The 72,089-nt window shown below is 42.9% G+C and overlaps 1 long non-coding RNA gene across 7 annotated transcripts; it reads left to right on the forward strand.

Moving 5' to 3' along the window:
- Window positions 1-24,362: 24,362 nt before the first annotated feature.
- LOC125548943 lies at window positions 24,363-30,053 on the forward strand. Of its 7 annotated transcripts, none has more exons than XR_007301205.1 (9): window positions 24,363-27,303; window positions 27,431-28,813; window positions 28,897-28,954; window positions 29,060-29,143; window positions 29,364-29,383; window positions 29,460-29,519; window positions 29,606-29,666; window positions 29,766-29,879; window positions 29,974-30,053. It is a non-coding gene; the product is annotated as an uncharacterized LOC125548943 (long non-coding RNA). The 7 variants fall into 7 exon arrangements; XR_007301207.1 differs by having other exon boundaries at window positions 29,766-29,846; window positions 29,974-30,035; XR_007301208.1 differs by lacking the exon at window positions 29,974-30,053 and having other exon boundaries at window positions 27,431-28,552; window positions 28,713-28,813; window positions 29,766-29,967.
- Window positions 30,054-72,089: the final 42,036 nt, after the last annotated feature.

Consider the following 72,089-nt stretch of genomic DNA (forward strand, 5'->3'; position numbering starts at 1 on the left):
ATCTACCAGGAAGCAATCTACTTCCGTTCTTCTTCCCAATTTTTTATGTAGGCGTTGCTCCTTGGTACAGATATGTCCTTGATACCATTACCAAAGGGAAATTCTTGGGTAGCCACACTTTTGATTCTTATAATGCTATGATAGATTTATTTGGCTCACCACCTCTTTTCGTTAATGGAACTATGTTAACTTTGGAGCATTTAATGCAAAAACTTGAAATTATTGAAAATAAAGTTGCTACCATTGAGTTGATTGAAAATTTCGATAAAAATATCCACAACCAAATTACCCAATATGGATCTAAAGTAGGAGTAACTTTGAAAAATATTAAAGAGAAGGAACCTATAGTTAATGAAAGAATAAATCATGATTCCACTAGAATTGATAAACTTGAGGGTATCATTACCAACTTGGGAACCACTTTTTCTTCCGTAAAGAATAACCCAAGTTGTCCAACTAAAATTGCCAAGCTCATGTATGTTCCTAAAAATAAAGGTGAATCCTCTAGCAAAGAAACTGCAGATCTCAAATCTATAAGTATTCATCCTAATCTTTTTGCTGTCATTATGGAACCATTTGTTACAAATGAATTTCTCGATCTTGTGCCTAAAAGTTTGATAATCAATAAAAAGAAAGAGATTCCTAAGGATGGTAGATGCGTCATTGAAGAATTACCAACCAAAGATGGCAATACCTAGATCTATCCTTGCTTTTATGCCTAGCTAGGGGCGTTAAACGATAGCGCTTGTTGGGAGGCAACCCAATTTTATTGTTATTCCTTGCTTTTTGCTCCTGTTTAGTAATAAATAATTTATCTAGCCTCTGTTTTGGTTGTGTTTTTTGTCTTTAATTAGTATTTGTGCCAAGTAGAACCGTTGGGAAGACTTGGGGAAAGTCTTGTTAATCTTGCTGCAAAAAACAGAAACTTTAGCGCTCACGAGAACTGCTGCCATTTTTATTTGGAAAGTGATATTTAGTTAATTCTTTTTGCATATGATTAATAGATAAATTCCTCACGTCCCGAAATTTATTTTATAATTTTTGGGGTTCCAGATCTTGCGCTAGATACAGATTAATACAGACTGTTCTGTTTTTGACAGATTCTGTTTTTCGTGTGTTGTTTGCTTATTTTGATGAATCTATGGCTAGTAAAATAGTTTATAAACCATAGAGAAGTTGGAATACAGTAGGTTTAACACCAATATAAATAAACAATGAGTTCATTACAGTACCTTGAAGTGGTCTTTTGTTTTCTTTCGCTAACGGAGCTCACGAGATTTTCTACTTTAAGTTTTGTGTTGTGAAGTTTTCAAGTTTTGGGTAAAGATTTGATGGATTATGGAACAAGGAGTGGAAAGAGCCTAAGATTGGAGATGCCCATGGCACCCCCAAGATAATCTAAGGACACCTAAAAGCCAAAGCTTGGGGATGCCCCGGAAGGCATCCCCTCTTTCGTCTACTTCTATCGGTAACTTTACTTGGAGCTATATTTTTATTCACCACATGATATGTGTTTTTCTTGGAGCATCTTGTATGATTTGAGTATTTGTTTTTTAGTTTACCACAATCATCCTTGCTGTACACACCTTTTGAGAGATACCCACATGAATCGGAATTTATTAGAATACTCTATGTGCTTCACTTATATCTTTTGAGCTATATAGTTTTTGCTCTAGTGCTTCACTTATATCTTTTAGAGCACGGTGGTGGATTTGTTTTATAGAAACTATTGATCTCTCATGCTTCACTTAGATTACTTTGAGAGTCTTAAATAGCATGGTAAATTGCTTAAATAATCCTAATATGCTAGGTATACAAGATTAATAATAAAATTCTCTTATGAGTGTGTCGAATACTATGAGAAGTTTGGTGCTTGATAATTGTTTTGAGATATGGAGATGGTGATATTAAAGATGTGCTAGTTGAGTAGTTGTGAATTTGAGAAATACTTGTGTTAAAGTTTGTGATTCCCGTAGCATGCACGTATGGTGAACCGTTATGTGATGAAGTCGGAGCATGATTTATTTATTGATTGTCTTCCTTATGAGTGGCGGTCGGGGACGAGCGATGGTCTTTTCCTACCAATCTATCCCCCTAGGAGCATGCGCGTAATACTTTGCTTTGATAACTTGTAGATTTTTGCAATAAGTATATGAGTTCTTTATGACTAATGTTGAGTCCATGGATCATACACACTCTCACCCTTCCACCATTGCTAGCCTCTCTAATACCACGCACCTTTCGCCGGTATCATACACCCACCATATACCTTCCTCAAAACAGCCACCATACTTACCTATTATGGCATTTCCATAGCCATTCCGAGATATATCGCCATGCAACTTTCCACCGTTCCGTTATTATGACACACTTCATCATTGTCATATTGCTTTGCATGATCATGTAGTTGACATCGTATTTGTGGCAAAGCCACCGTTCATAATTCTTTCATACATGTCACTCTTGATTCATTGCACATCCCGGTACACCACCGGAGGCATTCACATAGTCATATTTTGTTCTAAGTATCGAGTTGTAATTCTTGAGTTGTAAGAAAATAAAAGTGTGATGATCATCATTATTAGAGCATTGTCCCAGTGAGGAAAGGATGATGGAGACTATGATTCCCCCACAAGTCGGGATGAGACTCCGGACGAAAAATAAAAAAAAGGAGGCCATAAAAAAAGAGAAGAGAAGGCCCAAATAAAAAATGAGAGAAAAAGAGAGAAGGGACAATGCTACCATCCTTTTACCACACTTGTGCTTCAAAGTAGCACCATGATCTTCATGATAGAGAGTCTCCTATGTTGTCACTTTCATATACTAGTGGGAATTTTTCATTATAGAACTTGGCTTGTATATTCCAATGATGGGCTTCCTCAAATTGCCCTAGGTCTTCATGAGCAAGCGAGTTGGATGCACACCCACTTAGTTTCTTTTTGAGCTTTCATATACTTATAGCTCTAGTGCATCTGTGCATGCTAATCCCTACTCACTCACATCGATATCTATTGATGGGCATCTCCATAGCCTGTTGATACGCCTAGTTGATGTGAGACTATCTTCTCCTTTTTTGTTTTCTCCACAACCACCATTCTATTCCACATATAGTGCTATATCCATGGCTCACACTCATATATTGCGTGAAGATTGAAAAAGTTTGAGAACATCAAAAGTATGAAACAATTGCTTGGCTTGTCATCGGGGTTGTGCATGATTTAAATATTTTGTGTGGTGAAGATAGAGCATAGTCAGACTATATGATTTTGTAGGGATAACTTTCTTTGGCCATGTTATTTTGAGAAGACATAATTGCTTAATTAGTATGCTTGAAGTATTATTATTTCTATGTCAATATTAAACTTTTGTCTTGAATCTTTCGGATCTGAATATTCATACCACAATTAAGAAGAATTACATTGAAATTATGCCAAGTAGCATTCCACATCAAAAATTCTGTTTTTATCATTTACCTACTCGAGGACGAGCAGGAATTAAGCTTGGGGATGCTTGATATGTCTCCAACGTATCTATAATTTTTGATTCCTCCATGCTATATTATCTACTATTATGGACATTATTGGGCTTTATTATCCACTTTTATATTATTTTTGGGACTAACCTATTAGCCGGAGGCCCAGCCCAGAATTGCTGTTTTTTTGCCTATTTTAGGGTTTCAAAGAAAAGGAATATCAAACGGAGTCCAAACGGAATGAAACCTTCGGGAACGTGATTTTCTCACCGAACAAGACCCAGGAGACTTGGACCCTACGTCAAGCAACTAACAGGGAGGCCACGAGGTAGGGGGCACGCCTCCGCCCCCCCCCCCCCCCCCCCCCCCCCCCGCACGCCCTCCACCCTCGTGGGCCCCCTGTTGCTCCATCGACGTACTTCTTCCTCCTATATATACCTACGTACCCCCAAACAATCAAATACGTAGCCAAAACCCTAATTCCACCACCGTAAATTTCTGTATCCATGAGGTCCCGTCTTGGGGCCTGTTCCGGAGCTCCGCCGGAGGGGGCATCGATCACGGAGGGCTTCTACATCAACACCATAGCCTCTCCGATGAAGTGTGAGTAGTTTACCTCAGACCTACGGGTCAATAGTTATTAGCTTGATGGCTTCTTCTCTCTTTTTGGATCTCAATACAAAGTTCTCCCCCTCTCTTGTGGAGATCTATTCGATGTAATCTTCTTTTTGTGGTGTGTTTGTTGAGACCGATGAATTGTAGGTTTATGATCAAGTTTATCTATGAACAATATTTGAATCTCCTCTAAATTCTTTTATGTATGATTGGTTATCTTTGCAAGTCTCTTCGAATTATCAGTTTGGTTTGGCCTACTAGATTGATCTTTCTTGCAATGGGAGAAGTGCTTAGCTTTGGGTTCAATCTTGCGGTGTCCTTTCCCAGTGATAGTAGGGGCAGCAAGGCACGTATTATATTGTTGCCATCGAGGATAACAAGATGGGGTTTTCATCATATTGCATGAGTTTATCCCTCTACATCATGTCATCTTGCTTAAGGCGTTACTCTGTTCTTATGAACTTAATACTCTAGATGCATGCTGGATAGCGGTCGATGTGTGGAGTAATAGTAGAAGATGCAGTCAGGAGTCGGTCTACTTGTCTTGGAGGTGATGCCTATATACATGATCATACCTAGATATTCTCATAACTATGCTCAATTCTGTCAATTGCTCAACAGTAATTCGTTCACCCACCGTAAAATACTTATGCTCTCGAGAGAAGCCACTAGTGAAACCTATGGTCCCCGGGTCTATCTTCATCATATTAATCTTCCAATACTTTGTTATTTTCATTGCCTTTTATTTTACTTTGCATCTTTATCATAAAAATACCAAAAATAGTATCTTATCATATCTATTAGATCTCACTCTCGTAAGTGACCGTGTAGGCATTGACAACCCCTTATCGCGTTGGTTGCGAGGATTTATTTGTTTTGTGTAGGTGCGAGGGACTCGCACGTAGCATCCTACTGGATTGATACCTTGGTTCTCAAAAACTGAGGGAAATACTTACGCTACTCTGCTGCATCACCCTTTCCTCTTCAAGGGAAAACCAACGCAAGTGCTCAAGAGGTAGCATTGAGGGATAGTTATATGATCCAATTATGTTATTATTGTTGAGAGAACTTGCACTAGTGAAAGTATGAAACCTAGGCCTTGTTTGAACACATTGCAATACCGTTTGTGCTCACTTTTATCATTAGTTACCTTGTTGTTTTTATATTTTTAGATTACAAAAACCTATATCTACCATCCATATTGCACTTGTATCACCATCTCTTCGCCGAACTAGTGCACCTATACAATTTACCATTGTATTGGGTGTGTTGGGGACACAAGAGACTCTTTGTTATTTGGTTGCAGGGTTGCTTGAGAGAGACCATCTTCATCCTACGCCTCCCACGGATTGATAAACCTTAGGTCATCCACTTGAGGGAAATTTGCTACTGTCATACAAACCTCTGCACTTGGAGGCCCAACAACGTCTACAAGAAGAAGGTTGTGTAGTATACATCAAGCTCTTTTCTGGCGCCATTGCCGGGGAGGTTAGCGCTTGAAGGTATATCTTTAGATCTTGCAATCGAATCTTTTTTTTCTTGTTTTAGCACTAGTTTAGTTTATAAAAGAAAACTACAAAAAAATGGAATTGAGTTTGCCTCATACGCTTCATCTTTTTAATATCTTTCGTGAGAATGATGGAAAGGAAAATTGTGCTCAAATGCTAGAATAAGAAGTCTATAAAATGTTTGGCACTAAATCTTTGAATGATGAGCATGATTGCAATGTTGTTAGTATGAACTCCTTGAATATCCATAGTACTAATGATGATTGCACTAGTCATAATGAAAATGTCTCGTATAAGCATGTCAATTTTTGTGGAATGCATAGAGTTTGCAAGTACACACCAAATAGGGAAGATAGATTTTGCAAGAGGCATAAGTATTTGGAAACTAAATGGTTGCAAGAAAGGCTAGATGTTTGTGCTGAAAATTTAAAATTTCTTCATCATACTTGTGAACTTTGCAATGAACATGGCCATTTAAATCTAAAATGGAAATTTATTCATGAGTGTATCGTGTCCAAAAATTGTGATGATTTGATTTCCATTGCACATCATAAAGAACTTAGTTTGCTTTTGGGTTATGAAGAAATGAAACTTATAACTAAGCATATTCCAGAATATAACCTTGAGAAATTCCTCGATATTGATCTAGAAGAAATTTTTATGTATTGTGCGGTGAGTTGCATTGAAAATCCTTATATTGCCAATTACATAAAGAAAAGAAAACAAATAGAGGATGGAGATAATACTAATGAAAGGGAAGAGGCTTCCCAATATCCTCCTATTATTTCTTATGATGAATCAGGTAACGGCGAGGAGCCTTCTATTCAACCAATCTCATCAATAAGGAGCTCCCAAAAGAGGATTGAACCCGTGAAGGAAATATGCCCTAGAGGCAATAATAATGTTATTATTTTATTTCCTTATATCATGATAAATGTTTATTATTCATGCTAGAATTGTATTATCCGGAAACATAATACTTGTGTGAATACATAGACAAACCAAACGTCACTAGTATGCCTCTACTTGACTAGCTCATTAATCAAAGATGGTTATGTTTCCTAACCATAGACATGTGTTGTCATTTGATCAACGGGATCACATTATTAGGAGAATGATGTGATTGACATGACCCATTCCATTAGCTTAGCACCCGATCGTTTAGTATGTTGCTATTGCTTTCTTCATGACTTATACATGTTCCTATGACTATGAGATTATGCAACTCCCGTTTGCCGGAGGAACACTTTGTGTGCTGCCAAACGTCACAACGTAACTGGGTGATTATAAAGGAGCTCTACAGGTGTCTCCAAAGGTACATGTTGGGTTGGCGTATTTCGAGATTAGGATTTGTCACTCCAATTGTCGGAGAGGTATCTCTGGGCCCTCTCGGTAATGCACATCACATAAGCCTTGCAAGCATTGCAACTAATGAGTTAGTTGCGAGATGATGTATTACGAAACGAGTAAAGAGACTTGCCGGTAACGAGATTGAACTAGGTATTGAGATACCGACAATCGAATCTCGGGCAAGTAAAATACCGATGACAAAGGGAACAACGTATGTTGTTATGCGGTCTGACCGATAAAGATCTTCGTAGAATATGTAGGAGCCAATATGAGCATCCAGGTTCCGCTATTGGTTATTGACCGGAGACGTGTCTCGGTCATGTCTACATTGTTCTCGAACCCGTAGGGTCCGCACGCTTAAGGTTTCGATGACAGTTATATTATGAGTTTATGAGTTTTGATGTACCGAAGTTAGTTCGGAGTCCTGGATGTGATCACGGACATAACGAGGAGTCTCGAAATGGTCAAGACATAAAGATTGATATATTGGACGGCTATATTCGGACACCGGAAGTGTTCCGGGTGATTTCGGAGAAAACCGGAGAGCCGGAGGGTTACCGGAACCCTACCGAGAGAAGTAATGGGCCATATGGGCCTTATTGGAGAGAGAGAGGGGCAGCCAGGGTGGGCCGCGCGCCTCCTCCCCCCTGGTCCAAATTGAACTAGGAGAGGGGGGGCGGCGCCCCCCTTTCCTTCTCCCTCCCCACTTCCTTCCCCCTCCTAGTAGGAGTCCTACTCCTACTAGGAGGAGGACTCCTCATGGCGCGCCAATAGGGGCCGGCCGGCCTCCTCCCCTTGCTCCTTTATATACGGGGGCAGGGGGCACCCCTAGACACAAGTTGATCCACATGATCATATTCTTAGCCGTGTGCGGTGCCCCCTTCCACTATAATCCTCGGTAATATTGTAGCGGTGCTTAGGCGAAGCCCTGCGACGGTAGTACATCAAGATCGTCACCACGCCGTCATGCTAACGGAAATCTTCCCCGACACTTTGCTGGATCGGAGTCCGGGGATCGTCATCGAGCTGAACGTGTGCTAAAACTCGGAGGTGCCGTAGTTTCGGTGCTTGATCGGTCGGGCCGTGAAGACGTACGACTACATCAACCGCGTTGTGCTAACGCTTCCGCTGTCGGTCTACAAGGGTATGTAGATCACACTCTCCCCTCTCGTTGATATGCATCACCATGATCTTGCGTGTGCGTAGGAATTTTTTTGAAATTACTACGTTCCCCAACAGTGGCATCCGAGCCTAGGTTTTATGTGTTGATGTTATATGCACGAGTAGAACAGAAGTGAGTTGTGGGCGATATAAGTCATACTGCTTACCAGCATGTCATACTTTGGTTCGGCGGTATTGTTGGATGAAGCGGCCCGGACCGACATTACGCGTACGCTTACGCGAGACCGGTTCTCCCGACGTGCTTTGCACAAAGGTGGCTAGCGGGTGACAGTTTCTCCAACTTTAGTTGAACCGAGTGTGGCTACGCACGGTCCTTGCGAAGGTTAAAACAGCACCAACTTGACAAACTATCATTGTGGTTTTGATGCGTAGGTAAGATTGTTTCTTGCTTAAGCCCGTAGCAGCTACGTAAAACTTGCAACAACAAAGTAGAGGACGTCTAACTTGTTTTTGCAGGGAATGTTGTGATGTGATATGGTCAAGACATGATGCTAAATTTTATTGTATGAGATGATCATGTTTTGTAACCAAGTTATCGGCAACTGGCAGGAGCCATATGGTTGTCGCTTTATTGTATGCAATGCAATTGCATTGTAATGCTTTACTTTATCACTAAGCAGTAGCGATAGTCGTGGAAGCATAAGATTGGCGAGACGACAACGATGCTACGATGGTGATCAAGGTGTCGCGCCAGTGACAATGGTGATCACAACGGTGCTTCGAAGATGGAGATCACAAGCACAAGATGATGATGGCCATATCATATCACTTATATTGATTGCATGTGATGTTTATCTTTTATGCATCTTATCTTGCTTTGATTGACGGTGGCATTTTAAGATGATCTCTCACTAATTATCAAGAAGTGTTCTCCCTGAGTATGCACCGTTGCGAAAGTTCTTCGTGCTGAGACACCACGTGATGATCGGGTGTGATAGGCTCTACGTTCAAATACAACGGGTGCAAAACAGTCGCACACGCAGAATACTCAGGTTATACTTGACGAGCCAAGCATATACAGATATGGCCTCGGAACACAGAGACCGAAAGGTCGAGCGTGAATCATATAGTAGATATGATCAACTTAGCGATGTTCACCAATGAAACTACTCCATCTCACGTGATGATCGGACATGGTTTAGTTGATTTGGATCACATAATCACTTAGAGGATTAGAGGGATGTCTATCTAAGTGGGAGTTCTTTAGTAATATGATTAATTGAACCTAAATTTATCATGAACTTAGTACCTGATAGTATCTTGCTTGTTTATGTTTGATTGTAGATAGATGGCCCGTGCTGTTGTTCCATTGAATTTTTATGCGTTCCTTGAGAAAGCAAAGTTGAAAGATGATGGTAGCAATTACACGGACTGGGTCCGTAACTTGAGGATTATCCTCATTACTGCACAGAAGAATTAGATCCTGGAAGCACCGCTGGGTGCCAGGCCTGCTGCTGGAGCAACACTAGATGTTATGAACATGTGGCAGAGAAAAGCTGATGACTACTCGATAGTTCAGTGTGCCATGCTTTACGGCTTAGAATCGGGACTTCAACGACGTTTTGAACGTCATGGAGCATATGAGATGTTCCAGGAGTTGAAGTTAATATCTCAAGCAAATGCCCGGATTGAGAGATATGAAGTCTCCAATAAGTTCTATAGCTACAAGATGGAGGAGAACAGTTCTGTCAGTGAGCATATACTCAAAATGTTTGGGTATAATAATCACTTGATTCAATTGGGAGTTAATCTTCCAGATGATTGCGTCATTGACAGAATTCTCCAATCACTGCCATCAAGCTACAAGAGCTTCGTGATGAACTATAATATGCAAGGGATGAATAAGACTATTCCCGAGCTCTTCGCAATGCTGAAAGCTGCAGAGGTAGAAATCAAGAAGGAGCATCAAGTGTTGATGGTCAATAAGACCACTAGTTTCAAGAAAAAGGGCAAAGGGAAGAAGAAGGGGAACTTTAAAAAGAACAGCAAGCAAGTTGCTACTCAATAGAAGAAACCAAACCTGGACCTAAGCATGAAACTGAGTGCTTCTACTACAAGCAGACTGGTCACTGGAAGCGGAACTGCCCCAAGTATTTGGCGGATAAGAAGGATGGCAAGGTGGACAAAGGTATATGTGATATACATGTTATTGATGTGTACCTTACTAATGCTCGCAGTAGCACCTGGGTATTTGATACTGGTTCTGTTGCTAACATTTGCAACTCGAAACAGGGACTACGGATTAAGCGAAGATTGGCTAAGGACGAGGTAACGATGCACGTGGGAAATGGTTCCAAAGTCGATGTGATCGCGGTCGGCACGCTACCTCTACATCTACCTTCGGGATTAGTATTAGACCTAAATAATTGTTATTTGGTGCCAGTGTAATCATGAACATTATATCTGGATCTTGTTTGATGCGAGACGGTTATTCATTTAAATCAGAGAATAATGGTTGTTCTATTTATATGAGTAATATCTTTTATGGTCATGCACCCTTAAAGAGTGGTCTATTCTTATTAAATCTCGATAGTAGTGACACACATATTCATAATGTTGAAGCCAAAAGATGCAGAGTTGATAATGATAGTGCAACTTATTTGTGGCACTGCCGTTTGGGTCATATCGGTGTAAAGCGCATGAAGAAACTCCATACTGATGGGCTTTTGGAACCACTTGATTATGAATCACTTGGTACTTGCGAACCGTGCCTTATGGGTAAGATGACAAAAACACCGTTCTCCGGTACCATGGAGAGAGCAACAGATTTCTTGGAAATCATACATACAGATGTATGTGGTCCGATGAATGTTGAGGCTCGTGGCGGATATCGTTAATTTTCTCACCTTCACAGATGACTTAAGCAGATATGGGTATATCTACTTAATGAAACATAAGTCTGAAACATTTGAAAAGTCAAAGAATTTCAGAGTGAAGTTGAAAATCATCGTAACAAGAAAATAAATTCTATGATCTGATCGTGGAGGAGAATATTTGAGTTACGAGTTTGGTGTACATTTGAAACAATGCGGAATAGTTTCGCAACTCACGCCACCCGGAACACCACAGCGTAATGGTGTGTCGAACTGTCATAAATCGTACTTTACTAGATATGGTGCGATCTATGATGTCTCTTACTGATTTACCGCTATCGTTTTGGGGTTATTGCTTTAGAGACGGCCGCATTCACGTTAAATAGGGCACCATCAAAATCCGTTGAGACGACGCCTTATGAACTGTGGTTTGGCAAAGAAACCAAAGTTGTCATTTCTGAAAGTTTGGAGTTGCGATGCTTATGTGAAAAAGCTTCAACCTGATAAGCTCGAACCCAAATCGTAGAAATGTGTCTTCATAGGATATCCAAAGGAAACTATTGGATACACCTTCTATCATAGATCCGAAGGCAAAACTTTTGTTGCTAAATTCGGAAACTTTCTAGAGAAGGAGTTTCTCTCGAAAGAAGTGAGTGGGAGGAAAGTAGAACTTGATGAGGTAACTGTACCTGCTCCCTTATTGGAAAGTAGTACATCACAGAAACCAGTTTCTGTGACACGTACACCAATTAGTGAGGAAGCTAATGATGATGATCATGAAGCTTCAGAACAAGATACTACTGAACCTCGTAGATCAACCAGAGTAAGATCCGCACCAGAGTGGTACGGTAATCCTGTTCTGGAAGTCATGCTACTAGATCATGATGAAGCTACAAACTATGGAGAAGCGATGGTGAGCCCAGATTCCGCAAAATGGCTTGAAGCCATGAAATCTGAGATGGGATCCATGTATGAGAACAAAGTATGGACTTTGGTTGACTTGCCCAATGATCCGGCAAGGAATTGAGAATAAATGGATCTTTAAGAAGAAGACTGACGCTGACGGTAATGTTACTGTCTACAAAGCTTCGCAAAAGGTTTTCGACAAGTTCAAGGGATTGACTACGATGAGACCTTCTCACCCGTAGCGATGCTTAAGTCTGTCCGAATCATGTTAGCAATTGCCGCATTTTATGATTATGAAATTTGGCAGATGGATGTCAAAACTGCATTCCTGAATGGATTTCTGCAAGAAGAGTTGTATATGATGCAACCGGAAGGTTTTGTCGATCCAAAGGGAGCTAACAAAGTGTGCAAGCTCCAGCGATCCATTTATGGACTGGTGCAAGCCTCTCGGAGTTGGAATAAACACTTTGATAGTGTGATCAAAGCATTTGGTTTTGTACAGACTTTTGGAGAAGCCTGAATTTACAAGAAAGTGAGTGGGAGTTCTGTAGCATTTCTGATATTATATGTAGATGGCATATTACTAATCGGAAATGATATAGAATTTTTGGATAGCATAAAGGGATACTTGAATAAGAGTTTTTCAATGAAAGACCTCGGTGAAGCTGCTTACATATTGGGCATTAAGATCTATAGAGACAGATCAAGACGCTTAATTGGACTTTCACAAAGCACATACCTTGACAAAGTTTTGAAAAAATTCAAAATGGATCAAGCAAAGAAAGGATTCTTGCCTGTGTTACAAGGTGTGAAATTGAGTAAGACTCAATCCCCGACCAATGCAGAAGATAGAGAGAAAATGAAAGATGTTCCCTATGCTTCAGCCATAGGCTCTATCATGTATGCAATGCTGTGTACCAGACCTGATGTGTGTCTTGCTATAAGTCTAGCAGGGAGGTACCAAAGTAATCCAGGTGTGGATCACTGGACAGCGGTCAAGAACATCCTGAAATACCTGAAAAGGACTAAGGATATGTTTCTCATATATGGAGGTGACAAAGAGCTCATCGTAAATGGTTACGTTGATGCAAGCTTTGACACTGATCCGGACGATTCTAAATCGCAAACCGGATACGTGTTTACATTAAACGGTGGAGCTGTCAGTTGGTGCAGTTCTAAACAAAGCGTTGTGGCGGGATCTACATGTGAAGCGGAGTACATAGCTGCTTCGGAAGCAGCAAACGAAGGAGTTTGGATGAAGGAGTTCATATCCGATCTAGGTGTCATACCTAGTGCATCGGGTCCAATGAAAATCTTTTGTGACAATACTGGTGCAATTGCCTTGGCAAAGGAGTCCAGATTTCACAAGAGAACCAAGCACATCAAGAGACGCTTCAATTCCATCCGGGATCTAGTCCAGGTGGGAGACATAGAGATTTGCAAGATACATACGGATCTGAATATAGCAGACCCGTTGACTAAGCCTCTTCCACGAGCAAAACATGATCAGCACCAAAGCTCCATGGGTGTTAAAATCATTACTGTGTAATCTAGATTATTGACTCTAGTGCAAGTGGGAGACTGAAGGAAATATGCCCTAGAGGCAATAATAAAGTTATTATTTATTTCCTTATTTCATGATAAATGTTTATTATTCATGCTAGAATTGTATTATCCGGAAACATAATACTTGTATGAATACATAGACAAACCAAATGTCACTAGTATGCCTCTACTTGACTAGCTCATTAATCAAAGATGGTTATGTTTCCTAACCATAGACATGTGATGTCATTTGATTAACGAGATCACATTATTAGGAGAATGATGTGATTGACATGACCCATTCCATTAGCTTAGCACCCGATTGTTTAGTATGTTGCTATTGCTTTCTTCATGACTTATACATGTTCCTATGACTATGAGATTATGAAACTCCTGTTTGCCGGAGGAACACTTTGTGTGCTACCAAACGTCACAACGTAACTGGGTGATTATAAAGGAGCTCTACAGGTGTCTCCAAAGGTAAATGTTGGGTTGGCGTATTTCGAGATTAAGATTTGTCACTCCGGTTGTCGGAGAGGTATCTCTGGGCCCTCTCGGTAATGCACATCACATAAGCCTTGCAAGCATTGCAACTAATGAGTTAGTTGCGAGATGATGTATTACGAAACGAGTAAAGATACTTTCCGGTAACGAGATTGAACTAGGTATTGAGATACCGACGATCGAATCTCGGGCAAGTAACATACCGATGACAAAGGGAACAACGTATGTTGTTATGCGGTCTGACCGATAAAGATCTTCGTAGAATAAGTGGGAGCCAATATGAGCATCCAGGTTCCTCTATTGGTTATTGACCGGAGACATGTCTCGGTCATGTCTACATTGTTCTCGAACCCGTAGGGTCCGCACGCTTAAGGTTTCGATGACAGTTATATTATGAGTTTATGCATTTTGATGAACCGAAGTTTGTTCGGAGTCCTGGATGTGATCACGAACATGACGAGGAGTCTCAAAATGGTCGAGACATAAAGATTGATATATTGGAATCCTAAATTTGGATATCGGAAGTGTTCCGGGTGAAATCGGGATTTTACCGGGAGTACCGGGAGAAGTAATGGGCCATATGGGCCTTAGTGGAGAGAGAGAGGGGCAGCCAGGGTGGGCCGCGCGCCTCCTCCCCCCTGGTTCGAATTGGACTAGGAGAGGGGGGGCGGCGCCCCCCTTTCCTTCTCCCTCCCCACTTCCTTCCCCCTCCTAGTAGGAGTCCTACTCCTACTAGGAGGAGGACTCCTCCTGGCGCGCCAATAGGGGCCGGCCGGCCTCCTCCCCTTGCTCCTTTATATACGGGGGCAGGGGGCACCCCTAGACACAAGTTGATCCACATGATCATATTCTTAGCCGTGTGCGGTGCCCCCTTCCACTATAATCCTCGATAATATTGTAGCGGTGCTTAGGCGAAGCCCTGCGACGGTAGTACATCAAGATCGTCACCACGCCGTCGTGCTGACGGAACTCTTCCCTGACACTTTGTTGGATCGGAGTCCGGGGATCGTCATCGAGCTGAACGTGTGCTAAAACTCGGAGGTGCCATAGTTTCGGTGCTTGATCGGTCGGGCCGTGAAGACGTACGACTAAATCAACCGCGTTGTGCTAACGCTTCCGCTATTGGTCTACAAGGGTACGTAGATCACACTCTCCCCTCTCATTGATATGCATCACCATGATATTGCGTGTGCATAGGAATTTTTTTGAAATTACTACGTTCCCCAACAACCCGCACATAATTTGAAGAAGAAAAAGAAAAGACGGAGAAGTAAAGGTGAAAAGGTATCCCTCCCAAATGATGTTGCCCATGATATGAAAAGGCTCAAGCTTGGGGATGCTATGTTTAATGAGAATGACAAGTTTGAAAATATATTTGCTGCAATTAATGTTTGTCCCAAGCTTGGGGATGCTATTTTTAATGAAGATGATATTTGTAGTCCCCCAAGTTTTGATATGCAAATTTGTTATGATGATAGCATGCCCCCTACTTATGATGATTATATTGATGAAAGTGGGTTTGGAAGAGTGTCAACTTTAGGAACTAATGATCCCACTATTTTGGAGGGCGTCGAATCTTATTGTGATAATTATGAAAGTGGAATTGGAGAGTTCATGACTTTATTTAGTAATGATTCCACTATCTTGGAAGAGGTTTCAATCGATTATGATGAGAACAAAGTTGCTACTTATGATGATTATTGTGATGATACTTATGCTATAAAAAGTAGTGATGATTATATTTATAAAACTTGTCATGATTATGATTACCCTTTTTCTGAACATTACTCCTTTAATGTGGAAACAGTTTATAGTATTCGAGTTCCTTATGATACTCCCACTATTCCGAACGAGAAGAATTTTGCTTATGTGGAGAGTAATAAAATTTCTATGCATGTAGATCATGAAAAGAATGCTCTATGTGATGGGTATATTGTTGAATTCATTCATGATTCTACTGAAAATTATTATGAGGGAGGAACATATGCTTGTAGGAGTTGCAATAATATCAAGTTTCCTCTCTATGTGCTTAAAGTTTTGAAGTTATGCTTGTTTTGCCTTCCTATGCTAGTTGATTATTGTTCCCATAAGTTGTTTGCTCACAAAATCCCTATGCATAGGAAGTGGGTTAGACTTAAATGTGCTAGTAATATTCTTCATGATGCTCTCTTTATATTTCAATTTTTATCTTTTATGTGAGCATCATTGAAATCATCATGCCTAGCAAGGGGCGTTAAACGATAGTGCTTGTTGGGAGGCAACCCAATTTTATTTTTGTTCCTTGATTTTTGCTCCTGTTTAGTAATAAATAATTCATATAGCCTCTGTTTAGATGTGGTTTTATGCCTTTAATTAGTGTTTGTGCCTAGTAGAACCTTTGGGAAGACTTGGGGAAAGTCTTTGCGATCTTGCTGTAAAACAGAAACTTTAGCGCTCACGAGATTTGCTGCCATTTTTTTATGGAGAGTGCTATTTAGTTAATTCTTTTTCAGATGATTAATAGACAAATTACTCAGGTCCACCAATTTATTTGAGAATTTTATGAGTTCCAGAAGTATACGTTTGATACATATTACTACAGACTGTTCTGTTTTTGACAGATTCTGTTTTCCATGTGTTGTTTGCTTTTTTTGATGAATCTATGAGTAGTATCAGAGGGTCTGAACCATAGAGAAGTTGGAATACAGTAGATATTACACCAATATGAATTTAGAATGAGTTCACAACAGTACCTAAGTGGTGATTTATTTTCTTATACTAACGGAGCTTACGAGTTTTCTGTTAAGTTTTGTGTTGTGAAGTTTTCAAGTTTTGGGTGAAGATTCGATGGACTGTGGAATAAGGAGTGGCAAGGTCCTAAGCTTGGGGATGCCCAAGGCACCCCAAGGTAATATTCAAGGACAACCAAGAGCCTAAGCTTGGGGATGCCCCGGATGGCATCCCCTCTTTCGTCTTCGTTCATCGGTAAATTTACTTGGAGCTATATTTTTATTCGCCACATGATATGTGTTTTGCTTGGAGCGAAATTTTATTTTGTTTTTTTGATTTCTATTTGAATAAAATACCAAAATCTGAAATTATTAAATGTTAGAGAGTCTTCACATAGTTGCATAATTATTCCATTACTCATTGATCTTCGCTTATATCTTTCGGAGTAGTTTGTCATTTGCTCTAGTGCTTCACTTATATCGTTTTAGAGCACGGCGGTGGTTTTTTGAAGAAATTGTTGAACTCTCATGCTTCACTTACATTATTTTGAGAGTCTTTTAGAACAGCATGGTAGTTTGCTTTGGTTATGAATTTAGTCCTAATATGATAGGCATCCAAGAGGGATATAATAAAAACTTTCATATAAAGTGCATTGAATACTATGAGAAGTTTGATACTTGATGATTGTTTTCAGATATGAAGATTGGGAGTTCCGCCGCCAGAAGCCTCCGTAGCCACCGAAAACCAATCTATACCCGTTCCGGCACCCTGCCGGTGGGGGGAATCCCTCTCCGGTGGCCATCTTCATCATCCCGGCGCTCTCCATGACGAGGAGGGAGTAGTTCACCCTCGGGGCTAAGGGTATGTACCAGTAGCTATGTGTTTGATCTCTCTCTCTCTCTCGTGTTCTTGAGTTGGCACGATCTTGATGTATCGCAAGCTTTGCTATTATAGTTGGATCTTATGATGTTTCTCCCCCTCTATTCTCTTGTGATGAATTGAGTTTTCCCTTTGAAGTTATCTTATCGGATTGAGTCTTTAAGGATTTGAGAACACTTGATGTATGTCTTGCATGTGCTTATCTATGGTGACAATGGGATATCACGTGATCCACTTGATGTATGTTTTAGTGATCAACTTGCGAGTTCCGTGACCTCGTGAACTTATGCATAGGGGTTGGCACACGTTTCCGTCTTCACTCTCCGGTAGAAACTTTGGGGCACTCTTTGAATTTCTTTGTGTTGGTTGAATAGATAAATCTGAGATTGTGTGATGCATATCGTATAATCATACCCACGGATACTTGAGGTGACATTGGAGTATCTAGGTGACTTTAGGGTTTTGGTTGATTTGTGTCTTAAGGTGTTATTCTAGTACGAACTATATGATAGATTGAATGGAAAGAATAGCTTCGTGTTATTTTACTACAGACTCTTGAATAGATCAATCAGGAAGGATAACTTTGAGGTGGTTTCATACCCTACAATAATCTCTTCATTTGTTCTCCGCTATTAGTGACTTTGGAGTGACTCTTTGTTGCATGTTGAGGGATACTTATATGATCCAATTATGTTATTATTGTTGAGAGAATTTGCACTAGTGAAAGTATGAACCCTAGGCCTTGTTTCAACGCATTGCAATACCGTTTGTGCTCACTTTTATCATTATTTACCTTGCTGTTTTTATATTTTCAGATTACAAAAACCTATATCTACCATCCATATTGCACTTGTATCACCATCTCTTCGCCGAACTAGTGCACCTATACAATTTACCATTGTATTGGGTGTGTTGGGGACACAAGAGATTCTTTGTTATTTGGTTGCAGGGTTGCTTGAGAGAGACCATCTTCATCCTACTCCTCCCACAGATTGATAAACCTTAGGTCATCCACTTGAGGGAAATTTGCTACTGTCCTACAAACCTCTGCACTTGGAGGCCCAACAACGTCTACAAGAAGAAGGTTGTTTAGTATACATCAGATAACAACACCTACTTTTATATTTTAGCTCTCCGATACCATGCAAAGCTATCCTCTTCATACCCACAACGTAGTTTTATTTCTCGTTTCTAGTTGGAAGCAAACATTCAGTGTACGTAGAGTCGTATCAGTGGCAAATAGTACTTGAGAGAATATTGATATTACCTTTAGCTCCTTGTGGGTTCTACACTCCATACTTATCACGTCCACCTTTGGGAATTGCTATGATGATTCCCTGCACTTGGGGATTATCAAGCTCTTTTCTGGCGCCGTTGCCAGGGAGCAATAGCGTGGGGTTGATATTCTTGTGTATGCTTGTTTGCTTTCTTCACTAAGTAGATTTTGTTTTTCCTTTTTTGTTTATGTTTAGTTGTGGGTTAAACATACAATTTTTTTAAAAGAATGAAAATACAAAAAAAATATTTGCCTCTCATACCTAAAAAGTTTTCAATAAGAGAAGTGATTGGAAGGTTATGCATTGGAGAAGTGAGGGTCGACCTTGAACACTTGTTTTCATGCTCATGGAAACAATGTAAAAAAATTCATGGAAGATTCTCTGAAAATAATTATCCCCTTGTATATATCCATTGTATTATTAAAATAATGTGTCAAGCCTTGGTTTTAGGATGATTAGATTGCTTGTTTACTATGTTGAGTACAAAAACAGAAACTTTGGCTATAGCGCGTGATTTTAAATTTTTTACTGAAAAGTCAAATGGGTCTGAAACTTTTTGCACATTACTTATGTACAATTTTTAAAATTTTCATATATTTTTAGAATTTTTTGGAGTTACATAAGCATACTAAACTTCCAGATTACTACAGACTGTCTTGTTTTTGACAAATTTTGTTTTCTATGAGTTGTTCGTTTATTGTGATGAATCTATGGGTAGTATCGGGGGTATGAACCATGGTGAAGTTGGAATACAGTAGATATAGTTCTAATATGAAATTGGAATAAGTTTGCAACAGTACTTAAAGGTAGTGATTTGCTTTATTACACTAACGGATCTCACAAAGTTTTTGTTAAAGTTTTGTGTGGATGAAGTGTTCGAAGATCGAGGAGCTATCAATATGAGAAGAATAAAGAGAGGCAATAGCTCAAGCTTGGGGATGCCCAAGGCACCCCAAGTAAATATTTCAAGGATACTCAAGCATCTAATCTTGGGGATGCCCCGGTTGGCATCCCATCTTTCTTCTTTAACAATTATCGGTATACCTCGGTTTTTGTTTTGTTCACATGATTTATGTCCTTTGTGTTTTTTGCTTTTCCTTTAAGAACCATTCTACTATGAGATATCCCTTCATTGATTTATAGAATGCTTCATGTGCTTCACTTATATCTTTTAAGTATGATCTTATAGAATTGCTCTTTGTGCTTCACTTAAATCTTTTGAGAATGGTTTTATAGAATGCTTCGTGTGCTTCACTTATATATTTTGAGCTTGGATATTGGTTAGTATATATTAATTGTAGAATGATCCATGAACTTCACTTATATCTTTTGGAGTATGAATAATACTATCATCTAAAGTGGATTTAGAAGAAGTTTGCTCCACTATTTCGAAGGAGGAGAATTTTTCTTATGAGAGTAGTAAAATTTCTATGCTCGTAGATCATGAAAAGAATTCTTTATGTGATGGTTATATTGTTGAACTCATTCATGATGCTACTGAAAATTATTATGAAGGAGGAATACATGTTTGTAGGAGTTGCAATAATATTAAGTTTCCTCTCTATATGCTTAAAGTTTTGAAGTTATACTCGTTTTTCCTTCCTATGCTAGTTGATTCTTGTTCCCATAAATTGTGTGCTCACAAAATCCCTAGGCATAGGAAGTGGGTTAGATTTAAATGTGCTAGTCATATTCTTCATGATGCTCTCTTTATGTATCAATTCTTATCTTTTATGTGAGCATCATTGAAATCATCATGCCTAGCTAAAAGGTATTAAAGAAAAGCGCTTGTTGGGAGACAACCCAATATTTACCCTTACTGTTTTCGTGTGGTCTCACGAGTAAGATACTGTAGTAATCATGTATTATAGCTTTTGTTTCAATAAAGTGCCAAGTAAGACCTTTGGGAAGACTTGGGTGAAAGTTAATGTGATCTTGCTGTAAAAAAACATAAACTTTGCGCTCACGAGATTAGCTGTCATTTTTTACAGAAGAGTGCGATTAAGCTGATTCTTTTTTCAGAAGATTAATATGCAAATTCCTCACTTCCATCAATTTATTTCATAATTTTTGGAGTAGCAAAAGTATGGTTGCTGTTCAGATCATTACAGTCCGTTCTGTTTCTGACAGATTTTGTTTTCATTGCATAGTTTGCTTGTTTTCTAGTTTCTATGGCTTATATTTCTCTATATAAATTGTAGAAATGATATGGTACAGTAGGCATTGTGTGATAACAATTATGAACCTTGTCTTTGACAGTACAAAAGTGAATGGTTTACTCTTTATCATACTAACCTATCTCACGAAGTTCCGTTAAGTTTTGTGTGATTGAAGTTTTCAAGCTTTGGGTGAGATATCGATATGAGAAGAATAAGGAGTGGAAAGACCCTAAGCTTGGGGATGCCCAAGGCACCCCAAGGTAATATTCAAGGAAGACTCAAGCACCTAAGCTTGGGGATGCCCCGGAAGGCATTCCCTCTTTCGTCTTCAAAACTATCGGTATACCTTACTCGGAGCTATATTTTTATTCATCACATGATATGTGTTTTACTTGGAGCGTATTTTCAATTTTATTTGCTGTTTGAGTAAAATCATTGGATCTGAAATCTTGAATGAAAAAGAATCCTCCCATGGCTAGTTAATTATTTGACTACTCAGTGTTCTCCACTTATATCTTTTTAGAGTAGTTTGTCATTTACTCACGTGCTTCACGTATATCCTATGAGTAATGGTGGAATGAATTGAATGTAATAAATATGAATGTATATACATTTCATATGCTTATAACATGGGGAGTAATGACTTCACACATAATAAGTATTGGTAGTAAACTTATTGAAAATTAGCAAACGCAGAATTGGTCACTTGAACAATTGATGAAAGAATATTGAAGGAAGAGAGACTTCACATATAAATATACTATCTTGGACATCTTTTGTAATTGTGAGCACTCATTAAAATATGACATGCTAAAAGGTTGATGTTGGACAAGGAAAAAAACTTAATGGGTTATGTTTTCCTATATCCAAAACGTTATATTGTCTTGGATTATCCAACATGTTGAGCTTGCCTTTCCCTCTCATGCTAGCCAAAATCTTTGCACCAAGTAGAAATACTACTTGTGCTTCCAAACATCCCTTAAACCAGTTTCGCCATGAGAATTCACCATACCTACCTATGGGTTGAGTAAGATCCTTCAAGTAAGTTGTCATCGGTGCATGCAACAAAAATTGCTCTCTAAATATGTATGGTCTATTAGTGTGGAGAAAATAAGCTTTATACGATCTTGTGATGTGGAAGAAATAAAAGCGACAGACTGCATAATAAAGGTCCATATCACAAGTGGAAATATAAAGTGACGTTCTTTTGCATTAAGATTTTGTGCATTCAACCATAAAAGAGCATGATAACCTCTGCTTCCCTCTGCGAAGGGCCTATCTTTTACTTTTATCTTCTACCCTCATACAAGAGTCATGGTGATCATCACCTTTCCTTTTTACACTTTTTCCTTTGGCAAGCACTTTGTGTTGGAGCGATCCGGATATATATATCCACTTGGATGTAGGTTTTCATAAATTATTATTGTTGACATTACCCTTGAGGTAAAAGGTTGGGAGGCGAAACTATAAGCCCCTATCTTTCTCTGTGTCCGATTAAAACTTTGAACCCATAAATATCACGTGAGTGTTAGCAATTGTGAAAGATTAAATGATAGTTAAGTATGTGGAGTTTGCTAAACCAAAGCTCTTACATAGACCCTTCCCGAAAATAAGATGAATTGCAATTGTTTGATGACTAAGAGCATGGTTTGTTAGTTTTCAAGAAAGTTTATGATCTATACTTTAACATGTGAATAGCTTGTTACTTGATCATGAGAAGTTTTATGAGTTGAGCTACGTTTATGATATATAACTAGAGGCAAAACCAGGGGCTTTGCGGGATTGCTGCCACATACGCAAAGGAGACCCTGGACCGACCCGAAAATATCTTCCGCGTGAAGCGGTTGCCATTGCTCAAGCCGTTCCAGAGCACGAGCGCTGCATTCATGCCGGCCTAGAGCGAATGCGGCCTCTCATTTGTGCTGACACTGAAGCGAAGCGTTGGTTGAGAGCACCGCTTGCGCCGCATTCGATGTTCGTGCTTGTTTAATGTTGTAGAGACATTTACTGGACGAGACATGATGGATATCTACCACTTGAAGCAGGTTACCGTCTGTTTGTCTACCGTCATTATACGGGCACACCGGTCGCGAAACCAACTCCGGCGCCCACATTGACACACCCCACCGCTTGGCCTGGCCGGTGTCTGCCATTTACACCAGGTCACACTTGGCACAAACCACACCACACCATGTCTGCTTCACATCCTCCTCCGTGGACCACCTCCACCATGACCGCAAGCTCTAGTGCATTATTGGAGAGCCTCTCGATAGAGCATAAGCACGAGTTGGCCACCCTTGTGAATGGCTGGCAGGGTTGCCGTGTGAGGCAGATAGAGGTCAGCCTACCGGCCTACTCATCGAAGGTCTCTGACGATGGAGACAGCCGTCGGCGATGAGTCAGCGCCCCTGCCTGCCTTGTTCGATGCCGACTTGACCATGGAGCATGTGCAAGCGCACTTCAAGGATGCCATGGCGGAGCAGCAGCCGGCGCCACAGTCAATGTCAGGGTTCTGGCAAGCGCAGGAGGAATAGGGTACAACTTCTCCCTCCTCAAGTAGCATTGGCTGACAGAAGGCCAAATCTATGGCCAGCTCGTGAGTGATGAGGCCGATGCGGCCAAGACCGCGGAGAGCCCCAACTTCGTCACCGAACAAAAGGGTGTTGTACAAGGTCGCACACACTCATGCCGTCTGCAACGCGGTCGTGACACAGTCGGACGCGGAGGCGGCGCAAGCGATCACAGACGAGACCGTCGGCAGCTGCGCACCCTTCGCTCCGCCAATAAAGTTTCGAGGGTACCGATTCCATGCGGAGGCATGTTCGTCCATGTCCATCATCGATCTCACGTGAACCGGTGACGGACAGGCTGTAGACTCCGACGAGGAGCGGTAGGGCATGTGAGGCGGTGAGGCCTCGACTCCCGTGAGCCGATCCATGTCCCATGTTCTACTCTTGCTCATCGGTGGCCGCACTTTCACTTCGTGTGGCTCAGCTGGCCGCCCAACATGGGCACGGAAGGGAAGAATAAGGACTCACGAGGACGTGCGCCACCTTAGATGCACTAAGTTTAGGTCCGGTCGTTTCTATTTCATGAAATATGCCAGAAACGTAAAAAAATCGTCCGATTCAAATAAAAATTGTTTAATTTGCATGTATTTTGTCCAGCTTATTTAAATACGGTTGAAATGTACGCGGGCATGGTTGGACGACCGACTCCATGTCAATGTCAACGTCAGATACATATCCCTTTTCTCGCCAAAAAAAAGATACATATCCATTTCATGGTCAGCGTTTGAGATGGCCTAATATGGTATGGCATGCCATGACCTGTACTTAAGAAACATTTTCTTTTCGAGAATACCAAAAAAACATTTCCAAGACATGGCGTGAATGGGCATGGCAACGGTAAGAAATTCCCCAGTCCGCCCCCAATTCGAGACAGAAGCATCGCACAGCAGCCGACCCCTACCCGCTCCGAATCCTTCCATCCATCACCACCTCCACTTTCCTTTTATTTCCGCCACCATGCCACGCGCACCTCGGCCAAGGACGAGGCTCCGGCTCTGCCCCGGCTATAAAGCTACGCCCTTTGGCCGGCCCGCTCCTCCTCCTCCTCTCTTCCTCCGTGCCATGCCGTGCCTCTCGCCTCCTCGCCGCGCTCTGCCCGGTCCGCTCCTCCTCCTCCTCTTCGTCCGGGCGGTGCCTCTCTCCTCCGACCTCTCTGTTGTGCTCCGGCCGGTCTGCTGCTCCTCCACCCTTCGTCCGGGCCGCGCGTCTTCCCTCCTCAAGCCGGGTTTCATCTTGCTCGTCCTCCTCGGTCGATTTGCCCGTCTAGAATCACGTCCGGATTCGATTTTGCTCGTCCCGGGTCGATTTGCCCGTTCAGAGTCGCGCCCGGATTTGATTTTTCTCGCCGTCGCCGATTTAGATAGCTAGAGAACCCCGCCTTATTTGATCTTGCTCGTTCTTGCCGTCGTCCATTCGGACTGTGCCCGATTTGAGTTTGCTCCTTCTTAGTTCGCGTCAGTTTAGAACCGCTCCCGAGTTGATTTTGCGCGTCCCCGCCATCGTCAGTTTAGAGTCACTCGCTTCTGATTTGAATTCTTCTTGTCCTCGCCATCACCCGTTTTCGTTTTGCTCGTCCTCGCCGTCGCCCCGACACGCTCGTGTGTTCTTGGTCCGTCTCGTCGAGGGTCTCCCGTCTGGTTTGTGATTCAGAAATTTCTGCGTGCGCTCCTGTTGTCCAAGAGACGCTTTGGATCCTGCGTGTCTTTGTGTTCGTGTCAGCGCGAGCGTTATAGGAAAGGTCGGGTCTTGTTTTTAAGATTGGGTTATGGGCCGGAGATGGAGAGACAGAGAGCGATTGTCAGTTTGTCGTGGTAGTTCAGATCGGTTCCTAGGCTGTTGCGTTGTCGTTCGGTTGTTGTCTGATCTCAAATGGCTAGCTTGTTCGTGTTAGCCTAGATACTCTGGTTCCTATGTCGATTATGATTGTACCAGCTAGCTTGTTTCACTTTCGTCAGGATAGATGCAGGGGTGATTTTGTTCTGATGGGTGTTACTGCTTCTGTTCTTTTCAATTGGTTGTTTACTTCCTAGAGCATGCTTTGCTTATGTTCCCATATATGGTGATGTGTGTTCAGGGGTGCAAACCATTAACCATGTAGGCCGTGGGTGCCATTTCGAGCAGGAGGAGTAGAAATTTTTAAAAGAGTGCAAATCATGTGGCTTGCTGATTGACTAATTGAACACCTGCTGCTGCTACTGTTTGACAAGGTTTCCTACTTTTCTTCCTTGTGTTGCATATAGGAGTACTAGATGAGGTGCCTTAGACTTTGTTCTAGATTGCATAGCATAACTCTAGAATTTTGTCATTGCACACCTGGGCATATAATTCTGCTGTGAGCATAACTCCAGAGTTTATTTATCTGTGAAAGCACGTTTATCACACGTTTCTTATCAATGTTGCTCACTTTGTCATGTCCCTTCTATTTGTCCTGTTAAATTTTAATATATGGCATCAACTTGGAACAACTTTTGTACTCGCTGGTTGGAATGCCGACTTCTGTATTTGTTGCTATGTAAGCCATGCACTTGCGAAGCCTGGGCCTGATTAGGATTTGGATTGCATATAGATTTTATGCTATGTTTGTTTATAACCTGGTTGTTGCCTAATATAGTGTAAATCTGCTAGTTTTTAATTTCATTTATGTTCAACACAAGTAGTTTTTGTTCATAAGTGGTATTTCTTTTGTGTGTGTATGAACATTCACGCTATCAATTTTTCTTATCATAATCATTTACCGTGGTGTTTGACAATACATTTCTACTGTTCTTTGTTCCCTTTTGAGTTTCACTGACTCAATTATGCATGAGATATGATATCAATTACTGCTGTCCAGTCACTGAAATAATGCTTTTCTTGCTTTGCCTAGACTTTGTGACAAGAATAAGCATGTGTCTCTGTGCCTACAAACTTGTGGGTAATGATGATTATCTAACTAGCTTCCTGTTTTCAGGAATGAAGATCTGAATTACCCTCACCCCTCTACAGAAATCAGTTTACTCATTCAGTTTCTGGAACTTCTTTATAGCTTTCCGATTTTACTTCGGTCTTGCATGTATTAGCTTTCTGTTTGTACCCTTATTTATGTATGTCTCTTTGTGTGTTTCTTGTGTGCAAGCGATCCATTGTGTGTGTCTGACTGTGTGTCTGACTGTGTGTGTGATGTGCGCCTATCTATGTGTGTTTCTTTGTCTGTTTCATGTGTGCAAGTGCTCCATTATCTGCATGTGACTATGTTTGACTGCTTGGATGGGGTGATTCTGATTGTGTTACTTCTTATATGGTATGTCCAATATGTTTCTTATTCATGCTTTGCTTGTGTTCCAATGTCGTCTCCCCATATATGGGGATGTGTTCAGGGATGTAAACCATTTAGGTCGTTTCGAGCAGGCAGGGATCCAGAGATGTGCGCTGGTCAGGCTTCTCTCCTGCTGATAGATGATGATAGGCTAAGCAGAAAAGTTTGACTCTTGTAACACTCACTTGCTTGGCTTCCACTCCTTTGCGTGGCTGATTTGGCATCCAATGCATCTCATGCCTATCTTATATATCTCACTCACTCATCACAGTATCCTTTCCCTGTTTTTGTTCCCTTTTCTTCTTATCATAATAATCATGTATACCGTGGTGTTTGACAATACATTTTTTGTGATATCTGTGTTTAGTTATCTCTTATGTGGATATCATATTCTTTTTTTGTATTACTGCTGTCCATTCACTGGAATAATGCTTTTCTAAGTATTTCAGGTAGGATATAGACAAATGTCACATTTGCTCTTCCTTGTGTTGCTAAGGACACTGATGGGTTACAACGCAGGTATATTTATGTTTTCTACATTTTGTGATGCTAATGTCTATAGTCCCAAAACGCTTATTTAGCCATATTTCCCTTGCTCACTTCACAAGATTATGTATTCATGCTGATAGTATGTTGCTCTTTCTAGGACCGATAATTCTGATAGTATGCCGGTAGTATGCCAAGGACTACTCAGGGTTCCTATCGCTTTCTGTTTTGCCAACTAAGGTAATCGAATTTTGATCTTCAGCTTGCAAATTTATATCACCTTATGGGAGGGAAAGGTTTGCATGTACATGAGCTCCAATTACCTACATATATACTTGAATTGCTTTGGATTTGTTGGACTTCTATTCTATGATTCACTTGATCTGTTAATTTGAGTATTTTCCTAGTGAGTTCTTTAGGTTCATCTTGTGACACGAAATACAATTTTGGTACGTGCAGACTCTGAAATTTGGTGATAAAGAAAAGGTACCTCCTAATTTGTTCTTTGGCTCTCTTACACTTGTCTTTGTTTATATAACAGTAGTGGCCTCCTGGCTTGTAGTTGGGTAACGCAGAGAGAGGTTTGGAATTGAAGAACTAAAATAATGCAAAGTTGAAGGTTTTGAACAGGAAGCTTGAAAAAAGAGTTTACTTTTTCTCATGTCTTTGATTAGTTTCATCCTATCTATGTATGTTTCTTGTGTGCAAGCACTCCATTGTGTCTCTGTGACTGTGTGTGACTGACTGTTTGTGTGTGTGACTGATTGTGTGTGTTTCTTTGTCTGTTTCTTGTGTGCAAGCGCTCCATTGTGTGTGTGCGTGTGTGTTGACTGTGTCTGTGTGTCATTTTTTGACACTGACTGTGTATTGATTGTGACTGTGTGTATGTGTGTGTGTTGACTGTGACTATGTGTCATTTTATGACTGACTGTGTATTGATTGTGACTGTGTGTGTGTGTTAACTGTGACTGTGTGTCATTGTGCAAGCGCTCCATAACTACACATGCATGGAAATTTCTATAAGGTCATGGGCATGTAATTTTATGACCTACATACCTTTGTAGTTGGTAGTATCATTGCCCTTTGGACACTCTTCAATGCATTGTTGTATATTTTCCTGCCACAAGTATGATGTTTGTGCTCAGAATGATGTATATGTAGAATCCAGGGTGGATGGAGGTTTTCATGATGGCTAATTTGATTTGTTATGGTTCTGATGGTGTGCTTCTTGTGTTCGAACTGAACCCGTGGATCACTCATCAACCTGGTCTGTGTTTGTATGGTAATCCTTCTCGAATTTAACTCCTTCCAATTGTGCACACAATATTTATCTTACGTCTGGTAATACCTTATGAATGTTTTAGCTAGTAATATAGTAATGCCATACTTCTTTGGACGTTGTTCTGCATAAGCAAGTGTGATGAGCTCACATATTGTGTCAGTATCTACCTACACAGATGAATTATTTCCGGATAGGACAGAGGTGCAATGTTTATGAAGGTTCTTTAACACTGAACTCATCAAAGGTCCTTGGACTCAAGAGGTTTGTCATTGCACTCCTGACTTTGCTCGAGAAAAAAAAGATTTTGCACATTTTATAGTTATATTTATGATATTTTTCTATAGGAAGTTGACAAAATTATTGACCTTGTAAACAAGTGTGGACTAACAAAATGCTTGCAAGGTATTTGTTTTGATTGTTCTATTTTTATATGGTTTGCTGAAATGCATTTAACCCCTATGTGCAAGGTAAACACACTGGTAACAATTCTCTGTTGACGCATTGCAGGTCAGCTACCAGAACTTCCCCGCTGATCCTGGGATGTTTCCGAACATGCTCCCGAACATGTTCAATTTATCCGCCCTAGGACAGGTGACTACTGTGCTACTTTTATGATTCTGTGTAGCTAGTACTCAAATCATGGATAGTCCATTCTGTCATCATAACGTGACTAGATTCACTCTGATTTGCAGTTTATTTGGTGATGGCAGAATGAACCCACCTGTGATCTATTCTGCTTCTTTATTATTCAATGTTTTGTTATTACTTTCTAATTCTCTCTTCCCTTTGCATTGATCCACTTGCTATGCAGCCACTGCCATGACACAGCAGGTATGCTTGATTTTTTGTTTTGTGCTTGAGATTTTTCTTGTTCTGTGATGCATATGCCTGACCACTCTTTTCTTAGGTTACTTGGCATGCTCGGAGTGTTTACTTCGGTGGACTTCCTCTGACCGCTAATGAACAGGTAATTGCCTTGAGTAACTTGTTAGTTCTTGGCGCCTCTTTCTCTATTCGTAGTCCGTGCTAACTATTTTGTTCTTCTTTCTTCAGACGGTTGCTCTATTCTTCAATCAAGTTATGGCTGCTATCGGGGGAAACACATTTGGTCTAGGTGAAGCAGTTGTTAATATGAAGCTGGTTTTTGAATTCATTCAAAACATCTTAGTTGTTAATATGAAGCTGATTTTTGAATTCATTCAAAACATCTTAGGTGGCATAATCATCTAAATCCAAACATATGGAACGATGCTTGGACTACTGAGGAGGAACATGCAGTGATTAATTCCATCAGGTATATGGGAATAGCAAAAGTTATTCCTGGAAGGTACTTGAAAGTGCAACTATCCCTGGGTGGTTTTGGTAATTCCTAACAACATATAGCTCATTGAGCTAACATTATTCCAAGATTAATATTTCAGGAAAATCTCAATGAATGGCATGGCATGGATGAGGAAAGTGGATCCCTCAAACTTCTAAGGACGAAAAGTTTGGCTCAAGCTTCAAGATCAAGACTCTACATTTTATATTTTAGTGATCCAAGATCACATTGAGTCTATAGGAAAAGCCAATACTATCAAGGAGGGATGAGGTGTTACTTAATGGCTTGCTTGCTCAAAGTGCTTAGTGATATGCTCCAAAACCCTCAACTACCTTCCCACATCCACATATGACCTAAACCAAAAGTCAAACTCGTCCCCACCGATTCTTTCTATCCGGCGCCACCGAGTTTCAAATGTCATAGCCACTGCCACAAACTCTAGGCAAATCGGTCTCACCGATAGGGATCTCGGTCTCACCGAGATGGGATTGTAATCTCTCTGTTTCCCTTCGTAACGTTTCGGTCTTACTGAGATGAGCGATCGGTCCCATCGATATTGCAATGTAAACTCTATGTTTTCCTTTTGTAACATTTTGGTCTCACCGAGATGAGCGAATCGGTCCCACCGAGTTTACCTGACCAACTCTCTGGTTAGCTTATTAACAAAATCGGTCCCACCGAGTTTGTGTAATCGGTCACACCGAGATTATGTTATGCCCTAACCCTAACCATATCGGTCCTACCGAGTTGCATCTCGGTCCCACCGAAAATCCTAACGGTCACTAGGTTTGCTGAATCGGTCCGACCGAGTTTAACCATTTGGTCCCACCGGGTTTGGCAAATTGTGTGTAACGGTTAGATTCTGTAATACATTAGATCATCTATGCATATCATATTTTATTTTGCATTTTGGTTGATCCTAGAAATTCTACGCAACTCAATGAACCACGGAGAGAGTTGGGGATTTCGTTATTTTCATATTTGAGTTTTCTCAAATTTTGAGAATAGGATCATTTGATTTTATTTATTTTATCATCAATTATTTCTATTACAAAAATATGAGAGAGGGAATAAAATGACTTTCCCCAAATAAATAAATATTGAGGATCAAATAATAAAATCAAATAAGATTTTATTTCGGAGTTTTTCGGTGTTTTATTTGAATTTAGAAAAAATGTGCGTTTTTCAAAATTGCATTTATGTCCCAAATAAATGTTCACCTTGTGCGGCTTGATTTTAGAAGCCCGTGAAAATTTATTTCAGAATTTTTGGAGTCCGTTTAGTATTTCTTTTTATTTTTCTTCTACGCGTAATATAAAAAACCGCGCACCGACCTACGGGCCATGTCCGACCTGGACACCGGCCCGGGCAGGGTTTATAAGTCGGGGCAGCCCACCCGGGCCAAACCCTAGCCGCCCAAGCCCCAAGCCACCGCCGCCGCGCCACCTCGCCGCCCCGCCGCGCCGCCGGACGCCGCCACCGCCGTCGAGGTCCGCCGCCGCCACGAAATTCGCGCCGTTTTTTTTCGAAAAACCGTTTGGTTTTTCCATTGATTTTTTTAGATTCGGTTTTTTTTAATAGATTGGTTTTCCGGTTTATTTAAATAGTGAGCGTTCATCCGTTCGTTCGTTTTAGCGAACGTTCGTCGTTTTTCTTTTTCTCGGATTAAATCCGTGATTTTTCTGATCGCGATTCCTGATCCGATTTTTGTTTTAGTATAACTTTTCGCTCGTTTATCGGAATCAGGCGATTCAAGCGCCTAGAGTTTCGTCTCGAAACCCTCTATCCGTTTAACCAACTTAAACAAGATTTTGCTACTGTAAAATTTGCCCTAGATCCAGATTAGTAGAATGAAGTTGTTTTCTTTCGCCGTTTGACTTTCGTTGCTTCGTTCGATTTGATTCTTTTTGTCAACCAGAGTTCTTAAGTTGAACCTTCTGGTTAGATCTCTTATTTGAGTTTTACCCGTGCATTAGTTGAGTACTTATTGTATACTTGTTTGTTTGTCTGTGATAGAATACCCGGAGTGCGCCGCCTGTTACTTCGAATCTCTAGGTTTCGCGGATCATCAGCAAGGCAAGTAACACTTTGATCATACCTTTCCTACTACCCAGTTTTATTGCATTAGATCGATCCTCACACATTGCATGGCTAGGATCTAATTAAATTGTGAGATTGGAAGTAGATGAGGTAGTACCTATTACCTGTTTATTATCAAACCTTTGGGAGTTACTTCTACGTTTGCTTATTATGCCATGCTATGCTAGTAGACGTGGATTGGGTGAGTGATATCCATGACAGATGTGAGTTTTGATTAATTAATGGTTTATCTAAGGTGGAAACTTAAACACACATCTGGGTGGATTGAGGCACCTGGGTATTCCAGGACTTGCCTGTTTTCTTTTGGACCGCCACCCAGGCTCAAAGGGATCATGAGACTATTCATACTAGAAACTTCCGTGTGCAGACACAAGCTATTATGGGCTCTAGCATAGTTGACTAAGTTGTGCGAACTCTTACAGTGGTAGACTAGCAGATGTAGGGGATGTAGGTGGTACGGTCTACCCGATCGTAAGGTGCTAGCGCTTCTGAAAGACTATGTCTCGGTCATCCGTCTTCTCAAACAGCATGTAGTGCGAGAAACCAAACGGAGGCGATCGAGTCTTGTGGGGAAAAGTGCGCAAACCTCTGCAAAGTGTAATAAACTAATCATGGTTAGCCGTGTCCCCGGTTATGGACAATCTTGAGTATCTAGTACCTGGATTATCATGTGAATCTCAACATGTTACTCTAAATTAATTTTGTTGGGTTATGTTTAATGATGATGTTTAATTGGGATTGAGAATGCTGTCAACCATTCTCAATGTTTAACAACTACCATGATAGTTAAATAAATTTATTCCTTTTAAGTAGGGAAAAATTGGCTTTACGCAAAACTGTAACCATAGAGCTTTCCACCAGCCAAATATGCATATAGTATAGCTATTTCATTCCATTACTCTCTATGTGTTACCTTGCCAGCATATTCCATGTGCTGACCCGTTTCGGGCTGCAACGTTAATGTTGCAGACTTTTCAGACGACGATTAAGGAGTTTTTAGGTCGTGGTTCTATACTCAGTGATGCCGTTGGAGTTGATGGACTCACTTATCTTCCAAGCCTTCCGCTGTTATCGTTATTAGATGGCCTTAAGCCATATTTATTGTAATAAGTTCTCTTTTGAGACACTCGATGTAATAAGTGTGTGATTGCTACTCTGCTATAAATCCTCCGAGTACTGTGTGGTGTCAGCATTACTGATCCAGGGATGACACCGGAGCACAGAGATCAGACTGCTTGAGGTCTGGTCGCTACAGAGATGGTATCAGAGCACACGCTGACTGTAGGACACGACCACTAAGCTAAAAGACCTAGATCACTATTCACCCTCTTCTCTTCTGACTTCTCATCTTTTCTACTCTTTTAGGATGGCGGATGCAAGGAACAAGTTCACGCAACCGAATGAAGATACACCCTTTCGACGTCACTTGAAGGAAGTCACTAGATACCTGAACATAGGAGTACCAAGCTTCACCGGAACCTACAACGCCACTTTACCTGAAGAAGAGTGCTGGATGATTCAAGTTCAAGTTCCAGGAAGGACGTTCATGCCAGTCACTGAGCCCATAGAGTTTTCTATTGATGCACCAACTTGGAGTCTAGGAAAGAGCATGGCAGCCCACATCGCCATGGGACGCATTGGAGAAGTCTACCGCAATGATCTCAAGGATACTATCTACCAGACTTGTGGGCGCCAAGATGAACACTGGGAGATGATCAGCACCAGGAAGGATAGATCAATCGCAGCTTTTATCCAGGAGCTAAACCAGCACATTCGACGACAGGAGAATCAGATGTGCGCGGACATGATAGATCTGAAGAAGGCTAAAACTAGAATCAAGGAACTGGAGGAAGAACTCAAGGCTACATGTGAAGATTATGAAGAGGAAATTGAAGTATTGGTGGAGAAGAATGACGACCTGATCAAGAAGATTGGAATATTTATGGGAGGCCCTACGCCAGTAGAGGAAGACGAAGAACCCAATGAGATTAGCCCGGAAGACTACATCATCATGGACGGCACCGACTCGGATCCAGATAGTAGCGATGATGACTATGTTGATGAAGCTGGAGCAGATATTATGGAGTCTGCAACCGAAGAATATTTCTAGTAGATCACCTCATCAGTAGTAGTAGTAGTCCACCATGTAAATAAAGTAGTCCGAGCACTTTTGCGATAGATAGATTGATTGTATGCCCTTGTTTGATTGAATGAAGTGAATTGTTTGCTTTTGCCTCATGTGCATATGGGTAGTGTTTTCTCTTTAGACCCCCTCTATTCTTACATCTCATCTTTTCTAAACCCTCAGATGCCTCCGAGACGTGACCCCGGATTTGCCTTTCCACCGGAGCTCACCCAGTTGATCCAACAGCAGAACACATTGATGCAGTTGCTAGTCCAGAATCAGAATCAGGGGAACAACAACAACAACCCACCACCACCACCTGTTGACCACTTAGCCCGTTTTCTTAGGCTGAATCCGCCGGTGTTTTCTAGTAGCACCGAGCCGATAGTAGCAGATGATTGGCTCCGCAAGACAGCTAGGGAGTTGACCACAGCAGGATGCACAGATGCAGAGAAGGTGAAGTTTGCCGCACATCAGTTAGAAGGACCCGCAGCATCATGGTGGGAGAATTTCATAGCCACTTTCCCAGTCGACACTGTCACATGGGACCACTTTCAGCAGGCTTTTCGTACTGCACATGTTTTAGCAGGAGCTATGGCCATGAAGAAGCGTGAGTTTCGCAACTTGCGCCAAGGAGGACGGACAGTTGGCCAGTATGTGGAGGACTTTAGTAAGTTAGCACGTTATGCCCCAGATGATGTCGCTACGGATGCAGCTAAGCAGGAGAAGTTTCTGGAAGGACTGAATGATGAGTTGAGCATGGAGTTGATGGTAGCAACCTTCAACAACTACCCGGAGTTGGTAGATCGTGCTCTTATGATTGAAGGGAAGCAGCAGCAAATTGAGAATCGCAAGAGGAAGTATGGACAAGGGAAGTACAATTCAGGAGCTCAGCAGAAGCCACGTTTTACCCCTAGACCGGGAGGACATTTTCAGCATACCCATGGAGGAGGTAGCTCGCACAATCACAATGGCACCAAGAATGGTAATGGCAATGGAGGAAGCAACGGCCAGAATCGCACCAACCCCTCAACCCAGCCAAGAAGGACCTAAGCCAAGTCACTTGTTTTAAGTGTCAGAAGACCGGACACTATGCCAATGAATGTCCTGAAGGCCAAAATGGCAATGGAAGTTCTGGAAAGAAGTCGAACCCTTTCAACAGGGGATAGGTGAACCACGTTAGCGTGGAGGAGGTTGAAGCTCAGCCCGATGCAGTAATAGGTAAGTTTTTGGTTAAGTCATTTACTGCACTCATTCTTTTTGATACTGGTGCATCGCATTCATACATATCAAGGGGATTTGTGGATAAGTATAACCTATCAACCCAAGCCCTTAGGTCACCCATGTTAGTAACCTCGCCCGGAGCAGAGTATGTGGCTAGTCTATGGTGTGATTGGTTACCATTAAGGATTGGTAACTATGTTTTTCCCTCAGACCTAATAGTATTGGAATCCTAAGGATTGGATGTGATATTAGGCATGGATTGGTTATAAAGGTATGAAGGGAATATTGAATGTGCTAGTAAGTCAATTTTTCTTACCACCCCAGAAGGGAGAAGGATCAAGTATGTATCCCGGCATGTGCCAAAGAGGACTCAAGTAAATTGCCTAACAGGAGTTGTGCAGGAGGAAGTACCAGTGGTAAGGGATTTCCCTGAAGTATTTCCAAAGGAGTTGCCAGGCATGCCACCGGATAGAGATATTGAGTTTTTGATTGAGCTATTGCCAAGCACAGGGCCAATATCAAAGAGACCATATAGGATGCCAACAAAGGATTTGGTGGAAATTAAGGAGCAGATTAAGGAGTTACTGGATAAGGGATATATTCGCCCAAGTTCTTCACCTTGGGGATCGCTAGTACTTCTAGTGGAGAAGAAGGATGGATCGTTAAGGATGGTTGTTGATTATCGAGGATTGAATGAAGTAACGATCAAGAACAAGTACCCACTACCAATGATCAATGATCTGTTTGATCGATTGCAAGGAGCTAAGGTATTTTCCAAGATCGATCTGCGATCAAGATACCACCAGTTGAAGATTTGAGAACAGGATATACCTAAGACAGCTTTTACCACCAGGTATGGGCTGTACGAGTATACCGTTATGTCATTTGGTCTGACTAACACACCTGCCTATTTTATGAACATGATGAACAAAGTATTTATGGAGTTTTTGGATAAGTTCGTCGTGGTGTTCATTGATGATATCCTGGTTTACTCGAAGAATGAAGAGGAGCATAAGGAGCATTTGCGTTTGGTACTTGGAAAGCTCAGAGAACATCAATTATATGCCAAGTTCAGCAAATGTGAGTTTTGGTTGAAGGAAGTAGGATTCCTCGGACACGTTATATCTGGAGAAGGTATAGCAGTTGATCCCACTAAAGTTGATACCGTGACCAAGTGGGAAGCCCCAACAACAGTTGGAGAGATACGGAGTTTTCTTGGACTCGCAGGATACTACCGGAGATTTATTGAGAATTTCTCAAAGATTGCGAAGCCTATGACTGAGTTGTTGAAGAAAGATACCAAGTTCATATGGACGGAGGAATGTGAGGCTAGTTGCTAGGAGTTGAAGAAACGCTTGGTTACCTCACTAGTGTTGATTTTGCCAGACCAGACCAAAGATTATGAGGTGTATTGCGATGCTTCACGTCGAGGACTTGGAGCAGTGCTTATGCAGGAAGGGAGAGTTGTTTCATATGCCTCAAGACAACTGAAGCCTCATGAGTTGAATTATGCAACGCATGATTTGGAGTTAGCAGCCGTAGTGCATACTTTGAAAACATGGAGACATTTTCTAATTGGAAATCATTGTGAGGAGTACACTGATCATAAGAGTTTGAAATACATCTTCACACAGAAGGAGTTAAACCTCAGACAAAGGAGATGGTTGGAGCTCATCAAGGATTATGATATGAGATTGCATTACCATCCTGGGAAGGCTAATGTAGTAGCTGACGCATTAAGCCGTAAGAGCCACATCAATACATTAATGATGGGAGAAATACCAAGGGAGTTAGCAGAAAATCTTCGTGAACTATGTTTGGAAATAGTTCCGAGAGGCTATGTAGCAGCATTGGAGATTCAGTCAACTTTGATGGATAGAATCAGAGAAGCTCAGAAGACCGATAAAGAAATTGCCGCTATTAAGGAGAAACTGAGCAAAGGAAAAGCTAAGGGATTTCGTGAGGATGAGCACGATACCCTATGGTTTGAATACCGCGTTTACGTGCCCAATGACTCGGAGATCAGGAAGTTGATACTGCAAGAGGCACACGACTCACCGTATTCAATTCACCCAGGAAATACCAAGATGTACTTGGATCTGAAGGATATTTTCTGGTGGACCGGAATGAAGAAGGATATTGCGGAGTATGTAGCAGTTTGTGATGTATGTCAGAGAGTAAAGGCAGAGCATCAGAAGCCAGCAGGATTGTTACAACCATTGCCGATACCCGAATGGAAGTGGGATAAGCTAGGCATGGATTTTATCACGGGATTACCCAGGACTCGTTCAAGCTATGACTCGATTTGGGTTGTAGTCGATCGATTGACGAAAGTAGCTCATTTCATCCCAGTAAAGACCACTTACACCAGTGCTAAGTTGGCAAAGATATACATGACCAGGATCGTATGTTTGCATGGAGTTCCAAGGAGTATCATATCGGATAGAGGAACCCAGTTTACCTCAAAGTTCTGGAAGCAGTTGCACGAAACTTTGGGTACCAGGCTAGAATTCAGTACAGCTTTTCATCCACAGACAGATGGACAAACCGAGAGAGTCAATCAGATTTTGGAGGATATGCTGAGAGCTTGTGCGCTAGATTATGTATCTAGTTGGGACGATAATTTGCCATATGCAGAGTTCTCTTACAACAACAGTTACCAAACCATTTTAAAGATGGCCCCTTTCGAAGCCTTGTACGGAAGGAGGTGCAGGACACCGTTGTCATGGGACGAAGTTGGAGACCGCCAGTTGTTTGGACCTGACTTGATTAAAGAGGCTAAACAGAAGGTGAAATTGATTGGCGATAGGCTCAAGATAGCCCAGTCCAGACAGAAAATTTATGCAGATTCTAAACGCAAGGAGACAGTTTATGAAGTCGGAGATAGAGCTTATCTTCGAGTATCTCCACTTCGGGGAACAAAGCATTTTGGAGTTAAAGGGAAGTTAGCGCCACGATTTGTAGGACCATATCGAGTTTTGGAGCATATGGGAGAAGTGGCCTACAAGTTGGAATTGCCTGAAGGATTGTCAGGAGTTCATGATGTGTTCCACGTTTCTCAGTTAAAGAAGTGCCATGCGGAGATGGCTGACATACCTGTCGGTGTCAAAACCGGCGGATCTCGGGTAGGGGGTCCCGAACTGTGCGTCTAGGCCGGATGGTAACAGGAGGTAGGGAACACTTTGTTTTACCCAGGTTCGGGCCCCCCTACCCGAGATCCGCCGGTTTTGACACCGACATTGGTGCTTTCATTGAGAGTTCCTCTGTGCCGTCACAATCAGGAAGGATGCCTTCTCCCGTCTTCAAAGATGGCATCGTTGCTAAAGGAGCCTTGGCTGTCGGCCAAACCCTCCGGCTAGGTGGTTTCCTCATGACCGCCTGTTCGGCTGTTGCACCGACAGTGACCTCTCGGTTCATCAAAAGCAACCTACACGTCAGCTCGGAGCTCGTCGAGCAGCTAGATCCAATAGAGCTCTCTTCCGTAAACGAGCTCTTGGATCGCATCGCCGCCCTGGGGGTCGCTACGGATTACGACCAGGTTGGGCTTAAACCCGATCTAAGAGAAATTAACTCTCCCCAAGTCACCCACCATGTTGCCGTGGTAGAGGCGCAGTGCGGCGAGCCTTCATCTATTTTAAGGACTAGCTATGTCTGAATTCCCGACCCCTCCAAGCCGGATACCCGCGGAGAGGAGGATGTAACTCAAGACCTGAACTTAGGATCAGGCAACGGGATAGATTCGTTGGACAACATCCAAGAATCCGAACTTCAGAGTTCGGAAACTCTTCGGCCTCCGAATCTTGGATTGGGTGAGGTTTCAGATTCAACGGCACCCGCCCACCCGAACATAAGCGATCTCTCCCAAATCAGGCAGAGGCCCAAGGAAACAGTACATCATTACTGGGACAGATTCCTCCTGGTTATGAACAGGATAAAGGATTGCCACGAGGGAGACGCAATCTCAATTTTCTGCAGTAACTGCACGGACGAGGGAATCCTTAATGCCGTAAGTCGTCGTGATATTACACGCTTCGCTGACTTGGCGTCCATAGTACAAAAATAATGTGCGATGGAAAGCGCCTAGAAAACCAAAATAAAATTTTGGGATAATCTGGCCTTGAATAGTAATCCCGTCTGAACTAAGAGGGTGCATCATCATAGGACACCCGGGACAAACACCAAAAAGCCAAAACCCTCTACAGGGCATGGAACCGTACTGGAAAGGTGGCTTGATGGACCCTGTAGAATTCACAGTACAGGGGACGCCACACCAACTCACAGCCTTAGAGCATGTTGGATACTCCGGCAGGTGGCCAAAATTGGCGAGGACCTCTTAATTCTGGAGGCCGCAGAAAGCCAGCCCGAGGACACCAGTACCGTTCTCACAGTCTTCGAGACTTTCGCATCAAACAATATGCGAAAAAGAACACTCCGCAGCCTCGCCGAGGTCTATCAAGTCACAACAATAAATCCATGGAGCGACACTGCTATCACCTTCAACGCAAGTGATGAACCTAGATTCCGAACAGCCCGAGCACCAGCCGCATTGGTCCTCAGTCCCATAGTGGACGGCTTTCGCCTCACCAAGGTGCTCATGGATGGAGGCAGCGGACTGAACCTCATTTATGAGGAAACCCTTCAAAAATGGAAATAGACTAGAACCGCGTCGAGCGAAGCAGCACAACCTTTAGAGGAATAATCCCCAGTCGAGAAGCGCGCTGCACAGGAAAAATCACACTAGATGTGGTATTCGGCACGCCTGATAATTACAAGTCCGAAGAAGTCATGTTTCAGGTGGCCCCGTTTAAGAGCGGATATCACGCCTTACTAGGGCGGGAAGCATTCACAATCTTCCAAGCAATACCCCATTACGGGTACATGAAGCTTAAGATGCCCGGACCGAATGGAATTATCACTCTAGCTAGTGATCCGGACATAGCACTCCGCGCCGAAAACAAGACGGCCGCATTAGCCCTTGAGGCACTATCCGAAGCCTTAGCGGCCGAGGAACTGACTGCGCTGCGCTCCATGGTTAACAGGGATGATGTGATGCTCGACAAGAGATCCAAATCCACATCCTTCAAGCCAGCTGACGAAATAGTCAAATTCCAGGTCCATCCAACGGACCCCCAATAAAACAGCTTCCATCGGGGCACGACTGAACCCCGATGTAGACGCCGCACTGCGAGAGTTCCTACGAGAGAATTGGGACATTTTCGCCTGGCACCCTTCAGACATGCCAGGGATCCCACGCAGGCTGGCCGAACACAACTTAAATATCCTAAAAGGATTCAAACCTGTCAAACAAGCCCTTCGGCGTTTTTCCGAACCCAAGAGACAGGCTATGGGAGAAGAGCTAGCCAAGCTATTGGAGGCCGGATTCATTAGAGACATAAAACATCCGGACTGGCTAGCAAACCTGGTGATGGTACCAAAGAAGGACAAATCCTGGCGCCTGTGTGTCGATTTTAAAGACCTTAACAAGGCTTGCCCAAAGGATCCCTTCCCCCTCCCCCGTATCGATCAAATTATCGATGCCACCGCAGGACACGACTCGTTGTGTTTCCTCGACGCATACTCCGGTTACCATCAAATCAAGATGGCATAATCAGACCAAGCCGCAACAGCATTCATCACACCATACGGCCCATTCTACTTCAACACAATGCCCTTTGGGCTGAAAAACGCCGGCGCAACATATCAGCGCATGATCCAGACATGTCTGGCAAACCAGATCGGCAAAATAGTGGAGGCGTATGTGGATGATGTGGTCGTCAAATCAAGACATGTCGAATCTCTAGTAGACGACTTGAGGCATACATTTGATAACCTCCGACAATATGACATCAAGCTCAACCCAGAAAAATGCGTCTTCGGCGTTCCAGCCGGAAAGCTCTTGGGCTTCATTGTATCTGGAAGAGGAATTGAAGCAAACCCAGCCAAGATCCGAGCTTTGTCACAATTGGATATCCCAAAGGACCTCAAACAAATACAGAAATTAACCGGATGCGTGGCGGCTTTAAGCCGCTTCATCTCCCGCTTGGGAGAAAAGGCACTACCCCTTTATCGCCTCCTTCGGCGCACCGAACACTTCAAGTGGACAGATGACGCCACGGCCGTACTTGATGAAATAAAAGCCATATTGGCAACAAACCCAGTCCTGGCCGCGCCAATCATCGGCGAACCAATGTTATTGTACATTGCAGCAACACATCAAGTTGTCAGCGCAGTGCTCGTTGTCGAGCGAGAAATGGATGGACATAAATTCCCCCTTCAAAGGCCGGTCTACTACGTATCCACTGTCCTCACTCCATGCAAGTCACGGTACCCGCATTACCAAAAGATTGCATACGCGGTATTCATGGCATCCCGGAAGCTACGACACTACTTTCAAGAGTGTTCCATAACAGTAGCCTCGGAAGTACCACTCAACGATATTATCAACAACCGTGATGCAACGGGCCGGATTGCAAAATGGGCCATCGAGCTTCTCCCGTTCAACATAATCTATAAGCCACGGCGAGCTATTAAATCGCAAGTTTTGGCCGACTTCGTCGCAGAATGGACGGAGGCCGAGCTCCCTAAAGAGTACGGCACATATTCAAACTGGATTATGCATTATTTGGCTCTAAAATGTTGGCCGGACTGGGGGCTGGCGTCGTCTTGACGTCCCCCACAGGAGACACAGTCCAATATGTGCTCCAGATCATGTACACGGATTCCAACAATGCAGCCGAATATGAGGCCCTCCTACACGGTCTCCGGATAGCAGTATCCATGGGTATCCAGCGCCTAGAGGTACGCGGGGATTCAAACCTCACGATATCCCAAATAAATGGAGACTTCGACGCCAAGGACCCAAAAATGGCAGCTTACCGCAACGCTGTCCTAAAAATGTCAGCTCGGTTCGAAGGGCTGGAATTTCACCATATAGCCCGAGAAAACAATCAAGCAGCGGACGTCCTGGCACGCATTGGAGCAAAACGCGACGCAGTCCCCCCCAACATCTTTTTGGAAAGATTGTTCAAACCATCCGTAGCATGGGAGGGGGAACCCACAAATAGCAGCCCGGACCCAGCCGCACCACTCGACGCCGAACAATCTGACACAATTGGAGGCTCTGCCAATGAAATTACACCTTCAGCCCACGTAATAATGGCGGTTATCGCCCCGTGGACACAACCACTCCTAGCCTACCTTACTAGGCAGGAACTCCCGGAGGACCAAAACGAGGCCCGCTGCATAGTGCGGCGATCTAAAGCCTATAGAGTCCACGAGGGAGAGCTTTATAAGAAAAGCACTACCGGAGTCCTTCAAAGGTGCATCTCCGAAGAGGAAGGGCGGAACCTTCTGGCTGAAATTCATGCCGGACTCGGTGGTCACCACGCCGCTGCTCGGTCCCTTGTTAGCAAGGCTTTCCGTACAGGCTTTTATTGGCCGACGGCCCGGGCAGACACTCAGGACCTAGTCCAACGATGCGCTGGTTGCCAACTTTTTGCAAACCAAAGCCATATGCCACCTACCGCACTCCAAACTATACCCATCACCTGGCCTTTTGCGGTCTGGGGGCTTGACATGGTCGGACCCCTTAAAGGTGGGACCTATAGGAAAAAATACTTACTAGTCATGGTGGATAAGTTCACCAAATGGATAGAAGCCAAGCCTGTTAAAACGGCCGAATCCGGACCTGTGATAGACTTCATATCCGGGGTTGTACACCGTTATGGCGTCCCCCACAGCATCATAACCCATAACGGTACAAACTTTACCGCCGATGAGGTAAAACCCTGGTGCAAAAACATGGGCATCAAACTCGATTATGCTTCCGTCTATCACCCACAAACCAACAGCCAGGTCGAACGCGCAAATGGTCTTATCATGAGCGGCATTAAACCCAGACTGGTGCGGTCCCTCAAGGAATCTAACATGCAATGGGTAGAGGAGCTCGACTCCGTGCTATGGGGGCTGCGGACCACGCCAAATCGCACCACCGGATACACACCATTTTTTATGGTGTACGGCGCAGAGGCAGTTCTGCCCTGCGACATAATTCATGACTCACCTAGAGTGCACATGTACGAAGAAAGAGAAGCCGAGCTCGATCGGCAGGACAACTTGGACGCCTTGGAGGAGGAGCGTGACGTGGCAAAAGCCCGTTCCGCACTTTATCAACAGCAGGCCCGAAGATATCAAAGCAGAGAAGTACGGGCCAAAAATTACAATGTTGGCGAACTAGTTCTACGCCTGCTGGATAAGAAAAAGGACAAACTCAAGCCCAAGTGGGAAGGTCCATTCATAATTGACCAAGTCCTGACTGGCGGGGCATACCGCCTGCGAGATGCGTCAGATAACCGACTCGAGCCGAACCCGTGGAACACCACCCGCCTTCGAAGATTCTATGCCTAGCGCCGGACTCTGTGTTCGTCTCCTTCCTCTGTCCATTTTTTGCATTTTTCTGTCTTACATTTCTCTACTTCCCCTCTTTTCTTTTATAGCCCTTAAAGGCTCATCTAGTGACGCGCCACTCGCGCTCATTAAACCTGGGGGCTTCTTTAACAGAAGCTTATTTATATGGGCTTCATGCCCAACACATGCGTCAAGCTTCCGCATGTACCTTTTTCTTCACCATTATATGCATCGATATGACTTAAGTTTTGGCCAAGCTGGGTTGCCTAGCTCCTGTGCTTACCCCTACATTCCCGATTGTTCGGCTAGGCGGTAAAGGGAGCACCTCTGCGATTGTTACTGCCGGGTCAGCCGGATGTGTACCTCAGACTGGGTGAAGCCGAAAGCTAGCGTTCTTAAGGGAATATTCGGTCGGTGAGATAAAAGATGATCTTTTTACCCATTTTATGTGCCCCCAGATGCTTTTTTTCTACGTCCTTTTACGCAGTCCGGACATGCACTTTAGGGCATGCCTCCCAGCGAAAGGAACCCCTAACGGAACTATTCTCTCTGGAAGATGTTTCTTACTAACCATGTAATATAACATAACTAGTTGGGCACTTGTCTGATAAAGCACTAATGACCCCTACGCCTGGTCTCCACGCATACCACGGTTCTTATATAACCGCTATGGTATTCGGACACACTCCGGACCATCAGGTCCCGAGGTTGAAGCGAAAAGGTCGGCAATGACAAACGATCTACAATCCGGGTGGAAGGCATTACACATATCAATTCAAAATTACATAGTCATTCTGACTAATCGTATTCCTCTTCTATACCATCTAACAGGCTGTCTAATTTACAGTCCTGCTGGGAGTACTTCGCGGCCAACTCTACTTGGCCGTATACTAAGCTCACAGGGATCTCCTTCCCGTCAGGCCCCACTGGTCCGACCTCGGCCATGTGATTCGGGTCAGACTTCATAAAACAGGTCTTCACCATGGCCCAGGCTTCCCGAGCACCTTGTCGGTAGGCCGATATCTTCCACAACCGGAAGCGCCGCCGTGCTCCCTTCAGCTTCTCCGCAAGCTCTCCAAGGCCCTCGGGCATGGAGTGGGCAGGCCATAAGGCTTGGGCAACACCTCGCATCGCCTGCCGAATTCGCTCGTGCAGTTGCATGAGTTCGGGAAGAAGGTCACCGGTAGAACCGGGCATCTCCTCTGCAGGACGACCTGTGAGCATACCTACAGACATTACTCTGTTAGTCGACTTCCTCGCCGAACTCTTTTTTTCAAAGTTCGTTCAAGCACTTACTAAAAATGCCGCGTCGAAGCCGTTGATTCTCCTTCGTGGAGTCCGATAGCTGGCCACGAACATCTTTAAGTTCGACGTCCAGCCTGGTGTTGGCATCCTGAAGATCATTCTTCTCTCGCCTCACCTTTGTCAACATACTCTCACCGGCCTTTAGCCGGCGTAAGAGTTGTTGCCTGTCCGGATCCAGTCCGGCGCCATCTGCAATATGATTTGTCAGATTTGCACCCACATCGCACAATACTAATCTTTCGAAGTGTATCTTACCTGAGGGGGTCTCTTTGGGCTCCCCTGCTACGGCTAGTGCGGCCTCTAGTTGGGCCTTGCACTTTTCCAGCTCCTGGGACAGTACGGTATTCTTCTCTGTAAGAAGCTGCATATTAAATGATCCTTAAATCAGTTGCTCTAACTGCTTCAAGTCTCGGGGGCTACTGGCATATATATATATATATATATTTAACCAAAATTTTCTTACCCGTATGTCTTTCACATACTGCTCCGTGGCTCTGGCTAAACCATTCTGAGCGGCACGGAGGTACGCATCTCCCGAAAAGGCATCTAAAGCCTCTTGGGAGAAACAAGCATCGCGTAGAATTGTCCGGCGACGCCTGTGGTTCATGGCACTCTCCACTTCAGAATTTGTGGCAGACAGCCCGTCCGCATCCTTTGTCGGAGGAGCGTCCGGTGCGCGCCTTGTGCTCTCCTCTGCTTCCTGGCCAAACGTTGGAGCATGGCTGGTGGAGGCGCGATTGGCAACCTCTCCGGATGTAGTCCGGCGAGGTCTCTTCGTTCTAAAGATAGCACGAACGTTAATATGCCCTGACGGAATAACTCCAGGGAAACAGAGGGTGCACTGTACCTTTGCGCCGGCATCTCAGTCCGTACTTCATTCCTTTTTGCCCCACGGGGCTCTGCGGCCCCTCGTTGGCTAGCCACCGCAGGATCGGCCTCCTGCCTCGGAAATCTCCCCTGCAAAACGTGGCTGTCGTCAGAAACACCAGGCTACGTGAGGGTGGAATCTCTTTCAAGGGAATAAGACCCCGGTTTCTGTCACCTGGGAGGCCGGGATTAACCCTGGGTAATCCGCCGTAATGGTTACCAAGGTATTGTCCTTGCTTAGCTGATGGAACACTCCGTCGATAAGCTCCACCGATATGTCTGGATCCTCTTCGGAGTCCGGATTGAGGGACCATTCTGGGTCCTCGGGTTGTGGAGGACGGCTGCTTATATCCTTTACCTCCTGTTGCAGTTCCTGCATTGAAGTCGTTAGACTACCTATCTAACCACGGGAGTATAAAACAAACGGGCAAGCGCAATTGTTCACTTACCCAACTTGGAGAATCGTACATACTGAATCCGGCCTGCGGGTTGACGCGGAGGAATTCCTCCTTTTCTCCCTTGTATAAAGAGGATAAGATCTTTACTAAGGCGGCGGCTGAGGCCGGCCCCTTACGACCGTAACGTGTGGCGTCATCCTCCCCGTTGAAATCCCACATGGGGTGGCCTCTATATTGAAGCGGCTGCACCCCCCGCATAATGCATGCGGCCATGACTCCAATCATGGTTAGTCCGGAATGAGCCAACAGTCTTATCCGGCCCATCAGGTAAAGGACGTCTCTATCGCTTTCTCTCTGAGAGCTCCGCGGACGCCAGCTCAAGCGTTTCTTCAATGGAGCACTGTTGAACTCAGGGAGACCGACCCGGATAGGGTCCGGTAGCGGTACGTCATCTATATAAAACCATTCCGAAGGCCAGTCCTCGGACGCTTCCTTTGGGGTTCCGGATAGGTATCCGGTCCCGGCGATGCGCCATACTTCGGCTCCGCCCACCTGGTATATGGACCCCTTTTGAGAACGGGGCACCAGGCAGAATAACCTCTTCCACAGTGCGAAATGAGCCTCAACGCCTAAAAATAGCTCGCAAAGGGCGACGAAACCCGCAATATGTAATACGGAGGCGGGCGTGAGATGGTGCAGCTGGAGGCCATAAAACTCCAGAAACCCGCGGAGAAATGGGTGAATTGGAAATCCCAGTCCCCTTAATAGATAGGGGACGAGGCACACCCGCTCTCCTTTAGAAGGACTGGGGGTGCTCTCCGCTTGTTTTCCGCCATTGTAGGTGGCGAGACCGGCTCGGACCGGGACCATGTATGCCTGAGGGAGAAATCCCTTGGCCTGAAGCGACGCTAACTCGCTATGCGGGGTGGTGCAACTCTCCCAGTCCCTGGGTTTAGGACCAGAGGGGCGAGAGGAGGAGCTGCGACGGCTGGTCATGTTGGAATGGACCTTTGCTGGAAGCGCTCTGATGATAACTCGCGGAAAGGAGAAGATGTGGTTTGGACCTAAATCCCCATCCCGTTAAATAGGCGGCTCGTTTATACGGCTAGGGGTGTGAATGTAAAAACGCCCCGGCTTTTCGCATTTGTTTTACACGTGGAAGACGGCCATTATTGGGCATGGAAGCCGAGGAGCACTACATTACAAGAATCGGACATTATTCCTACAGGTACACAAGATTTGGAGAAGAACCCGCCTTGCAATGCCGAACAATTTGCGCGCCGGACTCGTCGTCATTGAAGCCTGGTTCGGGGACTACTGAGGGAGTCCTGGATTAGGGGGTGTTCAGGTAGCCGGACTATACCTTCAGCCGGACTCCTGGACTATGAAGATACAAGATTGAAGACTTCGTCCCGTGTCCGGATGGGACTTTCCTTGGCGTGGAAGGCAAGCTTGGCGATGCGGATATTCAAGATCTCCTACCATTGTAACCGACTTTGTGTAACCCTAACCCTATCCGGTGTCTATATAAACCGGAGGGTTGTAGTCCATAGGCAATCAACTCCATACACAACAATCATACCATAGGCTAGCTTCTAGGGTTTAGCCTCCTTGATCTCGTGGTAGATCTACTCTTGTACTACCCATATCATCAATATTAATCAAGTAGGAGTAGGGTATTACCTCCATCGAGAGGGCCCGAACCTGGGTAAAACAAAGTGTTCCCTGCCTCCTGTTACCATCCGGCCTAGACGCACAGTTCGGGACCCCCTACCCGAGATCCGCCAGTTTTGACACTGACAATACCTTTGAGAGACACAATGCGATTGGAAACTATTCAGTTGGATAACGATTTGACCTACGAGGAGAAACCAGTTAAGATCCTCGAGTTTGCCAGCCGAGTTACCCGCGGCAAGGTTATCAAGTTTTGCAAGGTTCAGTGGAGCCACCACACGGAGGATGAAGCCACCTAGGAACGAGAGGAAGATTTGCTCAAGGACCACCCTCACCTATTTTCTAGCCAACCCGAATCTCGAGGAAGAGATTCATCTTAAGGGGGTAGGTTTATAACATCCCAAATTTTCAATTTGGAATGTTATACATTAGATCATCTATGCATATCATAATTTATTTTGCATTTTGGTTGATCCTAGAAATTCTACGCAACTCAATGACCCACGGAGAGAGTTGGGGATTTCGTTATTTTCATATTTGAGTTTTCTCAAATTTTGAGAATAGGATCATTTCATTTTATTTATTTTATCATCAATTATTTCTATTACAAAAATATGAAAGATAGGATAAAATGACTTTCCCCAAATAAACAAATATTGAGGATCAAATAATAAAATCAAATAAGATTTTATTTCGGAGTTTTTCGGTGTTTTATTTGAATTTAGGAAAAATGTGTGTTTTTCAAAATTGCATCTAGGTCCCAAATAAATGTTCACCTTGTGCGGCTTGATTTTAGAAGCCCGTGAAAATTTATTTTGGAATTTTTGGAGTCCGTTTAGTATTTCTTTTTATTTTTCTTCTGCGCGTAATATAAAAAAAACGCGCACCGACCTACGGGCCGTGTCCGACCTGGACACCGGCCCGGGCAGGCTTTATAAGCCGGGGCAGCCCACCCGGGCCAAACCCTAGCCGCCCCAGCCCCAAGCCGCCGCCACCGCCGACGCCGCCGTGCCGCCGCCGCCTTGCCGCGCCGCCGGACGCCGCCATCGCCGACCCGCCATCGAGGTCCGCCGCCGCCTTGAAATCCGCACCGGTTTTTTTTTTGAAAAACCGTTCGGTTTTTCCGTCAGTTTTTTTAGATTTGGTTTTTTTAAATAGATCGGTTTTTCCGGTTTATTTAAATATTGAGCGTTCATTCGTTCGTTCTAGCGAATGTTCATCGTTTTTCTTTTTCTCGGATTAAATCCGTGATTTTTCTGATCGCGATTCCTGATCCGATTTTCATTTTAGTATAACTTTTCGCTCGTTTATCGGAATCAGACGATTCAAGCGCCTAGAGTTTCGTCTCGAAACCCTCTATCCGTTTAACCAACTTAAACAAGATTTTGCTACTGTAAAATTTTCCCTAGATCCAGATTAGTAGAATGAAGTTGTTTTCTTTCGCCGTTTGACTTTCGTTGCTTCGTTCGATTTGATTCTTTTTGCCAACCGGAGTTCTTAAGTTGAACCTTCTGGTTAGATCTCTTATTTGAGTTTTACCCGTGCATTAGTTGAGTACTTATTGTATGCTTGTTTGTTTGTCTGCGATAGAATACCCGGAGTGCGCCGCCTGTTACTTCGAATCTCTAGGTTTCGCGGATCATCAGCAAGGCAAGTAACACTTTGATCATACCTTTCCTACTACCCAGTTTTATTGCATTAGATCAATCCTCACACATTGCATGGTTAGGATCTAATTAAATTGTGAGATGGGAAGTAGATGAGGTAGTACCTATTACCTGTTTATTATCAAACCTTTGGGAGTTACTTCTACGTTTGCTTATTATGCCATGCTATGCTAGTAGACGTGGATTGGGTGAGTGATATCCATGACAGGTGTGAGTTTTGATTAATTAATGGTTTATCTAAGGTGGCAACTTAAACACACACCTGGGTGGATTGAGGCACCTGGGTATTCCAGGACTTGCCTGTTTTCTTTTGGACCGCCACCCAGGCTCAAAGGGATCATGAGACTATTCATACTAGAAACTTCCGTGTGCAGACACAAGCTATTATGGGCTCTAGCATAGTTGACTAAGTTGTGCGAACTCTTACAGTGGTAGACTAGCAGATGTAGGGGATGTAGGTGGTACGGTCTACCCGATCGTAAGGTGCTAGCGCTTCTGAAAGACTATGTCTCGGTCATCCGTCTTCTCAAACAGCATGTAGGGCGAGAAACCAAACGGAGGCGATCGAGTCTTGTGGGGAAAAGTGCGCAAACCTCTGCAGAGTGTAATAAACTAATCATGGTTAGCCGTGTCCCCGGTTATGGACAATCTTGAGTATCTAGTACCTGGATTATCATGTTTATCTCAACATGTTACTCTAAATTAATTTTGTTGGGTTATGTTTAATGATGATGCTTAATTGGGATTGAGAATGCTGTCAACCATTCTCAATGTTTAACAACTACCATGATAGTTAAATAAATTTATTGCTTTGAAGTAGGGAAAAATTGGCTTTACGCAAAACTGTAACCATAGAGCTTTCCACCAGCCAAATATGCATATAGTATAGCTGTTTCATTCCATTACTCTCTATGTGTTACCTTGCCAGCATATTCCATGTGCTGACCCGTTTCGGGCTGCAACATTAATGTTGCAGACTTTTTAGACGACGATTAAGGAGTTTTTAGGTCGTGGTTCTATACTCAGTGATGCCGTTGGAGTTGATGGACTCACTTATCTTCCAAGCTTTCCGCTGTTATCATTATTAGATGGCCTTAAGCCATATTTATTGTAGTAAGTTCTCTTTTAAGACACTCGATGTAATAAGTGTGTGATTGCTACTCTGCTATAAATCCTCCGAGTACTGTGTGGTGTCAGCATTACTGATCCAGGGATGACACCGGAGCACAGAGATCAGACTGTTTGAGGTCTGGTCGCTACAGATTCTATGTGGAGGCTATATATACCCCTCCACCCAGTCTTCATTCATGGAGAGAGCCATCAGAACATACCTACACTTCCAATACACATTTTCTGAGAGAGAGCCACCTACACTTGTGTTGAGGTCAAGATATTCCATTCCAACCATATAAATCTTGATCTCTAGCCTTCCCCAAGTTGCTTTCCACTCAAATCTTCTTTCCACCAAATCCAAATCCTGTGAGAGAGAGTTGAGTGTTGGGGAGACTATCATTTGAAGCACAAGAGCAAGGAGTTCATCATCAACACACCATTTGTTACTTCTTGGAGAGTGGTGTCTCCTAGATTGGCTAGGTGTCACTTGGGAGCCTCCGACAAGATTGTGGAGTTGAACCAAGGAGTTTGTAAGGGCAAGGAGACCGCCTACTTCGTTAAGCGCTAGTGAGGCAAGTCCTTCGTGGGCGACGGCCGTGATGAATAGACAAGGTTGCTTCTTCGTGGACCCTTCGTGGGTGGAGCCCTCCGTGGACTCGCGCAACCGTTACCTCCGTGGGTTGAAGTCTCCATCAACGTGGATGTACGATAGCACCACCTATCGGAACCACGACAAAAATCCGTGTCTCCAATTGCGTTTGAATCCTCCAAACCCTTCCCTTTACATTCTTGCAAGTTGCATGCTTTACTTTCCGCTGCTCATATACTCTTTTGCATGCTTGCTTGAATTGTGTGGAGATTGCTTGACTTGTGCTAAGATAGCTAAAATCTGCCAAGAACTAAAATTGGGAAAAGGCTAGATTTTTATTTGGTCAAGTAGTCTAATCACCCCCCTCTAGACATACTTTCGATCCTATCCTACAAGTGGTATCAGAGCTTTGTTCTCCATTTGCTTTGATTTCCATAGCTTTTGGCAGTCATAGCCTTGGTTTCACAACCTAGGATAGTATGGCGTCTAGCGAGGGAAATTATCACCGTAGAGGTCCTTACTTTGATGGTACTAATTTTGCTAGTTGGAAGCATAAGATGAAAATGCATATTCTTGGACATAACCCCACCGTTTGGGCTATTGTGTGTGTTGGCATGCAAGGTGAATTCTTTGATGGGAGAGAACCGAATCGTGAAGCTACCGCGGATGAGTTGAAGATGCTACAATACAATGCTCAAGCTTGTGATATCCTCTTCAACGGATTGTGCCCCGAAGAATTCAACAAAATCAGCCGTCTTGAGAATGCAAAGGAAATTTGGGATACTTTGATTGATATGCATGAAGGTACCGACTCCGTCAAGGAATCCAAATTGGATGTTCTTCAAAGTCAACTTGACAAGTTCAAAATGAAGGATGGTGAAGGTGTCGCTGAAATGTACTCTAGGCTTGCTCTTATCACAAATGAGATTGCCGGCTTAGGGAGTGAAGAGATGACAGATATATTCATCATCAAGAAGATCCTAAGAGCCTTGGATGGAAAATATGATACCGTGTGCACATTGATCCAAATGATGCCCAATTACAAAGATCTCAAGCCAACGGAAGTCATCGGAAGAATTGTTGCTCATGAGATGTCACTCAAGGATAAAGAGGAACTTCACAACAAATCAAGTGGTGCTTACAAAGCCTCATGTGAAGCCCCCACATCATCGAGTGAGAAACAAACCTTCAATGAAGAATTGAGCTTAATGGTGAAGAACTTCAACAAGTTCTACAAGAGTAGAAGCAAAGAGAGAAGCTCCAAGTCAAGGTCCCACAATGACAAAAGATCTTCTAGTCGAGAGCGAAACTGCTACAATTATGGAAGGCCCGGACACTATTCCAATGAGTGTACGACCCCCTACAAGAGAAGAGAAGATTCTCCCAAGAGAAGAAGTAGAAGAGAAGAATCACCATCTAGAGAAAGAAGGAGTAGAGATGATCGTTATGAACGAAGACCCTCACAGAGAAGCAAGGATTCGGAAAGAAAGGACAAGTCATCAAGGAGCTACACAAAACGAAGACATCAAGCTCATGTTGGTGAATGGGTATCCGGCTCCGACTCCGACAACCACTCTGAGAGAAGCTATCACTCCGACTCCGAATATACTCAAGATGAAGGTGTTGTCGGTATAGCACTTGTGACAACCAACTCCTACGACATATTTGACTCACCAAATGAAGGAGTTGGAACATGCTTCATGGCTAAAGGCCCAAAGGTATCACACCCCGAGTATGTTGATTTCAATAGTGATGAAGATGACTTGTTAGGTGATGATGATTTACTTGTTGACAACTCTAGTGATGAATACTATGATGAAACCTCAATTAATCATGCTAATCAAGATAAAACGAATGACAATGATAAGGAGAAGATTGAGTCTCTAACTAAAGAACTAAACACTCTTAAGTTAGCTCATGAAACTATCTTAGGAGATCATCGAGAACTTTTAAGGACTCATGAGAAATTGCACTTTGAAAAGCTCAACCTTGAGCAAGAGCATGAGTTCTTAAAAGCAATCAATGATGATCTTCGTAAGAAAAGTTCTCCTTACATTGCCAAGTGTTTACTCTTATCCACTTACATGCCTCAAGTCAAGTCTAGTAACAAGGACAAGAAAGATTCTTCCTCTAGTAGTAACAGTAATCATGCTAAATCCAATATTGTTGCTTCTAGTAGTTCTCTTGATTCCACTAATGATTCTCTTAGCCAAGTTACACTTGAGCAAGAAAATAGCTTATTGAAGGGAATTATAGAGAAAGGTGTTTACAAGAGCCTTGTCGGAAGTAAGCAATTCGAGGAAATTGTACGCAAGCAAGGAAGGCACCGGAAGAATCAAAGTGTTGGTTTTGAACGAAAGTTCAATGCCAATGGAGTTGAGTGGGAAGAAGATCAATACCCCAAGACGAAGTTTGTTCCTCAACAAAAGAAGTATGAACCTACTTCTCTCAAAGGGACACAAGCTCAAGATGATCTTCCACCACAAGACCACAAGCAAAAAGGCAAGGACAAGCTTCAAGAGGAAATTGATGCAATTGAAGAAGCTCCTAAGGCCTTGGTCAAGTGGGTTCCCAAGACTACTTCAAGTTCCACTTCATCAAGTATAACTACAACACTGAGGATTCCCATCAAGATGGTGTGGATCCCGAAGAAGAAGAACTAGAGAGTTCTTGAGGGTGACTCCGCCAACATACTTCACTCTTATCATCTTGGAAAGAACAAGTGCAATCAACTTCCACATCTTGCACTAGTTCAAGGAGTCACAAACCCTCTTGTTGGGGAAAAGGTAACCTAAAAGCTTTCATAGACATCATCTTGTGTGTGCATCACTCTATGTCTATGGATATCCTTGTTTGTTCCTTGTGGGACTAACCCATGTAGGTATTGAAAGTGCAACTCACTCCAATGGATAGCTCCAAATGGTCTACATCAACATTGAGCATCCACATCTTCAACATCTACATGAAGTCCTCATCAACAAAACCCAAGGTTAGTTCATCCCTCTTAGGGGGGATCTCACATCTAGGGGGAGCTTTACTCTAAGAATTGAGCTAAAGCAACTCTAATGGTGTGAACACAACAATGCTTTATGTAAAAGTGGTAACCCCACTTGTGCTTAAACGATGAGTATGACCTATGATCAAATGTTCTCATTTGACTCCTAAGTCAATATACTCATATATAGGTGACCTAGTCATCGCAAATTGTTTGATAGAAGCTAGAATTGGTTGTGCATGCTTTGCCACATATTTCAATTGCCATTTTATTGTGTGAGCATGTTGATTGCATATTTCACTCATTTGAGGACATCCACTTGTTGTTTTGATTGATTAGTTTTCTTTTCTTTTGCCAAGTGGATGGACAAGAATGCCTAAGAACCCTCTCTAGCTATCTATGCTTTTCTCATCTCAAACTCTATTCATGCTACATCACAAAATTTGATCAAGTCAGATTCGAACCACTCTGTGTGAGGAGCACCCGGAGTCCCCGATTCGCCATAGACTTAAACTTCCAAAACTTCTTTGTGTGTTTTGGTCTGACCGATTCCTCCATTTCGGTCATACCGAGATCACTAAGTCGGTCTAGGTTTTCAATCTCGGTGCAACCGATTTGAACTTTTCGGTCACACCGAGTTGCTGTAACTGTCAACAGTTATGCATCTCGGTGCCACCGAGTTGTTCCACTCGGTCACACCGACAGGGTCGGGCTATATATACTCAAGGGCAAAATTTTGGAAACTTCTCCGAAACCCCTTCGCCCGCGCATAGCTCGCTCTGCCTCCTGGGTCTCCGGATCGTCCTCCTCGTCGCCAGCCGCCTCCTGCCGCTGGTCTCCGCCGCCGTCAACGAAATTCTTCCCTGACATTGCCACGTAGCGAGTTAATCGCCGAACTAGGGTATGGACTCGATCACAGTGCTATCCCCGTCCGATTCCTAGCACATTATGTTCATTATGATTCTTACCACAATTGAAATGCTTCTATCCAGTCAAAACACTCCGTAGATTAGAGTTGAATCGAAAATTTAGGGTTAGGTTTCCGCCGAAACCATCTCGGACCCACCGGGTTGCAGAACTCGGTTCCACCGATTCGGCCAAGGCCATTGCACATGTGGTTCTCGGTCTGACCGAGAATTGCAAATCGGTGTGACCAAGTTCAGGACTTTGTGAAACCCTAGCAGTCTCGGTGCCACCAAACTGTGACTCGGTCTGACCGAGTTCACTAGTTTAGGTTCCAACAGCTGCTTCGGTATCACCGAGTTTGCAAATCGGTTGATCCAAAATGCTTTCTGTGGAAAACTAAACTAAGTTTTTGACTCATTATTTTGCAAAAATCTCTGTATTTTGTGATGCTCATCCACTCTATCTCATCTACAATCTATTCACAGGGTCTGCTGTCAGTGTTTTCAATATGTCTGATCAGAGTGACAGCCAGAACAGGTCAGAGGAGCAGGTTCACCTGAGTGAGGGCACTAGTCCCTCTAGCAGTTCAGATGATGGTAGCAGGAGCACCCCAAGCAACTTACCCAAAGCTGCCACCAGGGCCAGAAAGAAGAAGACCTCTGAATCTGAGGATGAAGACTATGTGGCAGTTGAGGATGAGGCCACTTCCAAGAAGAAAGTGGTTAAGAAGGAGTACAGCTTAGCTGCAGTTAAGCCAGGGATGAAGATCAAAAGGCCAGCAGGAAGACAACCAATGTCTAAGGCCAGAGCATCTACTCAAGCATCTTTGGAATCCAAACCCAAAGAGCCTGCTGCAGAAGGAAAGAAAAGGAAGGAAAGGGTCAAGAAGACCATGGCCAGAGTGATTGGAAAGGCTTCCATGATGGAAGAAGAAGAGGAAGAAGAGGTTGTTGCACCAGCACCCAAGGCACCAAAACTGATGGGTGATGTTATAAAGTCAGGGGCTACAACATCAAAGCCCAAAGAAGCACCCAAAGCAGCCTCCAAGCCCAAGAGTGCACCTAAAAGGAATACCAGGAGTATACCAGCTGCTGAGAAGAACAAGGCCCCAGTGCCTGAAGTTGCTGATGATGAAGATGATGAAGGACAAGTCCTGAGGAAGCTCAAACCCAAGATTCCAGACCACAATGATGCTCATCTTGTGGCTGAGAACATGAAGATCAGGAGAGACTCAGGGTTGAGGCTATGGAGAGAGAGACAGATCCATATGCTACCAGGAGAAGGACTGTTGTTGATTACAGGTTCCACACAAAGGAACAACAGGACTTCTATGAGACAGTGTTGTTGGACAAGAAGCCTATAGTGTGTGAAATGAGGTGGGTCGACTGGAAGTATATCAAGGAAAATGAGGAACACTATCCTGGTGTGTTTGACAGCTTCAGTGCTTGTGGAGTTGCAGACTTTGTTGGGCAGAAGCTCACAAAGTGGAATGAGGAGCTCATAATGCAATTCTACTCCACAGCACACTTCTATCTAGATGGCAGGATAGTATGGATGTCTGAAGGTACAAGGTACCACTCAACTATTGAGGAATGGGCAAATCTGATCAATGCTCCTAAGGAAGAAGAAGATGACTTGGATGTCTATGCCAAGAAGAAGATGGATCACAACTCTATGGCAAACATGTACAAGGAGATTCCTGAAGATGATCTTGAGACTCACCAGTTTGGGTCAGTAAAACACTTGCTGTCAGGGCTGCCTACAATCAATTGGATCCTTAGGCACACTCTCTTGCCCAAGTCTGGTGATCACAGAATGATCAGAGGCCATGCAATTAACTTGCTACATATATTTGATGTGCCACAGAAGTTCAAGGTCATGAGCCTTATAGTTGAGACTATCAAGAGGACTGCAGCTGACCAGAAAATAAGTTGTGGATATGCCCCACAGATCCAGGAGTTGATAAACTCAAAGATGGGCACATGCACATACTTGTTGGATAAGGAACACTTACCTATCTATCCAGACTTCGAGGACAATCAAGTTGTGATGAATGAGAATGAACCATCATCAGTACAAGCTCAAGAGAAGAAGGAGAAAGCAAAGAAAGAGAAGGCTGCCAAGATGCCAACTCAAGAGGAGGCATCTGAGTACTTTTTGAAAAGCAAGCAGGACCAGCTTGGTTATTTGATAGCATCAACTCTAAGGATTGAGAAGGGGTTGGCCACCCTAACTCAAAACCAGGAGAGTTTGGAAAGAATCATGGAACAAAAATTCTATGATTTAGATGTCAAAGTAACTGAGATTCAGTCTGTTGTGGAGCAACTTCAAGATGCCATGCAGGAGAGGAAGGGCAAGACAACCACTGATGCATTTGCTAGAGTGCCTCGAGCTCAGAGATCTGCTGCAGTGCCTATTCCAGACACTAGAGTCACTTCATCTGCACCAGCTATAGCTTCAGTGCGACCAGCTCCAGCACCTACCCCAGCAGCTCCATCTACTTCGACTGAAGCCTTCATCCTTGGCGTTCTCCGGACACCACCACCTGAAGACCAAGCCTGAGAGACGTTTTAGTGCTATGCATTTTCTATGAACTTTTTGGTAACTTGTTTCCAAAGGGGGAGAAAAATGTATAGATCATAGGCTTCGAGAGAGAGAGAGAGTTTGCTTTTGTTCTCTCTTGTCTTCTTGGTTGAACTTTGTTTGTCTTTTGATTGCTTGAGATACTATGCTATTATCTGTGAGACATTGATGATCATGTGGTTGATCATAAGCTACACTTATGCTTGTTAGATGATATTATCTTACTTATCCTTATATGATCATTCACTTTGCTTGGTGATGAGTGCATGTATTTAATTCTTATCATTTTGAGCGCTCCACCAAGATGTATGTGACATGGAAGAGTAACCCATGATCCTAACTCATTGTGCATTTGCAGTCCAAAGCAAATCTTAAGATATGCACAAATTTAGGGGGAGCTCTTGCTTTTCACATACTTCTCAAAGCGACAATATCTTTCACTCTTATTATCATTTGTCGAAGCTTTGATCTATATGTTGTCATCAATTACCAAAAAGGGGGAGATTGAAAGTACAACTATCCCTGGGTGATTTTGGTAATTCCTAACAACATATAGCTCATTGAGCTAACATTATTCCTAGATTGATATTTCAGGAAAAGCTCAATGAATGGCATGGCACGGATGAGGAAAGTGGATCCCTCAAAATTCTATGGAAAAAAAGTTTGGCTCAAGCTTCAAGATCAAGACTCTACATTTTATATTTTAGTGATCCAAGATCACATTGAGTCTATAGGAAAAGCCAATACTATCAAGGAGGGATGAGGTGTTGCTTAATGGCTTGCTTGCTCAAAGTGCTTAGTGATATGCTCCAAAACCCTCAACTACCTTCCCACATCCACATATGACCTAAACCAAAAGTCAAACTCGGCCCCACCGATTCTTTCTATCCGGCGCCACCGAGTTTCAAATGTCATAGCCACTGCCACAAACCCTAGGCAAATCGGTCTCACTAATAGGGATCTCGGTCTCACCGAGATGGGATTGTAATCTCTCTGTTTCCCTTCGTAACGTTTCGGTCTTACTGAGATGAGCGATCGGTCCCATCGATATTGCAATGTAAACTCTATGTTTTCCTTTTGTAACATTTCGGTCTCACCGAGATGAGCGAATCGGTCCCACTGAGTTTACCTGACCAACTCTCTGGTTAGCTTATTACCAAAATCGGTCCCATCGAGTTTGTGTAATCGGTCACACCGAGATTACGTTATGCCCTAACCCTAACCATATTGGTCCTACCGAGTTGCATCTCAGTCCCACCGAAAATCCTAACGGTCACTAGGTTTGCTAAGTCGGTCCGACTGAGTTTAACCATTCGGTCCCACCGAGTTTGGCAAATTGTGTGTAACGGTTAGATTCTATGTGGAGGCTATATATACCCCTCCACCCACTCTTCATTCGTGGAGAGAGCCATCAGGACATACCTACACTTCCAATACACATTTTCTGAGAGAGAACCACCTACACTTGTGTTGAGGTCAAGATATTCCATTCCAACCATATGAATCTTGATCTCTAGCCTTCCCCAAGTTTCTTTCCACTCAAATCTTCTTTCCACCAAATCCAAATCCTGTGAGAGAGAGTTGAGTGTTGGGGAGACTATCATTTGAAGCACAAGAGCAAGGAGTTCATCATCAACACACCATTTGTTACTTCTTGGAGAGTGGTGTCTCCTAGATTGGCTAGGTGTCACTTGGGAGCCTCCGACAAGATTGTGGAGTTGAACCAAGGAGTTTGTAAGGGCAAGGAGACCGCCTACTTCCTTAAGTTCTACGCTAGTGAGGCAAGTCCTTCGTGGGCGACGGCCGTGATGGAATAGACAAGGTTGCTTCTTCGTGGACCCTTCGTGGGTGGAGCCCTCCGTGGACTCGCGCAACCGTTACCCTCCGTGGGTTGAAGTCTCCATCAACGTGGATGTACGATAGCACCACCTATCGGAACCACGACAAAAACATCCGTGTCTCCAATTGCGTTTGAATCCTCCAAACCCTTCCCTTTATATTCTTGCAAGTTGCATGCTTTACTTTCCGCTGCTCATATACTCTTTTGCATGCTTGCTTGAATTGTGTGGAGATTGCTTGACTTGTGCTAAGATAGCTAAAATCTGCCAAGAACTAAAATTGGGAAAAGGCTAGATTTTTATTTGGTCAAGTAGTCTAATCACCCCCCTCTAGACATACTTTCGATCCTATAGTACTGCATGCCAAACAACTTACATCATGGGTCTTGCTTCTAGTATTAGCTTTCTGGTTGTGCCCTTTCTATCTCTTGTGTGTGTGACTGTGACTGTGACTGTGTATGTGTGACTGACTCTGTGTGACTGCTGTTGTGTGTGTGTGACTGAATCTGTGTGTGACTGTGACTATCTGTGTGTGTCTCTGTGTGACCGACTGTGTGTGTGTGTTTTAATTAATATTACATTTGCTTGATGGTGTGTGTTGTATGCTTTGCTTGATGGTGTGTCTTGTATGCTTTGCTTGATGGTGTGTCATGAATGCTTTGCTTGAATGATTGGTGTTGTATGTTTTGTTTGTTGTGGTTTAACACTGCCTTTGCCGGTCCCAAGCCCGGATGTGAAAATGTGGAGGGAGCTGCATTGATATTGCATTTGCTTGATTGTGTGTCATGTATGTTTTGTTTGAATGATTGATGTTGTTGTATAATTTGTGTTTTGTATTTTCGTGGTTTAGCACTGCCTTTGCCTGTTGTTGTGTGTGTGTGACTGAATCTGTGTGTGACTGTGACTCTCTGTGTGACCGACTGTGTGTGTGTGTGTTTGAATTAATATTGCATTTGCTTGATGGTGTGTGCTGTATGATTTGTTTGATGGTGTGTCTTGAATGCTTTGCTTGATGGTGTGTCCTGAATGCTTTGCTTGAATGATTGGTGTTGTATGTTTTGTTTGTTGTGGTTTAACACTGTCTTTGCCGGTCCCAAGCCCGGATGTGAAAATGTGGAGGGAGCTGCATTGATATTGCATTTGCTTGATTGTGTGTCATGTATGCTTTGCTTGAATGATTGATGTTGTTGTGGTTTAACACTGCCTTTGCCGGTCCCAAGCCCGGATGTGAAAATGTGGAGGGAGCTGCAGTTACCTTCTTTGTATTGTTTGCATTACACACATTTTGCATTACCTTCTTTGTCATTACTGTCCTGATTGAACATAATGTGCATGTGATGAAGCTTTGAAATGCATCCTTCCTTGCTATGAAAAATCTAGGCATGCCAGGAACTTCGTGATTCCTCTCTCAAGTTGTATGAGGTCAGTGTTTTTTTTCCGAACAATATGAGGTCAGTATTTACTTACGCTAATACCAGAGGGAAGCGAATGTTCGATTGTTCTGGGTGGTGTATGGCTTACCTAGAAAATAAAATGCAGTGCTATCTGTTCGGCTGTATACAAATTTTCTGACCGTAGAATTCGTCTCGTGTCCTAAATTAATCCTACTGGTTCTAAATCTTGTCAGTGTGGATGTTCTTTTTTCTGCTAATGTATATTGTCAAGTAAAAACGTCAGTTGTTTGTCCCAAGCAACTGGGCGCTGCTAGCTAAGGCAAGTTGAGTGAGTGATGTCCTGAACACTATAGAACTGACGTCAGTGTTATACTGATCTTGTGTGAACACGCTCTGCGCCCTCGGATGCATCCCACGGATCTTGGCACCAGGATCGCCATGTGAAGCGCAGAAATTGTTTGCGCTAACTGTTGGCTGAACGACTCGCGCTCCGTCCCGCAGATAATTCTTTTTTTTGTGGGTACCCCGCAGGTAATTCAGTATGGTTTTTTTGTTTGCGCTGGCGATTCGAGCGTCGTTGACCGCTCGGAGTCAAGTTCATCGGCTCTAGCATTGGGCTAAGGCGTATACTGCTCTGCCACCCCTCTCCTCTGTTTTCTGTAGGGTTCATTCCCCCGTGGGGTTCGATGGATGTTGAGCGGTTGACATGACGGCGACGATAGTTTTTTATTCGCTCGACAACCGGAGGTTGTCGACAAGGCATCGCAATTGCTATCGTCGCGTTGTTGATTTGCGGTGTCAGGATAGGGTTACCAAGATATTGGAGTTGTCGCGATGGGGAGGGCCGTAGTGTGCTTGGGATTAAGTGCCGCGAGCGTCGTGGCCACGACCGCAATAGGGCCATGGGCATTGGCGCGTTTGATTTTGCGTTTTTGTTGGGGCTGTGAAGGGTTCAGGTTTTTGCGATTTTCTTTGTTTCTTAATTCTTTCTTCTCTTTTCCAGGCCGCAGCCCAACTACTTTCTAATTCTATTTCTTTCATGATTCCCTTCCATCCTTATGGGCCTGTAGTCCAGCGAGCGACTGTTTTCCTTCTCTTTCTCTGCCTTTGTACGCTCTCACTTAAATTGCAGAGGCTATATCTCGCTTATAGCGAGTCTTCCTTGGGTCTTGCCTGAAGCGCGTCTATAGTTTCGGGTCGGCCCATTTCGCACTAAAATAAATACACTAGAGAAAAAGGGTTCTGCAGGAATCAATCCCACTTGTCTAAAAAAAGGAATCAATCCCACGACGCCCTAGTTGTAGCGTTGCGCTGCTAGCCACTTGTCCACCATCGGGTTCATGTTTAATTAGAAGGTCACAACCTTTGTTAAAGAAGATCGTTGGGTTTTTTTGTTTTAATTAGAAGGCCACAACCTTTATTTTCTCCGCTTTTGTTTGTTTTTCTTTCTCGCTTTCATTTGTTTTCTTTTGATTTATCTCGGGTTCTTATTGTTTTTCTATACACATTTTCAGTATATATCTAATACACATTTTTAATATACATGTTTAATATTTTTCAAGTATAAGATTAAGATTTATTGAATACATGGTCAATATTTTTTCAATATACAATTAACAATTTTCAAATGCTTGATTCAAAATTTTTAAATACCCGATAACAATTTTTAATACAGGGTCAACATTTTATATGTACACATTTTACGCTTTCTTTTTTCTGCTAATGTATATTGTCAAGTAAAAACGTCAGTTCTTTGTCCCAAGCAACTGGGCGCTGCTAGCTAAGGCAAGTTGAGTGAGTGATGTCCTGAACACTATAGTACTGACGTCATTTCTATACTGATCTTGTGTGAACGCGCTCTGCGCCTTCGGATGCATCGCACGGATCTTGGCACCAAGATCGCGTAATTGTCAGCTGAACGACTCGCGCTCCACCCCGCAGGTAATTCTTTTTTTTTGCGGGTGCCCCGCAGGTAATTCAATATGGTTTTTTTGTTTGCGCTGCCGATTCAAGCGTCTTTGACCGTTCGGAGTCAAGTTCATCGGCTCTAGCATTGGGCTAAGGCGTATACTGCTCTGCCACCCCCTCTCGTTTGTTTTCTGTAGGGTTCATTCCCCCGTGGGGTTCGATGGATGTTGAGCGGTTGACATGACGAAGACGATAGTTTTTTATTCGCTCGACGTTGTCGACAAGGCAACACAATTGCTATCATCGCGTTGTTGATTTGCGGTGTCAGGATAGGGTTACCAAGATGTTGGAGTTGTCGCGATGGGAAGGCCGTAGTATGCTTGGGATTAAGTGCGGCGAGCGTCGTGGCCACGACCCCGCAATAGGGCCATGGGCATTGGCGCGTTTGATTTTTGCGATTTTGTTGGGGCTATGAAGGGTTCAGGTTTTTGCGATTTTCTTTGTTTCTTAATTCTTTCTTCTCTTTTCCAGGCTGCAGTCCAACCACTTTCTAATTCTATTTCTTTCATGCTTCCCTTCCATCCTTATGGGCCTGCAGTCCAGCGAGCGACTGTTTTCCTTCTCTTTCTCTGCCTTTGTACGCTCTCACTTAAATTGCAGAGGCTATATCTCGCTTATAGCGAGTCTTCCTTGGGTCTTGCCTGAAGCGCGTCTATAGTTTCGGGTCGGCCCATTTCGCACTAAAATAAATACACTAGAGAAAAAAGGGTTCTGCAGGAATCAATCCCACTTGTCTAAAAAAAGGAATCAATCCCACGACGTCCTAGTTGTAGCGTTGCGCTGCTAGCCACTTGTCCACCATCGGGTTCATGTTTAATTAGAAGGTCACAACCTTTGTTAAAGAAAAACTGTTGGGTTTTTTTGTTTTAATTAGAAGGTCACAACCTTTATTTTCTCCACTTTTATTTGTTTTTCTTTCTCATTTTTCATTTTTTTCTTTTGATTTATCTCGGGTTCTTATTGTTTTTCTATACACATTTAGGTATATATCTAATACACATTTTTTAATATACATGTTTAATATTTTTCAAGTATAAGATTAAGATTTATTGATTAACATTTACTGAATACATGGTCAATATTTGTTCAATATACAATTAAAAAAATTCAAATGCTTGATTCAAATTTTTTAAATACCTGATAACAATTTTTAATACAGGGTCAACATTTTATATTTACACATTTTACGCTTTCTTTTTTCAAATCCTTGATTAACAATTTCAAAATACAAGTTTAACATTTTTTCAATACATGGTCAACATTTTTACTGTATACATTTAACATTTTTTGAAACGCTTGATTAATATATTTTGAACATATGGTCAATATTTTTTATGTACACACTAAACATTTTTCATATGCTTGATTAACATTTTTGCATACACATTTTAAAATTTCTAAATGGCTGTTTAAATTTTTTTGAATATTTGTTTTCAAAACATTCAAATGCTTGATTAATATTTCTAAAATGCATGATCACCTTTTTTTACGCATGTTATATTTTTTTGTATACATGAGAAATTTTTTCTCTTTGTACAATTAACATTTTTCAAATGCTTGCTTAGCATTTTTTAAATGTTTTATGTACAGTATGTTGTAATATATTTATTTATAATATTTGTAAGTATAAACGAAAGTAGAAAATGAAAACAATAACAAAAATGAAAAACATGAAAAAAGAGGCAGTGGCCTCCCGCGCACTGGGCCAACCCATGCGCTCGCTCGACTTCATCGAGTCGCCGTGCCCTACTTACATAAGGGAAACATACATCCATATGATGGAAATCCGCCCCCCCCCCCCCCGGTATTAGTCCCTTTAATTTGAGTAAATAGCATAAAACTACTATAGTTCGGGCTAGGGTTCCAAAAAACTACTGCTTTTATTTTTTCGCTGATAACTACCAACTTTGGGGTTAGCTGTTTCAAAACCCCTAAATGACCGAGTGCTTTAAAATTGATCATGACTATGACAAGGATGGCCCACTCGTCAGAGCTGACGTGGCTTAAAATGTCAACACCGTTATCTCTTCTACTCACCCCGTCTTCTTCTTCCTCTATCTCTCTTTCTTCCTCCCGCCGCTCGTCGCCAACCATGGAGGACCTCGTGCTCGACGCACACGCTCGCCATCATGGCCGGCCGACCGGTTGCTAGAGCGATGCCGCCTGCGGCAGCCCTCCTTCCTCCTTTCCCGGCAGACTCGGGTAAGCATCCTGCCCAAGTTAGGCGACCTTCGATGGCTGCTATAGACATAGAGGACCAAGGGAAGAGCACACACAGAGCTGCACATGCTGGTGCTCATGCGCCACCACCTGCTTCTATCCCCGGCTCCTCGCCCCTGGGTGTGGCCGCTCGTCGCTGCCACCTATGTGCCCACCGGCCACTCGCTGCCCCTGCTTTCTGAGTATGAGGCTCTGCAGGGAGTCGTTGCGCGTTGCACGCCGTCTGAGGCCGCGTGCTAGTGGCCGCACCAATGGGGAGCCACCACATGCTGCTGGACGTGAGCCACCTGAGGCCCTGGTGCTGGCCACGCCATGGGGAGCAGCCGCCCACGCACCCCTAGTCAATGTCCTGGAGCTCGGCCTCCTCAGGTCACCAGCTGGGGAGGGGATGGAGGGGAGTGGGCAGCGATTCTAGGGAGAGGACGGCGACTGGTTGCGGGAGAGAGGTCGAGCCGGATCGGCCCAGGGACCCGGGTGCTTTTTTCCTTTCTTTACAAGGACTTGGTCACTTTTTAAGGAAATTATAGGGGCCTAATTGCTTTTTAAAAATATAAAGACTCAATTGCTTTATATAAATACTAGCAAAATGGCTCGTGCATTGCAATGGGAGAAAAAATACCACACGCTTTTAATTTACAAAAAATGGTCTGTAATCTGAGAATTTGTAGCTACCGCCGAAACAAAGATGATCTGAACGTATAAAAGCACAATTTAAAATTGTACGGGTGTTCTATTTCAACACGGCTTGCATGTAGATTTAATCCATACAAAGAAACGGGCAAGTGATCATGCATTTATTCATGTCATGTTCGGAATGGGGTGTTGTTACGGGCGAGTAAAGAAAAACGACAAAAGCAAACGATGACATATTAACACACTACGGAGACATGTGTTCATCAATGGAAGTTTTCAGTTTAAGAATTACCAACTTAGGGTTACTCTTAAACACTTTTTTTCACATGCATTTAGAAATATTATAACCGAGCACTTTTCCAGCCCTCTCACGCATCCATCGATTTGGGCCGTCCGATGACATAGACTGGTCATTTCTGGTCATGCGATGGACCTCTGGCTCCTGTGTGGGACGCTATTCTCAGAACAAAATCGGAGGTATCTTCATCATTGATGCAAGTTGACGTCTGATGCCAAACCGACGGCCGCGATACGGCTCTATCCGCCTCCGTCCCTCCGAGCCCCGCTCCCCTTCCCTCCCTGCCCCGCACCGCATCGGCGCATCCTACCCAGATCCCACCTCGCTCCATGCCCCCACACGGCCACACCCCTCCCTCCCAATCTCGGGTGAGGTCGCCGCCGTACAGAGAGAGAGAGAGAGAGACGATGGAAAATGGCAACCATGGGCTGGGCGCTGGAGTGAGTCGCCAATTAGCACATCTCTGTCGAGGTCGAGCCGCCCAGATCACTACAAACTCCAAATCTCGCATCCAAAACAAGAGATCATGGCGATAGCGACATCGGATGTCCCCGTGATCAAGGCAAAAAATCTCACCAGTGATGTTAGGTCCATCCTCTACAGGTATGTGTCTCCCCCCCTTCCGTGCATCCCCTACTTTTGATGGGTTCGCTTATTTCAGAAATTGGGAGAAGAAGGAGGCTTGCCAATTGCAAACTATTGCTCCATATCACGCAGGCATTAAGGCTCCCCTGATCTCGTTCTTGTGGAACTGGAACATCGACCTTGCATGATCTCGACATAGACTAATCCAACTGGTCCGCTTGCCGGATACATGCCGATTCAACAAGTGTATCGGGCACGCTACTGTTCAAGATCATCCTTTGCACTTACGCCCTACATCAACCATAGATGTGCGAGGAGGAGAAAGCAGGATGACAGGATGAGAACGCCTCTATCATGTAGAGTACTTAGGTATTTTTGCTTTATGATATCCAAAATAGATTGTACTGCAAGGTCAATACTACAGAATGGTTCTAAAAGTTTTTTTAGCTTGATCTGTTGCATCAGGCATCTAATTGTAGTTCTAAGTGTTTTTCTCGATTACAAGTTCAATCATAGCTTCGTTTGATCTGTTGTATCAGGTGAAACGAGTTGTGCTCATTTGTATGTAAACAAGATCAGTGTAAATGTACATGATTAGATGGCCGAGCTATACAGCGTAGGGACAAGATGGGCACAACAAGTTTGAAGATGGCAAAAAGGGGCCTTCAGGAGATGTATCAAGGATTGCAGCGAATCATATCCTGTCGACTGGAGTCCACTTGCTGGATATTGAGAAAATAAGTCGCCGTTGCTACACGCCTTTAACGGTGATTGATATGCGCTAACTCATGGACGGCCGATTATTGCAGGTCCGTTACCATGTTGATATGTATTCTTACTTCAGTTCATGCGCATCTAAACACTCTCTGTTGTGTGTTGTCTCGCTGTTTGTTCCCCACTCCCCTCCTAAGCTCCTTATTCCATGAAGGTCTCTGACAGCCATAGTTGATGCTTAGGTCACCACTCCATCTTGTGAGCTATGCCTGTCTCCCCTCCCTCCTACCTACCCATTTTCGTTAATTCTTGCTCCATGGAATTTAGAAACACTTCTACCCTGTAAAAACAATAATTTAGGAACACTTCGACCCCCAATTTTTGATTCCCCTTTTTTTACTGAGTTCGTCGTGACTTGCTGCTACAGGCTTGTGATTACATATACGAATTGGATGTCCTAAGGCAGATATACCTCGGCTGGTCGCCCTTGATTAGTTCATGATACAGCAACTGTATATATGGAAGTAGCGGCATGTTTAAGTAAAGATGGTTGACCGGAATGACTATGGCTGAACATAGTTTTGTGGTTCAGATTATGTACTATGTTTCCAGAACCCTTCTATTAAGGTGTGACTGTGCACACAGAAGTTTTGGTTTCAGTTGTAGGCATATAGCTGATGTTTATCAACTAAATCACCCATGACATACATGTTATAACTGAAGCAAATATGACATGGTGGCCACATGTACATACCGAATCAATGCCTTAGATATTGTTATTATTCATGCTCAGTTCAACTTGGTTAGCTTCTCTCTTGCCTCAGATTCACCGTTCTTCCTATGTACCTATCATCTTCCGCCCAGTTAATTATGGGTTCTAACTTTTGCTATAGTTTCTTCCTAATTTGATGCATGTGGTGTTAGTGTGCGAAGTGGTGACTGGTTCTACTCGATTGGCTGAAGGAATCCTATATTTTTTTATCTCCAATAGCAAATGGCCAGGTCACGAAATGTATGTGTACTCCATTGGTGATGTACTTGCTGCCACTGGTTTGAAGACATAATGGATGTATTCTTAACTATTTTATTCAACTCCATGGATGTGTTTCTTGGGCACGTATATGTTAAAATGTTCATGAAAGAAAAAAATACATACTTGGAAATTTACTTAGTTAGATATTCAGATTTTATAGTTTAATTTTTGAAATTATTATTTTTCATACCATTGTCAATTTTTATGTTCCAAAAAATTAAAATTATGTGGTGGTTGTGGTGTAGCCAACCAAAGGCATGAATGTTGCATGTGGACACGAGGAGATAGAGCCTATCGGAGGTGCCTCTCTAGGGTCGTCCAGCCACCAATGGTGAAAGCAAGCTATAAGACCAGCCCGCTCCGCCTATGGATGTAGTGGACATCATTGGACAAATTCACACAAGCTCTTATGCTTGGGCCCTAAGTTCTCTCCTATCACAACTTTCGCTTATGACTGGCCAGAGAATCTACTGGTGCATACATGGTAGGAGATATTGATTCATGGTTGGCCTTCTTTGTTTGTTAATCATGAAATTAATTATTTGCTTATGATTCTTACTTGTTATTGATCTCTCAGGTTTCATCAAAGCCTCACATGGTTGCACCTTCCATTTCTTCTGGTAATTGAGAGTGATAAATGCAATTATGCAGTGAAGAGGGATGAGTAATTAAATTATTTGATTTGTTGAGCAACTCCAGAATAGATATTTACCGGTACATCTCAATTATTTAAAGAACTAAAGAGGTTCTGAATGAATTTCTTCTATTCTTTGGAATATTTTTGAGCTATACACGGAAACATTTTTGGTTGTTTCTTGGATGATTCATATGTGAATCTAAGCTATTCTCATAGGTTCTGAACCTTATGTTCATCTAACCTTTATAATACCTCCAATTTTTGGTAGTAAGATGTGATGTTTGCTTACATTAGCCAATATTGACAGTACAATCCTTTCCTCAAAGCTTATCTAAAATCTGTTTTCTTCATATGCAAAATCTGTGGAGTTTGCTTCAGAAGGTATTGACAATGCCTATTCTAAAACTCATTCCAAGTAAATGTAATGCTTCAATTACATCAACATCTGATTTGAATTTTACATGCTCACTTTTTATTGAAGGCATTTACCCCATTGTATACATGTGGCAGTCCATGTATAATTAATGCTCACTTTTCGCAAATGGCTAGGTGCATCAGGCTCACCTTATTTTCTTCTTGGTTGTCGCGCATTGTGTTCCATTTGGGGGTCTGAGGATTTCATTAATGCACTATGTATAAAATCTACGATGACAATTTAAGTCAACAACTACATGTTTGTTTGTGTTGGTGCTTATTATTTGTCTTGGCAATACTCTATATTTATCAAGTGTATCTTGTTTCATATAATGTCATACCAAAGCCAGTTTGCACCTGTGATATTTTCCTTGATTACTAACTAATATGCATCTATGTTTTTGCCAAATTTAATATGTTTCATGGGGCTGTATATTTATTGTACAAATAGACGGGCGCGGCAACGCGCGCCATCAGTGATCTAGTATTTCTTAAATATAGGAAGAGTTGTTAAAAAGGTAAGAAGATAAAAAAATTATAATCATAAAAAGAGATTTTTTTTGTCCGGAAAGGAACATTTTTGTATGGTCTCCTGTGGACGCAGGTACTTGCGTCCCTATTTCATCACTATTTTTTGCCATACATGTGATAGGTATTGGTCCCTGTTTCATCACTATTTATATCTTATCAAGCTTATGTTTTAATTTTCCTTTTTGTCATGCATGCCTCCTTTTTACTTTTTTTTTTCATGCATGCTCTCTTTTTTCTTCTTTTTATATATAGGAGAATAGCGCAACATCTTATCTTTATCGGATCTCCTTTGCATTTTCTTTTTTATTTCTTTTATAGCAGACATCTCATCTTTATTAGGTCCTTCTTTTATTTTTTGTCATGCATGTCCTTATTTGTTGGGTGTCTCTAGCAAATTTATCTTCAATTTCATGTCCAATCCTGATTTTCCGGAGGTGTTCATTCCCAATCTGAATCAGTACCAGTATGAAAAAAAGACGGATAATGCATTGTTGATTGACATTGCAGCCTATATTGTATTTTTTAATTGTTAATAGGTAAAATAATATGAGTTAATTGCACGAAAGTACCACAATTGGGGCATTACATGTAAATTGGTATCATTTTTGATAATTTTTACATGTCAGTACCAAATCTGGGGCTAGCCGTTGCAGAAAGGTCTAAACCGCGTATAAACGTGTATTGACAGTGTATCTGATCGGCGGGGCCCACTCGTCAGGTGCCGAGGTGGCATGTTTTTTTGCAAAAAACCCCCTATATTTGTATGTAATCATATAAATGCACCCAAAAAATTCCGGAAAAAGGCTTTATTTTTGTTCGCAATTTCCACCACCGAATCGGACTGGTTTGAAAATTTACATTCAACTAATCAACTAAACCAATAAATAAAACAACAGAAAAATCAGGAGCTGGCGGAATTCGATCCCGCGACCTGAAGTTCGGGGGGTCGCGCGCTAACCAGCACGCCACTGCGGATGATTGGCTTAAACCTTTCTTTATACTAAGCAAACAACGCTGGGCCGGCCCGCCGAGGCCTGCATTGGTTTTCCGTTTCGCACTTAACTGGCGCACGTACTGGGCTGGTTCATCGCCCCGGTTTCAATTCGTCTCATTTCTCTTGTGCTTTCAAATACGCACCAACATTTTATAATGTATCCTGAGCACTTTTTTCATCTTATAGTGAACATTTTCCAATGCATGATAAACTTTTCTTTACAAACGGTAAACATTTTTTAAATATAATGAACTTTTGGTAATATCCGGTTAAAGTATTTTAATTGTAAATTGAACATTTTTGTAATATATGTTGAATTTTTTTCTTAACATGTGATAAACATTTTATATAAAGCGCGGCGAACTTTTTATAATTTATGATGAACATTTTCTTAATACGGGATGAGTTTCAAAACTTTTTGCCTCGGTTTCTTAATCATTCTTGCATTCAGTGCATTAAAAGTTTAACATATAATTTTAAATGCATTATATTTTAGAAACATGGCGCAGAACATGTATTAAAAATAATTTTAATCATAATAAATTTTAGAAATGCATTAAAACTGTTCAACTTTTATTAAAAAAACAACGTGTTTCTGCAAATGCAATAATGATTTTACAAAATATGTTTTTAATACATGCTGAGCATTTCCTAAAATTAAAAAAATTCACCATGTATTAAGAAAATATTCACCATAATATTCTTGAAACTCATCGTGTATTAAGAAAATGTTCACCATAAATTACAAAAAAACACACCCCGCATAAGTAAAATATTCATCATATCTTAAGAAAATTGATGAACCTATATTATAAAAAATTTAAATTTGCATTTAATATATGTTCAGCGTTCATTATGTTGGAAAAATGTTAACCGTTTGTAAAGAAAAAGTTCACAGCCTGTATTAAAAATAATTGGGCAATCATAATAAATTTCAGTAATGCACTACAACTGTTCAACTTTTACTAAAAAATCGACGTATTTCTGGAAATCCAAAAATGATTT

The sequence above is a fragment of the Triticum urartu genome, chromosome 1, assembly GCF_003073215.2.
Source record: "Triticum urartu cultivar G1812 chromosome 1, Tu2.1, whole genome shotgun sequence".
Classification (NCBI taxonomy): Eukaryota; Viridiplantae; Streptophyta; class Magnoliopsida; order Poales; family Poaceae; genus Triticum; species Triticum urartu.